This window comes from Mixophyes fleayi, chromosome 1 (genome assembly GCF_038048845.1).
Source record: "Mixophyes fleayi isolate aMixFle1 chromosome 1, aMixFle1.hap1, whole genome shotgun sequence".
Lineage (NCBI taxonomy): Eukaryota > Metazoa > Chordata > Amphibia > Anura > Limnodynastidae > Mixophyes > Mixophyes fleayi.
This window is the reverse complement of record NC_134402.1, coordinates 358,862,236-358,934,324: the sequence shown is the minus strand read 5'-3', so window position 1 is coordinate 358,934,324 and position 72,089 is coordinate 358,862,236. Positions and strand designations below refer to the sequence as shown.

At 40.9% G+C, this 72,089-nt stretch overlaps 1 protein-coding gene across 7 annotated transcripts; it reads right to left on the bottom strand.

The window, feature by feature from the left end:
- Positions 1-19,761: 19,761 nt before the first annotated feature.
- ATXN2 (ataxin 2) lies at positions 19,762-67,509 on the bottom strand. Of its 7 annotated transcripts, none has more exons than XM_075178464.1 (25): positions 66,935-67,508; positions 53,886-53,919; positions 52,334-52,393; positions 50,616-50,687; positions 47,732-47,879; positions 47,461-47,606; positions 47,135-47,226; positions 46,362-46,559; positions 46,076-46,260; positions 45,436-45,645; positions 42,528-42,707; positions 41,981-42,178; positions 40,685-40,789; positions 39,848-39,918; positions 39,396-39,709; positions 38,401-38,464; positions 37,482-37,634; positions 37,061-37,121; positions 36,109-36,293; positions 28,449-28,581; positions 25,501-25,554; positions 21,570-21,715; positions 20,802-21,026; positions 20,492-20,657; positions 19,762-20,384 (listed from the first exon to the last, which is right to left on the bottom strand). In XM_075178464.1, exons 1-25 carry the CDS (start codon positions 67,027-67,029, stop codon positions 20,356-20,358), a joined length of 3,324 nt encoding a protein of 1,107 aa, XP_075034565.1. In that variant the 5' UTR covers positions 67,030-67,508; the 3' UTR covers positions 19,762-20,355. The 7 variants fall into 7 exon arrangements, with proteins under 7 accessions (XP_075034565.1, XP_075034564.1, XP_075034570.1 ...); XM_075178463.1 differs by having other exon boundaries at positions 37,055-37,121; positions 66,935-67,507; XM_075178469.1 differs by lacking the exon at positions 66,935-67,508 and adding an exon at positions 65,927-66,190 and having other exon boundaries at positions 37,055-37,121.
- Positions 67,510-72,089: the final 4,580 nt, after the last annotated feature.

The window sequence follows — 72,089 nt, the reverse complement described above, 5'->3', positions numbered from 1 at the left end:
TTTAAATGTTGGGGCTGGTTGCAGAGAGGGAGGCATAATTAATAAATATGGGTGCAGGAGTGTTCACTCATTGTTAGGCATTCCATATTTCAAATACCTATCCCTTTTTCCAAACAGAGCCCCAACATTCCAGGATCCAGACAAGCAGCAACTGAGCTTAAAACATGAGCAGCAGCAAGTAAAGAAACCAGAGCAGGTAGGAGAAAACAGGGCAGTCTGCCAATTGTCCTGATGTTGGGTGACTGTCCTGTTTAGTCAAGACTTTGTCCCAATCTAGGAGGCAGGGCCAAAACTGGGCATTCTTTATATACACTAAATTGTACACTATGGCATAAGCCATGTCTTCATGGACTGACTACGATATATCAAGTGGCTGGTCACACCCCAGTGGCGGCTGGCTACAGCCCCACTGGTGGCTTCCCACACCCCCTGACTATTTCATGGGTCTTTCATGCCCCATCTGACACTGCCAATGTATGTATAATCATTCATTCTTCAAATAGACAAATGTTGATGAATATTCAGTCACCACTGTAGTGAATGGCAGCAAATCATCATCATTTATACAGCGCTATCAAATTCCATAGTGCTTTACAATTGGGAACAAACATTAATAAAACAGTAGTGGGTAATACATACAGAGAGGTAAGAGGGCCCTGCTCGCAAGCTTACAATCTGTGGGACAATGGGAATTTGAAACACAAGGGCACGTGCTACATCATATTGCACATTGGACCAGCTAGAATGCAAAGGTAAAAAGTATTGAGTGAGCCGTGTGATCAGTCACACAGCAATGTTGGTCAGAAGGTTGATGTCTTGTATTAGCTTTGTAGAGGGTGGTAATAGGATAACCTAGTGAGATTACGATGCTGGTTAAGGAATACCAAGCTTGCCTGAAGAGATGGGTTTTCAGAGAACGTTTGAAGGTTTGAAGACTAGAGGAAGCTGTGGGAGGGAGGGAATTCCACAAAGTGAGTGCAGCCCAAAAAAAGTCCTGTAACCGGGAATGGGAGAATGTGATGAGAGTGGATTCGTTGAAAAATAGGAAACCAATGTAGAGACTGACAGAGTGGTTCAGCAGAGGAAGAACAGTTTGCAAGGAAAATCAATCTAGCCCCTGTGTGCAAAATAGATTGTAGGGGTTCAAGTCTGATTTTGAGAAGACCAGTAAAGGAGGGAATTGCAATAATCGATGCGGGAGATAAGTGCATGAATTCAGTTTTTTGCAATGTCTTGTGTGAGATATGTGCGTATTCTGGAAATGTTCTTTAGATGTATGTAACATGATTTAGATATAGAGTCGATGTGGGGAACAAAGGATAATTGTGGGTCAAAGATTACACCTAGGCAGCGAGCTTGCGGGGTGGGATTTATGGTCATGTTATTAACAGAAATAGAAATGTCAGGCAGTAAGCTTCTGCTTTTGGGTGGGAATATTATTAATTCTGATTTTGAAAGATTGAGTTTTAGTTGGAGAGAAGACATCCAAGATGAAATGGAAGAAAGACAGTCAGTAACGCGAGACAACACAGATGGTGAGAGATCTGGAGATGATAGATACATTTCTGTATCATCTGCATAGAGATGATACTGAAATCCAAGGAGCTTATTAGTTTCCCAAGAGAAGTGGTGTAGATAGAGAATAGCAGAGGACCTAGGACTGAGCCTTGTGGTAGTCCAACTGATAAAGGAAGCGGAGCAGTGGTGGATCCAGAGAAATTAACACTGATAGAGCAAATAGATGGGTAGGACTAGAACCAGGATAGGACAGTGCCTTCAAAACCTAGGGACTGTAGCGTTTGTATGATATATCCAAGATGAGAGCTGAGAATGCCCTATAGTAAATATGAGATGTTGTGCTGCCATTTTCAAGAATGTTGACCTGACCAAGCATATTGTGAGTAAATCTTTCATTGTCAAACACTGCACCCCTGTGCATTATTTAAGATTGTGTATAAAGTCAACTAAATCCTGTTATAAAAAATTGTGACCATATAAAAACAATAACAAGCTTAGGGGTCTATGAATCAATTTGATGCGGTGCAACTAAATATGCATCGTTGCACATCTCAGGGATGCATCATGCCGGGGCTACTCTGGGGGTCCTGGCGAAGTGACCCTTCTCCTGTGATCTCATTTTCCTGCTTATCAGCAGCTTAGCTCTGCCGGTGACAGAAGGAAGTGCTGCGCGCATGCGCACAACACCAACCATGTATCGCATTCTGCAAAGCCAGAGAGGCTTCAGCAGAATCCCATAGGAAATGACAGGTAATGCCATCCTGAGATGGCGTTACCTGTCTGCGCAATGCGAAGCTTAGCAAAGCTGGATGCATTGCAGAACATCGCAGTCCCCATTACAGCCGTTTCCGCATCTTTTAAGTAGAAATTAGCTTGATACATACCCTTTACTGTGAATTACTATGATGAAAGGCATACTGAGTGAATCGGGCCAGGTCATAGAATCAAAATAGTAATTCACCTGTCAGCCGTCGTCCCAGCTTCTCCTCCCTTGCCGGGGACGGACGCCGCTCTCTCCTCCCTGTACATCCCATTGCTAGGCAAAGGGACGCTTCCTCCGTCCGGACCCAGGGAGCGTGCACGGCCATTGCTTCGGCAACAGGACGTGCTCCTTGGCTTCCTGTCAGCGGTCAGCTGGTCAACGATTTCCCTGTTCACCAATGAAATCTCAGTAGCTTTTATATCAAGGAGACTGTGGTACCATTAGGGTGCCAGAGTATTCAGGTCTCCCTATGCTCCAGCACTTCTGTATCCACTACAGTCTCCTGCCTGATCTTCTGTGTACCGAACTGGCTTGTCCTGACATTGCATTTGATCTCCCTCTGATCTGTTCTCTGTTACCTGGTTTGACCCCTGGCTTCCTGACTTCGCTTTGTCTACTCCTCTGTACCTCGCTGGCCCGCACGGTTATGACTCCTGCCTGTACGACTACAATCGTCACCACTCACCCCGCTGGTAGCTTCCTTGGAGGGCCACGACCTGCACGCCTCTTGCAGTGAAACCCAAACTCCTTTGCAGCGAAGACCAGTGGTGTGTTAGACTTTGCACCTTCTTGTGTAGCAGAGCTAATACCTGCAGGTGACCTTCAGCCAGAAACTCCCTGTGACACCACCATTTTGGTGAAGACACAAAAGAGTGCGCCTCTGATAAAATACTGCTTTTATAAAACAATGCAAAAGAGCCAAAAATGTTATATATTGCAAATGATGGAAGTGGACCTTCCTAACTGGGACCTTGTGCACACCCCTAAATTAATACGTTTGTTCCCTTATGCAACCAGAGTGTTGTAGTTTTTTTAGGCGGTTTTTCACTTCAGTTTCCTAAAAGAAGTCTGGTATTCACTTTCATTTTATCGGTTGCAAGGTCATGGTAGAGGTGGGAAAATGTCTGACTTGCGTTATCTTGTCTTCAGGCTTTACATCACAAACACCTGCAATAAGGGTGTGTAGACTTATAATAATAATTATAATGTAATAATAAGTTGCCGTGCACAATAGATTTTTATATGGCTACGGATGATATCTCCATGTCTGGTTTAGATCATTACAAGACTTTACTGCAACATTGTTCAGGTGGTTATGTTTCAAATAATTCCCTATTTACCGCCCCCTACTGGAGAAATGAATGGTGTGCCCTGTCATCCTGAGAGAACAGGGTGGGCAACCGGCACTTGGCCAACACAATACACTCATTTAAACCTATTTACAGTATTGTGTGAGATATGCCTTCCCTGTACTGTTCCCCGAGGACTCCTACCCCTCCTTTCCCCTCCTGTTCTGCTCACTCAGCTGGTTATGTTCTGAGAAAACTGGAAGATTATGCTGTTGTTGTTCATTGTTAACACAGTTTATACGCATAACCTCAGTAATATTTGTATAATCAATAATAAAAGATTAAACAGAAAACCCCCAAAAAACAAAGGTTTTGAAAAAACATCTTAAAGGTCAACAATTGACCCTAGTCTGTCTGTGTGTCTGTAAGTTAGGGAATTTAGACTGTAAGCTCTAATAGTGCAGGGACTGGAGTGAGCGAGTTCTCTGTACAGTGTTGCGGAATTAGTAGCGCTATATAAATAGCTGATGATGACGATAAACAAAGCTCTGACATGAACTACATAATGGGGCATGTTGTTGTGCTAGAACATAAAGATTTACAAAAAAAATTCTTCATTTAAGTACAAACTTCATACAATAATTACAATAGGGACAAGCTATAAGCATTGTACATTAATCACAATAAATACAGATATTGCACATGAAGATATCAAAATACAGGTATGTGTTATAAATACAGAGATGACATCAATTGGGTCCAGATGCCAACATGTACCCAAAAAAGATACAATATTGATTCTTCAATGAGGGCGGGTGGGGCGGAGTTGTGCTTGTAAATCCAGTTAGGTTATTATAGTATTCACCAAATTAGGGTGTTCACTTATACTAGACCTGATAGGTCCCACATCTTAACAGAAGAGGTTGTACAATTGTTTTTATTAAATGCCAAGTGCTGCTTTTTTTTAAATCACTTCCAGTGATTAGCATTGAAAGAAAGGCCTAAACCTATGGTTCATCTGACAGTATCAGAAACATGAAGACACTTCTAATTATTATCAAATTTCTTAATTCAGTCCCATGTCTCTGATGCCTATTCCTTAATTATTTTGTCTTTTGCATATCCTCACCCTATCCTTGTTACATTTCTATACTTTTATATATTTGCTCAATGTTTACAATTCCTCATACATTCAGCTGGCAAAGATGCCTTAGTGTCCAGACATATTAGAATGGAATTTCCCATTTCCAGTTCACCATTATCTATTATATTAGCTGTATTAGTAATATTTTTTCTTAAACCATATAATAATTTGTTATATAACAGTGACACTTCTGACTGCATCTGACCTTTAAGTTATTTTTTTTTCCTTTTTAACCTGCTTTATTCATATTCTTTACTCAGGCCCTTAAATTATTTACTCATTAAAATGCAGCAATATATTCTATTTTTAAATTTGAATTTGGCATCAGTATTATGAAACGATAATGGATTATAGCAACTAACACAAATGATGTAAGCAGGTGAAAGGTGATTTTCCTTTAGCGGATTTCAAAACAGAAGGACAAGTGAGGAAATTGACTGGAGGAGTTTATATGCCTTGAACAGCAGTTCCTATATAGCTCGTGTTAAATCCCATAGCAAAAGAATGTTAATTACTGCAAATTCCCCCGGTTTTCAACAGGATCCTAAACTACAGAGGCCAAGGACATTTGGGGAAAGTAGGAGAGAAAGGAAGCGGTGGTAGTCACTAGTCCTATACTGATGTTTCCGACACTGACTAGTGTGACATGAAAATTCCTGAAGCCTAACAGGGCATCATGCCAGAAATACAGACTTATTATTATTAATTTTTATATATAGGGCGCCACTAGGTGTACGCGGCGCCGTACAGGGACAGACGAGATTACAATACAATGGGAGACAGCACAGAACAGTAAACAATAATCACAGTAACTCAGTAAGCTCAAGGCACAGCTAGAGGGGCGGGGGAGGTCAGCCAACAACAGCACCAAGGAGGGAGGGCACGGATGAGAGGGAGACCCCCAGGAGGAAGAGGAGGGAGCGAGAGGGGACGGGGGAAGAGGGTCCCCGAGGAGTAAGGCTAGGTAGCTGGCGAGCAGAGTTAAAAGTGGTGAAGACAGGAGGAGAGAAAGCCCTGCTCAAAGGAGCGTACAATCTAAGGGGTGGGGTAGACTGACAGAGAGACATAGGGGAGAGAGGGAGAGACGGAGGAGCGGAGGATAAGGATAGGGGAAGGGGAGTGAAGGGGAAGAGTCCGAAGTAAAGGTAGGAAGTTAAGTGGGAGACTGGAAAGCTTTAAGAAAAAGGTGGGTTTTTAAACACCGTTTGAAACTGGACAGAGTAGGGGAAATTTTGATGGCGGGAGGGAGCTTGTTACAGTGGAGGGGGGGCAGCGCGGGCAAAGTCTTAGATACGCGCGTGGGAGGAGGTGATCAGGTGGTAAGAGAGGCGACGGTCATTGGCTGATCAGAGAGGGCGGGATGGAGCATGAATAGAGAGGAGGGAGGAGATGTAGGGTGCAGTGGAGTTGGCAAGGGCCTTGTATGTGAGAGTAAGGAGCTTGAACAGGATTCTGTAGGGTAGGGGGAGCCAGTGAAGGGATTGGACTTACCATCACACACATTTCCAACAGGGCTTCAATAAACTGCGACTGCAGATAAGGGCAACAGCTGAAATTGCCGTCACTTCAAAACACGACACTGACATTTCCGGTTTTAAATCAGCAATACATGGCTCTGGCCCTGTATAAGCTAATCGAAGGGTTAGGGCCAAGCGCCAGGTCTGTGCATTGCATAGATGCATGCTACCTACTCTGGGACCAAGTGCTTTACTTGCAAATCTGTAGGTCTAAGCTTATCAACTGGTGGACTTCCAGGAGTTCACCTTCTAGGACAGGGGTAGGCAACCTGCGGCTCTCCAGGTGTTGTGAAACTACAAATCCCAGCATGCCTTGCCACCTATCTGCTGGTTATCTGCTGGCAAAGCTTGCTGGGACTTGTAGTTTCACAACACCTGGAGAGCCGCAGGTTGCCTACCCCTGTTCTAGGAACTGGATATATTCCTGGAAGCTTTAAAGTGCACACTCCAAGAAGGTGAATTAAAATGATCAATGCAGGGATCCTATTGCAGCAAAATAGCTGCAGAAGGTTGTATGAGATTGGTACAAAGCAATTGTTTGAAGTTTGTTTTTGTTACAGTGTACTGTGTACTGTTTAGATTGTTAACTACATAAGCACATTTTGTGTTAAAAAAAAGGCTATTGTTTACCATATTTAAACAGGAAGCAGTCCTATTTTAAGACTATTAAAAAAAAGTGCTATTCATCCATTTAATAGATGTGCCATTTATAAGTTGTGTAGCTCTAAACTATAAGAGGTCCTTATGGAAATAAAATTCAAAATCTACATTTAAAAAAAAACCTAATCAGTGGTAGAAAGTGTAGGCGAATGTCAATTTAACTTCCTGTCGACTCTAGGACCACTATTATTTATTTTGACCTTAAGATTTTTCTTCTAAAATACTGCACAGGCCAGTCTCTCAAGTCTAACTATGTCCCCTCATGATTAATGTGTCACTATTGTACACTTAATGGTTTATACCGGAAAGTAGAATGTAATGTAATAAAGTGCTCTGAAGATGTAAACGGTGTCCTATGTGAATGCACAGGTGCGCCAAGCCAATACTTTCGTACAAAAATAGTGCATTTGTGCAGAGAGATGCATAACAACATAATTTGTGCAGATTTACAAATTTGCAAATGACCTTTAGAGTCTCTATAGAAAGACCTGGTATGCACTGCAGACTAAGATAAATGTCAAAACACCTGCATATATATTTGTTAATATTATGACAATGGAATACCATGGTGGTGCTCCTTTTAGAAAATACTGCAGGCATTGGGATCATTGTGCTGCATAAAGTGCAGTCAGACCAAATCTGGAAATTTGGCATGATCCTGGTGCCTGCAGAGTCCTTGTCAAAATTGTCAACATTTCAAATGGGTCTTGGTACACAGGTATTTCAGAATAAAGTTGTTTCTCTGCATTTGGTCATCTGGTTGAAAAACAATGGTGTTCTAACTGGTGAGTGGCTCAATGTGTGGAAAATGCAATGTCAATACTTTGTTACAGCCAGTGTCCTGATAAGTAACAAGACACTATCAAAAATGCGTAATTTAACATGATATATTGCAACTATTATTAAGGAAATGGACCAGCCTTAAGATGCCACCAACCCAACCAAGGTTTTGTATAAAAAGGGTAAGAAATGGTATAAAGAAACCAGGGAGGAAAGTTAAAATGCAGGAGCGGGGAGTAAGGTCCTTAAATCTGCTTAGTAAAACTCAATGTCCACTATAACGTAAGGTAACAGCGCCTTAAAGTGAGTAGCCCAGAGACCCCATGTTTTGAAAAAGCGTTTAATAAAATGATCAATAATACACATGGTAGTTTCCTTTCAAATCGTGTGCCGGGGCCCATGGCTTGGGTTCCGGGTGATGCAGTCCCCCACCCTACAATTCGCATTCTAGAGTGCCTGATTAGCTCACCCTCATCCCATCTGGTTTACTATTAGGCCACAGCCTGAATTTCTGCTCAAAGCAGAGATCGCAACCTCTCCCACCAATCGTTCCTGTGCTACCAGCAGCTGCGGACTCACAAATTCCCCTGTGTTCAAAAGACAGGAAAAGCCTCCTCTCCTCTTGGCAGCCTCTAACTTTTACACAAGGAGAGCCAGGGATGTGTCGGGCCTCCCACACCTGGAGCGGGACCTGAGCGATCCATGTACTGTCTGTCATCAGGGGAGGAATGGCAACATTTACCACGGGTGTGGGGTTGGCAAGAAAACTCAGCAGTCTATTTTAAAAGGAAAAAAATGCAGGCACCGCAGTGATCCTGCCCAAGGTAGCCTACAATCGGAGATGTCCCCTTACCCAGCCATCCCGTCTGCCATCCCCTGCCATACAGACACAGACCAACAGGCATCAGAATACAGCCAGACACTCTCTATAACGATTTGTTGCCTACTTCTGGTCGCAGATCTCAGGGCTGGATGCCTCCCTCTGCTCCACTATCCTACCCTGACCCAGTCTCCAAAATTTCATTACAGTGGGGCCCCTGAACTGCCTAGATGGGTTTGCATTATACTTTCTTTGGAGTGCTGGCTAGCACACACAGCTACACAGACCATGCAAAAATTAAGCTTAATTAGCACATAATGGACAAAAAGTGTGCTCTCAGTTTTTGGTATATTGGCATATCTTAATGGTTACACCTTGGAGCCCGGCTTTGTACACGGCTATGGCTGCATCTTCTTTCATTGTACATTGTCACCACCTGGTGGTAATGTGCAGGCACTGCATGAGCTGTACCCAGGCCCTTTCAGAGGTTCATAGAGGTCCAGAGAATCCCAAATGAAGAAGCTCCCGACTCCTCTTTCTTAAAAATAAAAAAATATATATTTAAAATGTATTTTAATCATTAACAAATAAATACTGTATACATATACTGATGTAGTAGATTAGTGGAGATTTCAAAACAGAAGTGCAGTTGGCACTCGGCATAGGACACTGCAGCCAGTTCTGTTCCCTGGCAGCCTGCGCACTGCGCTAGGGCACAGGCCACATCGCTCTAGTTGCGGCCCAGTTACCTAATTTATGCTATTTACCTTTAACAGTGTTTACTTGTTCACGTAAAAAAGGTGATATTTTAAAATGTATAAATAAAATCAAAACCTGTTGGATCTATACAAGCATGAGCATTGTAATAATAAAATATTGATTAAATTAACTTGTTTAAAACTCCAAGTCTGCAAATCCTCAAGTAAACGTTGAATATCAAACAGTCCAGTTTCCTAATTATAAACAAGCTATTCCCTTGCGAAGCTGCGAGTCACTCACCCCACCAAATGTCAAGGGCAAGTGAGGTTCTCATTTGTCTGTGTGGATAGCATGATGCATCTATCCACACAGACAAATGAGAACCTCACTTGTCCTAGAGAGAGCAATAAGCGCATGCACCGCTGCGCGTTGTGCCAATTCAGCCAATTAACATGTTTAGGCGCTAGGTTGGTTTGAACTTTTATTACTTGGAAATTGGCAAATGGATAAATATAAAAGAAAAAAAGTAGGGACACAAATAAGTCGGAAAAATTTTAGGCCCCCTACCAGTCAGAGACTCTCTTGACCCTGGTCTAGTCCACTCATTGTACCCCTCCCCGCCTCCTTTCCTGTTCAGGTTCCTCAAGATGTAGCTCATGTGACTCCAGATGTTATTGTTGCTATCTTTTTCCTTAACCTTTCTATAAATTACGTAGTCCTCGGCGGAAGATCTGGAGAACCCTTCTCTACATAAAGTAGGACACTGAGAATTGTCTCACACAATGTTAAAGGTTTGTATAGCCCTCAAAAAAGCACCAAACTTATCATCACACAGGGGAGATGCAGTTTTCTTGCAGAGAAAAACATTTTACAGTGTGTTCACCCAGAATTGAAATTCAGATTTTACCCCCAACAGTTTCCATGTCTGTGATTCCAGACAGAAAAAGAGGGGATTGCGTTTCACATATAACATATAATTTTCAAACTGTTGGATTCTCATGCTGACAATGAGGGTAGATTTCTGATACTTGTGGGTAAATTAAACAACACTATGCACTTTGTGAACTTACATGCCCCTAATCAGAATCTGCTACAGTTCTTCAATAAAATAAAATCACTTCTGTCACAAGTGCAGAAGGGAGAGGTGATTATGGCCAGGAATTTGAATGTGGTTGTTGACAGTATTCTAAATAGATCATAGTCACCCACCCCCTCCGCCAGCAGCACTGATCTCCAAAAGTCGAAAGCATTGGTGACTCCTTTTAAACATCACCTCCTGTTCGACTCCTGCAGAATTAAGGAACAGACTACTAAAGAGTATACTTTGTACTCTACTGTCCACAATTCGTACTCCAAGATAGATATGATCCTCGTTAACCATTTCTTGACCCTTAAGCTCTAGATTGCCCAAATCCACTCAATGGTGTGGTCGGATCATGCTCCAATCGCTATATGCCCATCAGGCCCCATCCCACCATATGGAGAATAAACTAGTCTCTCCTTCACAACTCTAATATTTTCCAGCAGCTACAGACTCCCCTAAATGACTACTTTCAACATATTAATCTCCCTGATACCTCCCCTGTGAGAAGCCCATAAGACAGTCATACAGAAACATCTTAGCATGGCATCCTGACTAAAGAAGCACAGTGGTTTGCAACAAATGTCCTTAACTATCCAACTCAAAGACCTGGAACATAAACTCTTTCCAGATCAGGCATCTAGACAAACTCAGCAAGGTCAGATATGACCTGAATTTTTTTCTTTCCGAATATACCTCAAAAACATTAAAACGATTAAAATAAATACTCTGAAAAAGAAGATAACACTAATAGAATTCTGACTTGTAGATGGAGGGCAGGTAGGTCTCAAAATAACATATTGGCACTTAAAACTCCTTCAGACGCACTCACATACAGCCCAGATCTTATTAGCAAAGAATTGCAACTTAGAACTTAAAGGATGACTGGGGTCTGCGCTCTCCATTATGTGGAGGAAAACTACTGCTGCCGTAGGGATAAAGATATATAGAAGGGGAGTCCCAATCCTTCCAGTGGAGGGATATAGAAAAGAGAATCCTTTGGCGCAAATGGACAATTATGTATAAAAAATATAGCATAAAACCAAATGCAACTTGGAACTTGCCCGTCAGAGGATGCCATTAACAGCTTTCTTCACCATGAAAAGGTTCCTAAGCTCTCACTCAGAAGCCCAACAATTAAACTTGGACATTTCTACTGAGGAAATTACTAAAGTGATTAAGGGACATATTTAAGAATAATCGCATAATATGATCGATAGTTTTCAATCCTTATCGCATAGATAAGGATTGAACTATCTTTCATATTTATTAAATAACCTCCACAGGAACAGCAGTTCCGAAAAACCGCTGTTCCTGTGAAGTGCAAAACTAACTTACCACTGCCTCTTCACTTCCGAAGAAGTTTGTGATCCACGGGGGTCCTCTTCTCACTTCAGTGCGCACGCGCCGACTGAAAACCTCGGGCATGCGCACAAGCATCCCTGCACTTTACAGTTGCAGAGAGAGCGGTATGTAACAGGGAGAGATCATGTGATCCATCCACATATGCGCTGTGAAGCTCTGTTCTTCAGAGCAGAGCTGAACAGTGTCGAAAACTATCAAGAATTGTAATGTACGTCAGCCTGAGCTGGCATCCATTACCATAGGTGTAAAAGTATTTTCAACAGTTGTTAAATTGCGGTACATAGACATCTATGGGGACTGCTATGTATTTCGAAAAAAAATGTGAAGCAGCAGATATCTATGATTATCTGCTGCGATGCAATGTTGATAACGGTGGTAGTCAGCATATCGATGCGGACTACCCCAACAACACTTATCAGACATCTTGACGCCGAAGGGCTCCTTGCCGATGAGGATCGATGACGACTGTAGTGTGAAGCGACTGGAACCAATCCCGATGAAGCAAGAATCTGGCGCAACTTGATGTCACTTACATCCGCAACGCTGTTATTGCTGTTGTTAATGGGGTAATGTAAGTATGCGCGCATGTACAATATACTTTACAAACTGTTGTACATTTTACATGGACACATACTTACATTACTCCATTAACAGCAGCGATAACCGCATCGCGGATGTAAGTGACACTATCGAATCGCGTCGGATTCTTGCTTCATTGGGATTCGTTCCAATCGCTTCACACTACAGTCATCATCAATCCTCGTCGGTAAGGAGCCCTTCGGTGTCAACAAGTCGGGGTAAGTGTTGTCGGATTAATCAGCGTCATTTTACCATACCTCACCCGTTGATCGATTAGAAAAATACTTAAATATATGTGTCCATTCCCCCAAAAACAGCCGTTTTCCGGGAACTTACAAGTAAATTAACTATAATAAATAGGCCCCTAAGGAACAAAAGGCTTCCAATGTCCTCAACCTAGATGGCTTCTCCACACGATCGGAAATGTTTACACATCCTGGTCCCCCACATTCACTTCTTGTCCAATACTTCATGGGTCCCTCTCCTTAAAACTATGTTGCAGTCATACATAAGGAAAGGACTCCATGAATGTGCCAGCTATACACCTATATTACTGCTTACCACTGATATCAAACTTTTTGCAAAGATCTTGCTGATCGTTTGAGTCCTCCCGAACCGGAATCATTATGATCAAGTGGGATTTGTTCCAGGGCGCCAGGCCAGGGACAAGACAATGAGAGACTTACAAATTATAGATCAAAGGCAATGTCCTGCGATAATTGTATCTCTCGATGGTGAAGCAGCTTACAGTAAAGTCTCCTGGAATTTCATAACTTGAAAGCCGATGAGATCAGAGTTCCATTTCATACAGGAATTGACGCTTTATATTCCGCTCCTCTTGCTAAAGCACTAATAAATGGATCCTTCTGACACGATACCTATATTTAATGGGACCCTACAAAGTAGTACATTGTCACCACTGGTTTTCGCCCTGGTAATACAACCCCTAGCAACTATGGTCAGACATTCAGACTCTATATGGAGTGGTGGTGGGACCACGGGATTTTAAAATCTTATTATTTGCAGAAGATATTCTCTAACCCTTTACCCAGCCCTAGAACCCTTAACCGCTCTTATACCAGCTAAAGGAAGAATATAGCATCCTCTCAGGCTACAAAATCAACCTGTCAATGTCTGAAGCCACTCTGAAAGCTTTTATTTGGGGTGTAACAATCAGTCAGCTTTTACACTCCAATGACAAAAACGTAAAATAAATTACCTTGGGGTGTACATCACTTCCTTGTATGACTACTTGTAGGAGGAGAGTGTTCCCCAGATTATTTCTAGAATTAACAAGATCTCAACACCTGGAGAAGATACACTATCTCTTAGCTAGGGAGGATCATTGCCAATTAATATTAACCGGATTCCTAAATTGCTTTACCTGTTTAACGCTTAAGGTTAGAATCCCAAACATGGTTTTTAAAGATTTACAACATGCCTTTCTAAGATTCATCTGGTGTGATTCCCCCCCCCCCCCCCCAGGGTCTCCCTGACTACCCTTAAGCCTAAAATCAGAGATGGCAGAGAATTTCCAGACATGAAATTATTTTACCCAAATTCTCATCAGTCTCAAATGTCAACTAAGTTCTTCCCTACAATACCATAGCTTGGGTTGACTTAGATGTGACCTTTGGTGTAGTGAGTTTCTGAAGACTACAAGTGAGGTCTTTCCAAAACAAACAGACCAGCCTTACTTAACGCCATCCCCCCTCTCAAATTTTGCCTGTCAGCATGAGACTATTGTCGATCCCAACTCAAATTATCCTCCCCCATTTCCCCCACACTGGAACAACTCCTCCCAGCGTTTCCTCGCCTCACTTCAAATTGTGGGTACAAGCTGGGACCAGACTAGTTCTTGACCTGAATATAAACAACTGAGCTTCTCTAAACAATGTGCAGCAAATGGTTTCTTCTCTCAGTCGTCTATTCTTTGAATTCATCCAGGTGAAACACCTCCTATCTCTTTTCCCTACAGACAACCAGAGAGCCCCTGTTCCTTTTAAAAGGTGCTGCCTGTGGTCCCCGCTATGAAAGAGTATGATTTCTCTAATCCAACTTGCTAATTGATATCACTTGACTTGCAGGGCCGCCATGAGAGGGAATGGGAAAGGGACCTGCGACCCCCTCCACATGAGTCTTGTTGGGAGGAAGCGAGAATGTATTGCTACAAGTTCTATCTCAACACAAATTAAGGAAATCACACAAAGCTTTACTATCAGTGGTATTATACCCCAGTTAAATATTGTAAAACGTCCCCTACTTCAACTCCAAGCTTCTGGCGGAACTGTGGCCATAGGTGGAACACTTCTCATTCGGTGTACCTGTTCCCACATTGTCCCTTTCTGGATCAAGGTCCTATCGTTTCTTAGCTCTCTATCCGAATAACCGATTTCCAAAGACCCATGGACCTTACATCTCTCCCGCCCCCTACACCATACCATAGCTAATCCAAAAACTCTTTTCTCTATGTTACTGTTAGGAACAAAAGAACAATTCACCCAAAAAAAACAACCAAAAAACATGTCATGTCATGCCCCCCAGCCCCCACACACACTTTTGGGATTTACAGGCCAAAAGTGGGAGTGGTAAGGCCAATCTATGAATTTAAGACATTGATGGTCTTACAAGACTAATATGCAATTAAGCACCCTATAATCCATGAACACCTCCATGCTGAATGTGACTGAATGGACAGAGTCCAGATGTAATCTCTGAGATCAGAGTCTCAAATAGCTTCCTGTAGAAGCAGTGTCTTACTTGGTCTCCAGAAAGGCCTATGCCAAGAGCTTGGAAGTCGGTCGTCTAGCTACCTAAGACTGCCTTCCCCCTATGTTGTTCTCCCTAGGAGCAAAGGACTGTGCCCTTTAGGTCTGTCCTCTAGCTTCATATGCAATGGAAAAAGACAGAAACCTGGGACCCAGCACCTAGCTATGTTGACTAGCAGAAATTAGATCTAGTTCCAATGAGCCCAGTATCCAGAGCTGCATTCCCCAATATTCAGATGCCTTCTGAAAAGCTGCTCCATGCCCTTTACCACTGCCTTATTAAACCATGTGGAAGCCACAATCAGTCCAAGAGAGACCACAGCTGCAACATATCAACCATCCAGGAGGGTGTGCAGCATTTGAAAAAGGAAGTATTGTAGTCTAGGACAATTGCACTATGGGAGCAACCATCTTGGGTGGGAATCCACATTATTAGGTGTCCACACTAGGGAAAGAATAGAGTATGCAATTTGCATGATAGCTGAAACATGTGTTCAGTTTTTGCCCATATGCTTAACTAGTAAGTCCCCTAAATGATGGGAATAAGGGAAGGACAAACTGTTTAGTCTACCAACTACAATAAGTATTGTCCACTGCAAATTCCTCAGTCTTGAATGTTTAGTGCTTGCTGCACCACACTAAATTATTCTCTACCAAGCACGAGGCATCCCCATTGCTCAAGTCCACTATCTTCTTCCCCTCCTAGTGCAAAGACAATGCAGGGTCTGAACCCTCACAGGATGAGACTACTGCAGGACTACGGCATTTCAGAGGTGTAGCTGGGAAGGCAGAATCTTCTCTAAAGAGGAAGAAACCTTAAGAAGGTTTTGGACAGACACCTCTACTTCTGGTCCCAACTGGTGGAGTCATCACAGGGTCAAAAGACAATTGGCAGAGATATCTCAGATGAACAGACTTGTTTGCTGAGGTTTTAGAAGAGAATGCAGAAGGTAGGTTTCTCTTCACCAATCCCACAGAAACATGGGTGAGCTGCATGAGTAATATACTGCACCAAATTTTGCCCAGGATGGTTTTGCGAGCTTCATGGCTCCCCCTTGCAGGCGTGCAGGGCACTTGGCTCTCAGTCATACATGCTGCGCAATAAAGGCATTAGCATCTGAGAAGCCAGAGGTAATTTTGAGTTACAATTTGAACACTTCTAAAATATAACAGACACCTCTCCCCCTGATTCATTTCTGGAATTGCTCCCTTTATCAGACATAACAGAGAATTATTAGACAAAAATTACAATCGTAAACAAACAAGGAAAGATATTGCTGCAAAGACAGACCACCCAACCCCAGTGTGGAGACAGAACACAAACTGCTCTAATACTTATCTCAGGAAATGGGAACAGGAGCTGCAGGTGCCACTACCTGACAGTTTTATATCGGAGTCTGCCAAAGAGGAGGAGTTGGTAGTGTGGGGTTTGTACATCCCCCTGGGGCCCAACATTAAGCATGGTCACCATCCAGAGAATGAACTCCTATTGTCCAGTGAGAGGCTGTTGTATACAGGAGCCCCCAGCTCACTAGCCTCCCTAAAACTGAAGGCACTGCATTTCCACACAAGCAGTTTGCTGGGGGCTGATTATGACTGTGGGCTTCCAGTCAGGAGGAGTTTGCTTACATGATGCTAGTCCTCCAGTGCGTGGTCCAGTGCTCAATGGTATAGTAGCAGCACAGGGTCTCGCGGTCATCAGTACCTGTGGCAGGGGCCAGGACATTCGATAATAGAGAGCGGACGGCAGCAGGTGGAGGCACCAAAAGGTTACTTCTTCAGCACTCTCCTGGCATCCAACTCTTGCCATGAGGCAGTCTGGATGCTGCTGACCAAATCAGCAGTGAGGTGATTAAATTAAATAAAATCCTTTGCTACCAGAAGCAGCCCTGATGAAAAGCACCCTATTCTTGTGGGAACTCAGGAGAAATGAAGCTCCTTGCAGGGAGGAGATGTAAGCGGGAGTAGTTTTAGACTTTGTGAAGAAAATTTAAAGTGCAAAATTCCCATCTGTCTCCCACATATGATGCAAGAGAAAAACACACATTTCAGAAGGCGTTATGTACACAAGACTTAAATCTTCTGTTAAAATGTTTATAAATGGGACGTCCATAAACCTGTATTAGGGATGGTGAAAAACATGCCTCATTAGATTACAATTACATCTCTAGGCCAAGAAACCGTTTCATTTGGTTCAAACCCCCTAAAACACTGCACACAGTATTCATATTAAATGCAGCAATTTTACCAAAGCAGGAGAGCAGTAAGATGACACTTAGAAAACTTCCACTGTTAAGCAGGAACAGGCAACAGCAGTGACAACCTGAATTAGATCTATTCTGCTGAAAACACAAAATATATCCATCAACAGGTGTGATACATATCTTCAAGTTACATGATCGACATTTATATGGACACCACCATAAGATAGACAGGGTTGGAAAATAGACAACATCGACAGTATTAGGTCAACAATAATATCCCTAAATATAATACAATCTGCATTTTTGAAGGTCAACCAAATTAATATTTAACAGTTGACTGCATACCCCATGAACATTGACTTCTACATAAAACGTGGGACATTTTTCATTGTCTACCTCCTATCCCTGCTCCCTCAGTATATACAGAACAGCTTGCAGGGTCTTTTTTTCCAAACTGGTTTCTGTTGTTGCCACATCGAAGACGATCTCGTAATGGTATCTAGCGAAGTTCAGCCTGCAGCTTTGTATATACCATTTGCCGAAGTCTGAACTCTATGAGCCCATGAGGTAGACAGTGTCCTTGTTAAATGTGCCTTTAATATTTTTGGCAGCTCCTGTTCGTTCCTATTATAGGCCTGTACTATCACTTGTCGGATTCATCTTACTGTTTTGTTGATAGTTTTAGTCCTTGGTGTAGACCTTTCAAAACTACAAGCAGCTGTTTTCCTAGATTACCCTGTTCTTGAGATACAGATTTATTTCAGAGTCCAGTGTATGCTATTTATTTTCCCAGTCATCAGCATGTTTTGGAAGAAAGGCTGGGGACACAATTTCCTGGTCTATATGGAAAGTTGACACTACTTTAGGTGGAAAGTCCAGGGTTTTTTCTATCACTTTGTCACTGTACATGATAAAGCAAGTGGTTCTCAAACTGTGCACTGTGGCTCCCTGGGGTGCCATGACCAGGGCCGGTGGTAAGCAAGGCAGGGGGACTACTTGGTAATTATTTTGGCTTAGGGGTGCCTGGAAAAAGTTATGGAGACTAAGGGTGCCTTGAACTGAGAAAATCTGGGATCCACTGTGTTAAGGAAAGGTCCTTTGCACCATAATGCTTGCATTTCACCCACTCTGGCAGATTGCAATCAAAAATAAGACCTTGAGTGTCATGTGGAGCAACTCTTCTGCAGATGTTCTCATACTAGAGAGACTAGGACTAAATTAAGGTCCCATTGTGACAGGAATTCAATGCAGGGACAAATCCTTTTAGCAGCTTAGAGAAATTTCCCTAATAATCTGCTGTTAATCTTTTCTCCAGAAACAATGTGTGTGTTAAAATCTGCACCAATAATGTATTGCATGCCAAACCCTCCTTCAGGTTAATCCTGTGCATCCACAGGGTTAGGCAGAACATTCTCAAACTCCACATATTTTGTTGTAGAGGGGAAGACTAGTAAAACTCACATGAGTATTGAAAAAGGGGAATGTAAATAACTTCTAATGAATTCTAATCCATAATATGAAGAAACACCCCTAACAAGCTTACCTAGAATGGGTGTCTTTAAGAGTCTTTGGGGAGGGTTCCGAATCATTTTACAGGTTAACACTCGGTGGTGTAACGTTCCCAGTCATGGCAACAGATTACAAGACACATTCCTAATAGAGACTCTAGAAGGGACATCAGTAACTCCAGGTTTATTCTGCCCTATGACGTAGTGTTGGAGCATTTTCATGCTGTTGAAATCCAGAACTTGCTTCCAGAACCCTAGATTATGGGATTGCTCCCCGTGGAGCCATCCATGTCCCAATGTGCTGGCCAAACTTGGTGCTACACTAGGATCCTGATTTCCACCGGGAAATCAGAGTACACAAGGGCCTATTCCTCCTTTACCCACCAATAATGGAAATTTCCACACTAAGGGCCTGAGTCATTAAGGCAAAAAGGAGTAAATGTTCTCTGGGACAAACCATGTTACAATGCAAGGGGTGCAAATTAGTTTATTATTTTGCACATAAGTTAAATACTGGCTGTTTTTTCATGTAGCACACAAATACTTTTATTGTAGCACACAAATAGCTTTATTATTACACTGAAATTTAAAGTTGATCTAGGACATGTCCTACCCAAACTATAAATCTGTCACAACATTTTAAATTTACCTCCCCCTCCAATGCAACATGGTTTTGCCTAGGTGCAAATGTTACTCCTTTTTTATGCTTTGCTCTCCTTAATGAATCAGGCCCTAAATGTAATGCATGGTCATGTCCAACATGTCTAATAGTGACCTAAATATAAACACATGCCTTGCTCTAAAAATGTACAATATGCTAAATGACCAATTTGCAATATACCCTCTAATCATTTTACAAGTGGATGAATAAAAAAAAATAAAAAATGATAAGAGTCACCAGGCAACAGTTACCATAAGGACTGACCAAAACCATCTGAGCAAGGTAGACAATTGTACTGAAAAAAAAAAAAAAAAATGAATAAAAATAATCCATGGTGGCACTTTACACACATTATAAATGTGAACATCTCATTTAATACAACAAATGAATACAAAAAGTCAGCTGTCCGTTTTTAAAACTTTTTTAATTTTTATTTTTTTTTTAGTTTTTATTTTATATTATCTACAAAGTAAAAGTTTTTTTTCCTTAACTTAAAAGTTACACCGCTGTTGCAAGACAACGGCCACATCAAACCTGATTCATAAATAATAATTCACCAGTTTGATGATCAGAATCTTTACTGAATCGGTTTCAAGTTTAGACATAAAAAGGGATTTTAGAGTCTTGATTTTTTTTTTTTGTAAGGTGAAGATAGCAGCAAGAATCACTCGTGTTATTTCCTTCGCTAGCTGATGAGTTCATAACTTAGAAGGGCCTTTAAAAATAAATAACTTCCAGTTACCAGCAAGCAAAGGTTGGGCTTGGAGGATTGATGCAGTGTACTGAACAGCCTGCAATTTCCTACATGCCTCTACTCAGTCCGAATCTTTCCCACTGCAAGATGATCAGTTAGCATTCCTATTGGAGGTTAGCAGAAATCAAGATTTATTTTTTAAACAAAAATGAGAAATTCTAGATGTCAGGACTTCCACTGAAGGGAAGAAGTTGAGGATTTTTGGCCTACAAAAGGGTTCCAGCCTTTTCACAGAAACTCCAGATTCACAGCTGTTGTTGGTGATGTGCTTGCACTAGATGACACAAAACAGGAACAATGTGTTAGTGATACACATCTACTGAAGGAAACATACAAAATTCAACTACATAATGTCATGTCTAGTTTCACACCAACATTTACCTGGAGGATGGGTCATATAGGGAAAGTGTGCAGTTGTAGAAACAGGAATGGGCTGTAGAGCACTCTGTGCAAGAGCAGCTTGAGGACCCCCTGGTGGCTGTGCCGTCATCAGCATCATGGGATGAGCCGTTGGATGAGAAGGAACCATTCCAGACTGTACATGAGCCTTCATAGGTAAGGAGAGTAGGGGAATAGATAAGTCAATGTAAATCAAGGCCACAAAATCAGAGAAAATGTCAGTAATTGCCTAGATTAACTCAACAGTACCAGGCATAACACATTACATTACAAAAGATGATTGTTTAATTACCTGCTGCACATGAGCCATATGAGGTGGGTTGGTATAAGCGGGCTGAACATGTGAGGGATGGATTGTGAATACAGCCTGCTGAGTAGGAAAGCTGTTCTGTGGGGACTGTGCATTAGAGCCAGGGGTCATGGAGGGAGGTGTAGGAGCCAGTCCAGTATGGTAAAGAGCAGACTGCTGCTGCTGGTTAGCCAGGTGCAAAGCCTGGGCTGCCTGGTGCTGATGGTGCTGTGAAGAAATAGGAAAGGGGAGCAGGCATTAGGAGATCATCCAAGGTTCAGAAACGGCATAATTAGATTTTAAAAACAGGGAATGTTAGAACCACATATTGTACTACACGACCAACTCACGCCCAAAGTCTTCTCCTTCTGGAGAAAGGACTGTATGCTGTACAACCAGCCTAGAGGCAAGCACCAAAACCCACTTTACAGTTTGGAATTAATGCTTATAAGTGAGGCACCAGTGTGCCAGCTGCTAAACTGGGCCATGTCCTACCACTTCTATAGCACCTCCTGTCCTGTCCATCATGACCCTTACAGCTCTAGACCACCAAGATGCAGATGTGGTGAGCAGATAAGAGATGCGCTGCAAACACAGTCTTGCAAAGTACAACTATGTGATTAAAATCGAGGGACAGGTTAGGCATGGCCGTTTGCGTCACGAGCAGTAATAGGAGGCATCAAAACATTATAAACTCAGCATTAACAAGACTAATTAAATTGGTTACTAGTAAATTCACAAAATTACTACACAAAACTAAGCATTTCTCACCTGAACTGGGCTTGGCGCTGGATGATTACCTCCATGTTGAGATTGTTGCTGTCCAGTAGGTGTCGCTGAAGGCTGAGGATGTTGGGCATGTGGATGTAGCGCAGCATTGGGGTGAGCATACTGCTGTGCTAATGAGCTAGTAGAAACTAAAAACCAGAAGGAAAAAAAAAATAAAGTTAGAGAAAAAGGTGAAGAAAGCAAATACACAAGTTATGGTGATGAACGTGTGCAGCCAGCTCTACAACAGTATGCACATCTTCTAACTGTTCAAGAGCCAGTAGCACCAATGATATTGGGCCATAGAAATTCAACTATATAATGTGCAAGTCTACATTGCAGACAAGCATACAAGGGATCCTTTGAAGTATTTTCAATGGTGGTGGTCATATTTCCAAGGATCACATTTTAGCAGACAAGACTAAAAGATAAAAACTATTTTCTAAAATTGACTGAACTTGGAATATTAGTAGGTGAAAAACATTGTGGCACAGGACTACCAACTTTACAGATGGAAGAGCCGCTTGAATAAATAAAGAAGTACTAACAGATGAACCGAAATCTATTAATGCAGAGTGGCTCATGTATTCAGTCTGGTCATCTACAGCATCCAAACATAGTAGTTTTGAATAGGCCGAGCTACAGTAGAGGAATCAAACAGATGCCTTGTTATCTCATGTTGTGCTATTTGTTTTATTTGAGCCTTTATTTGTGCCCCTGAAGAGCTTTGCTGTACCTTTTATACTCTAATTCTAAAAATCAGCAAAAGCCCCAAAGTGTCAATTATTGCCAAACATTAAAAAAAATAAACAATGTCGTATACAATCATTGTTTAATATTTAATTACTGGGTCCACTTGAATTATAAAAGCTTAATACAAATAAACACACAGGAGGACCATTTTTATTATTTCCTCAATTGCGAATACAATTTGCAATGTCTTACTAAAACGGACAGTAAAGGTTAGCAACCCTAGGAACTAATGTATACTTCCTGATTTCAGTCTATCTACTCAACAGCTGGTGACCCAAGCTGACATGCGAATTGGTATACAGTATATATTTATAGCTGGAAAAACATGCAACGCCACTTTTTTTCTTTACACTTTGCGGAGCGCTGGCTCTTTGCAGCAACCAATTGGTTTAACCAGTTTTAATTAAGGCAGCAGAAAAATCAAATCATTTGCAAATCACTTCACTGGGGAATATGAAAAAATACAAGGGCATCTCCATTTATCTTGTGCTGTCAGTGCGTTCCAAACTTTATACACATACATTACTATGCAAGTTTTAAGGGAGGTGTGGAAAAATTCTGCAAAGTAAGAATGCTTTCAAAGTGTTAATAGTTTATTTTTATCAATTAACAAAATGAAAAGTGAATGAACAAAAAGAAATCTAAATCAAGTCAATATTTGGTGTGACCACCTTTGCCTTGAAAACAGCATCAATTCTTTTAGGTACACTTGCACACAGTTTTTGAAGGAACGCGGCACGGAGGTTGTTCCAAACATCGTGGAGCACTAACCACAGACCTTCTGTGGATGTAGGCTTGCTCAAATCCTTCTGTCTCTTCATGTAATCCCAGGCAGACTCAATGGGGAGATCAGGGATGTATGGGGGCCATATTAATTTCAAGACTCCTTGTTCGCCTTTACAATGAAGATATAGCTTTATCTTCTGTTCATTTTGTTAATTGATAAAAATAAACTATTAACATTTCTATTTTTGAAAGCATTCTTACTTTGAGGGATTTTCCCACACATGCTTAAAACCATTGCACAGTATTGTATACAAATAGGGAAATGTAATATGTATACCCTGTGTGCAAGTAGGTCAACTAAAATGCAAAGTCACTGGAATGTGAATCAAGCACATACAACTCTATTTTTTAGTCATTGAAAGATTTCCACTTCTTGTTCATGATACAGCTAACATACTAGGGGTCACTGGCACCAGTGTAAAGAGCAAGCATATACCAACCAAAGTAGTAGGTAAAGTCAGAGGGCTGTAAGTTTATTTTCATGTTCTCATCAGTCAGTTGTAGCATATCCACCCTTTAAAGTCTAATGTTTCAGCTATCTGCAAGTTAACCATATTTCAAATGCTAAAAACATCACTGGCTAAATTAGTCTGAAATATTAAAGTACTAGTCAAGTAGATAAACGTTAAATTCACAGAATATATGACCCCCCCCCCCCCCCACACACACACACTCCAAGCCTGCAGCATTGCTTTGCTCCTCATTCTCCATGTTGCCACCAGAGACTTTGAATAAGGAACAATGGAAGCTAGCTGTGGAGTGTAGCTGCCTGTGCACTAAGGACCCTATGTAACTTTGCTCATGCATGTTCAGTGTTTTTACAGTGTAGTTCTTACAATTGGATGGATGAGTCCTATCTATAATTAAAGGGGGCTATTTCATGAAGAGCTTAGGGTACGGGGGGGGGGGAGTTATGGAGTTCTGAATAGTTGTTCTGTGCCACCCCATAGAAAGTCCCCAAGCCAGCCCAAATAAATAGTCAGACTGAGGCTAGAATAGCTGCTATATGTTGAAAGAAACCAAAAAAGTTAATTTATGAACTGAAGAAAAAAAAAAAAAAAAGTGCAGCTACTAACCTAGAGCATTTGGATGTACATGTCTATGTTCCAGTCTTTGGCAACAGGCCCTTCAAATCACACTGCATCTACACTTGCGGGTTGACACTCCAGAAAAATGCATGGTGGAATAGAACTAGTTCAAACCAGTTGCACTTTAGGACCAGACCCTTCATTAAATTTTTATATCTGATAAAATACTCCTTTTTAGCATCATTAAAGCCCTTGATCACTAGGTTACATCATAACTTTATTTGTTGCATGTCACATATTAAGATTTTTTTTGTTTTTTAATATGCTCATTAAAGTGCAGCCAGAAATGCTTTGTACCACGGGTGCACCCGGAAGGTGCAAAATCTGTCCAATTAAAGTATAGGGACAGTTGTCCTGTACATTCCAGCAACTCTGGCCATCTCAAGAATTCAAGTTCTTTTCAAAGGATTGCACCCAGCTGTAAACCCAGGATGACCTGTGGGTAGTACATATAGGGAGGTAATTTACATAAGCCAGTCACACAAAATGAAACCTTTTTTTCACTTCAGTAGCAGAAATGCTCCCTCTGCTGGATGGGGCTAGCTTTTGCATCCTGCAACCACAATCATGGGCCACAAATTCATTGCATTCATGTAAAAATGCGTTAATAGGCCATATGCAAATGACCCTTATTTGGTTGTGTAGATAAGCCAAACTTGTGTGGGAAAGTGTATAAAAAGTCACTATTGAGCATTCCCAGTGTGTGTGGGGGGGGGGGGGGGAGAGAGAACAATGAATACTTTTCATATGAAAAACTTTCAGCACTGACTGCACAAGTGCAGAGTTACTTATATGAAGCATTAGTAAGACTTGGATTTCCCCATAACCCATCTCCATTTATAGGACTATACCGATGTAAATATGGACTATGCTGTGTCAAGTAGGTGGGAGACTATAGTGGAAATTCCAGAACATTGATCAGCATCACACAGTGATCATTGTCCAACCTAGTTTTTCCAACATTACAGATCATATGTAATATTTTCTAATCAATGTTCATCCAGCACGCAAAATTAAATACAATTAATAAACATTTTACCATAGGTGGGCCAATTTACATGGCAGGTTACATCTAAAACCGAACGTTCATTTTGTCAGAGACCTTGCGTGAATATTGCAAATTATGGCGCTCCTTACACTGGAAGGGTTTACTGAATCCTGGGTTTTAAAGAAAAACCCTCATTATACTAAGCATATTGATCGGTAGGAAGGACAGCTTTGCAATGCATTTACCATAAGAGCTTCACAAGCACAAATCAATTGTATAAGGGAAACAAAAAAACAAAAAAAAAACAACAACAACTCACTGGCAAAGTAGAAAGAAGGGACAGTCTCCTTGTTGTTTGGGATTTTAGGAAATGCTGAATTTGGGAAAATAGAAAGGTAAATTAGCCTTTTGTGAAAGCAAAATAAGGCTGACATGATGGATAATGAGCATGAGATTTATTTTGCTTATGCTTCCAAAACAATGAATCAAGAGAACATTTCTGAGTCTATACCATCATGCAAATATTCTATCGCCTAATAAGTTCCTTGGGCTTCCATGTTTATAGATTTATATTGAAACTCTAGATCAAAGTTAAAAAAAAAAAGCACCTGTCACCTAGTCAGTGGAAGCTGCACCATAAACAAAATGTAGCCTATTAATTCACTGGGAAATCGTGACATGAGGCATGAGACACGGTCTCAACGATGTCTATGGTTCAAAGTCCACTGTATGTAGGTGAAAGGTACACCAACTCTATAAAACAAAAATTGTTTAAGAGTCACAGCTAAATGGAATGGGGGAAGAAAAAAAACCCAAAATGCGCACAAAGATGTTTTAATGCTGAATTGGAGAAGGCTTCAGATGAAAAAAATAAAATAAAAAGAAGAATATTTTTTTTTTTTGAATAAACCTTTCATTTAATGTTTATCCATTTCATATTTTTATTATAATAATTTTATTAATACTTCGCTGCAGCTGAATATTCCGCAAACTGAGTTCTGTGTTTGGCAACACCTTTAAGAACCCCAAGATTGAAAATAAAAAGCTAGGGAGCTATCCAAACAGTTTGTCTTCTAGCCTCTTATGAGACCTATGACAGTCTCAAAATCCTTGTGGATAACTTGAAGCCAAAGTGAACCTAGAGATTCAATCTTAAAAGCTAGTTTATAGTCAAGACTAAACATGGTAGACAATGAAGTACAATGTCAAAAGCATCTGATCAAAATCACATTTTCAGCTATTGCAGAAAATCTAGTCAGCAGATATTTGCTATCAGCCTGAGTGTCAGGCTTATGTGTGGCCAGTATACAGTAGGCCAATGAAGTCTAGCCTGCAGAATAATACAGCTAAAGAATCAGACATATCCTCTATGCTAAGCTCTTGAATTGAAGCTATCCAATTTGAAAACAAAACTAAATAAGACTATTAAACTTTGAATTCTGGGTAGTCTTCAGCAAATCAATGTTTAAAAGCTAAACCTAAAAAGTAAAAAGAATTACAGGAGGGATGAGACCAAACCCACCTGCCCATAATCCAAACAAAGGGCAGTTTGTTTCTCAATGTCAGGTAAGAGGCTGGGGGAAAACAGAGGCCTGCTCTTAAGCCAGATGTGTGACCATGCAACTAAAAAAAAAAAAAAGTGTTCTAATTTGCAAAATGTACACAAGATAACAAAAATTACCCAGGAAATGCATTAGTCTAACATGAGATGGTGATGAGATGACAAAGCAGAGATTGTCCATATTCTACATACGCCACATTTATAAGACGTGAATGCCTGGAGTGCTTATGAATAGGGAATGAGAAACCTTTAACTGTAGAGGAAGCCACAGACAAGGATTCTCTGTTCAGTCATGCAGCAGCTGATCATGCAACAGGGAATTCCCATGAGTGTGTAAAAGATCTTTTATAACAGGGAATGTAGACAAAGATGAACATGAAAACAAAATCAAACTTGCCGACACCACTTGTCTAAAAAATGCATATACTGCCTCAAGTTTCGTTAATAAAATAGATTTACCATAAACTTTGTCACGACTACAAATGAACAGAGAATGAATGTGCAGAGTGTCAGAATGCTTTGCAGAAATAATCAGGCAAATAAAGTTGTGGATCAGACTTACAAGGCACCAAATCTGCCAACAGCACTCACTTATGATGCATCAAGTTAACTGGACACCAGAGCAGTTGTGATTATAACCCATTAACATACACAAGGTTGCACGCCAACCAGGTACAGTTTAAATCTATAGTTTACTTTCAATGCTGCTGGGCAGAATCATTAAAAAAAAATAAAAAAAATAAGCACCAACTGGTATGTGTAAGGACAGCAAGATTTACAACATGCCATGCAGTAAAGGCAACTGTTGCAGGCTGAAGTGTAGGATGGGAAAGCAAGCAGAGAAACACATGCTTTAAACAACCAACTAAATGTTGTAACCTTATGAACACCTCAATATAAGCAGCTTTCTGCTACACCATTTAATACTTAGAACTCATCTATTATTTTTAGGCGGTGTAAGCAACCTCAAGTAGAAGTCACCATTACCAATGCTTTTAATGGAATGTGAGAAGCCTTTACTATATATAGCAGGCGACACCTGCAGTAGGAGTTGCGGATACTACACTACATGAAACAGGTCGGCAAGGAATCTACCATGCATTGGAGTGAAGATAAAACGTCACTCATCCTAAATACCTGGTTCTGATAAATACCACTGAATTTTAACAGTAGCTTTTATATTTAAAGCAACTGTCAGGAAGATTAGGGGCCCTTTAACCTTTTCACTCGCAAGAGTTTTGTCAGGAACAACTCGTTTTTCATAGTACTCAAACAAAATTGATATTGTTTGGTTTGGGACAGTTAGGGATTTCCTCCGATTCCATACCATGAACTCAATGCCTTTAGAATGCCCCCGAATTAAAAACTTTGCTTTCGTGATTCATTCCTTACTTTCCTAAAATTAATTCAACCCACCAAATATCCCCTTATTTTAAGCTGACACTTCTAACGATTTACAAAGGATACCAATTAAGTAGTTTACTGAAGGTTTGGAGTCCATGTAGAAATCCAGATATGGGCACTCTCACTACTAAGCACTTACAAACCTGCATCGACTTGTGAATGTGGCCTGTATAAACCATGAATACTTCCTAACACAGAATGTGCCACTGCATAATTAAGCGATGGTAAATTTAACAAACAGATTAATATGCAGCTTCTTAAAAAATAATTGAACAGTCACTGTTTGGGTTGATGTTTCTTACCATACATAGCATGTGTTTGCTCGGGAGTTCCATACTGTGCAGCTGATGAAGACACCAAGCCAGCCTGTGCATGTGTTGGTGGAGCCATCATTCTGGAGTTTCCTTGTATTACAGGGCTATATACATGGGGATGCTGGAATAAAATAAAAAAATATAAAAAAAAATTATGCAATGATAAAGTCAAATAAAAGCCAGGAAGCAGAGCCGACAGCAGCATGATAGAAACGTGGTTTTTGTACTTTAAGTAAACCCTTTTCACTAGACGTTGGGGATACAGAGACTCAGCCTGGCGTTTCAAACAGAGAAGATTTTATGTACAAAAGTGATCCCTCTTCTATACCCCCACCCTGCAAGGAACTCCTGCTATTTTTATAACCAAGCTCCACAGGAAAAATGTGATTTTTGTACTCACGTAAAATCTGTTTTAGTCCATTGGGGGGGGACACTTTTGTTTAACCAAGCCCTAGCTCCTCCCCCTCTCTACCCCACTTCCTGCTAGCCTAAGTTTATGTTTAACCCAAGCCCACAGAAAGCAGAGGGAAAAAAAACCAAAAAAAAAAACCACAACATTCACTTAACTCTAGTTAAGAGAAACGGATTTTAGGCAAGTACAAAAATCCCATTTTCTCTATCCCCCTTTTGGAGACATCCCAAAGCTGCCTCATGGGAGGGAACGCTCAGAAGAAACGGCACAAAGAACTTTTCTTCCAAAACCTGCATCCCTGGATGCAAACACATTAAACTTGTAAAACCTAGTGAATGTGTGTACCGAAGACCACATGGCCGCCCTACACAGCTGTTGACTGGAGGCACAATGGCAAGCCGCCCAGGAAGCACTTACAGACCTTGCAGAGTGCGCCTGAAAATTATCTGGGACAAGCTCTCCAGCCCCACTAGAAGCCTGACGGATAACCGCCGTAATCCACCTAGCAATAGTCACTTTAGAAGCTGGTCAGCCTCTCTTGGGAGCCTCACAGATCAAAATCAATCAAAAGATCCTCAGTTTTGCGCACATTCTAAAACCTTCACACAAATGCGTAAGGCTCGAACATCGGAAAAGGATGATTTTATTCGTCATCTCGAAGACCTAGAATTAGTCAGGGCAGGAATGACAATGTCTTGATATAAATGGAATCTAGACACGACCTTAAGAAAAGAAGGCTTTGTTCGAAGAACTGCCCGGTCTTCATGAAAAACAAGAGGAGACTTGCAAATCACCTCATCATTTATAGAACATTAATGAAGAAAATCAAGGTAATTATACACAGTTTGATTAGTGCAGTCATCCATAAAAACAGTCAATTTGTCACAACTGTTGATGTAACACTGAGGTTTTATTTACAGAATTCACATACAGCATTGTACTCATCAGTCTCTCTGAAAGATCTGAAACTCTTTGTGCTGTAGACATGGCCAAAAGGAAGATTGTCTTTCAGGTCAGAAATTTGAATTCCACTGTATTCAAAAGGCGGATGCTGTAAAGCATTCAACACCAAATTCAAATCTCATGGTGCTACCTGAGGAACAAATGGAGGTTGTACATGTGGCACGCCCTGAATGAAAGTGTGCACATTAGGTATGATAGCTAGTCTTCTTTGCAAGAAGACCAAAAGGGCTGACACCTGACCCTTAAGAGAACTAAGGCGCAAACCTACATCCAACCCATCCTGCAAGAACCTAAGTAACCTGACCAAGCAAAAAGAAGTAGGATACCCATTCTCTTCACACCAGCCAATATATGTCTTCCAGACTCTATGATGGTCTTTGCAGAACCCGGTTTACGAGCCCAAAGCATGGTTTGCACCACGTTCATAAAAACCCTTAGCTCGCAGGATCTTGGCTTCAACATCCACGCCGTTCAAGCCAGACGTTGCAAACCTAGATGACAAAAGGGACCTTAAGTTAATAGGTTTGGATGAAGCGGCAAACGCCACGACCGAGATCCTGCCATGGAGAGCACGTCTGTGTACCAGGCACTAGTAGCGCCGGATTGGCCGCGGAGAAGGACTGGAACACCCACTCTCTTTACCTTTAACACCTGTGGGAGCATGACTACCGGTGGGAAAAGGTACACTAAGCGGTACCTCCAAGGGACAGACATGGCATCTACTGCAACAGCCATAGGATCTCTTACTTGTGGTTCAACCGAAATGCCATCATGTCGACATCCAGCTGAACCCACCGTTCCAAAAACTGACAAAACACTTCCGGATGGAGAGACTATTCACCCAGATGCAGAGTGTACCTGCTTAGGAAATCTGCTTCCCAATTTTCTATTCTGGGAATAAACATAGCCATAAGTGCCGGAACATGAGCTTCGGCCCACTGAAAAATTTTGTGCGTCTCTCGCATGACCAAGGGACTCTTGGTGCCGCCCTGATGATTGAAGTATGCCACCGCCATGGCATTGTCTGACTGAATTTTCACTGACCTTCCCTGCAGCAAGCGTTGTGCGCTCATAAGAGCATGAAACTGCTCGCCGTTCCAAGACATTGATTGGAAGCTTGGATTCCTTTGGAGTCAAAAGACCCTGAAAACAAGCGTGAAGACAGACGGCCCCCCCAACCTCGAAGGCTGGCATCCATTGTTATCAAGGTCTAATTTAAAATTGAGATTTTGTTTCTGCAACAACCAAAGAAGCGACTGACACGTTTGCGGAGACAGGCGGAATACCTGGCCCACCAGATTCAGATGGGATTTGTCGTGCAAGGATAGAATTTTGTCCTGAGGCAAGACCACCAGTCATTGTCGGGTGTCGAACAGACCCAAAAAGATCATCCGCTGAGATTGGATCAATTTGGGACTTTTTGAAATTAAGAATCCATCCGTGAGATTCTAGAGTCTGGATCGCTACTTGGATATGCGACTGAAGTACCTCTGGATATTCTGCCTTAACAATCATCCCTTACCTGGACTATCTTCTTTTAATCCCTTTGGACCTTCGCAGAGCAGCCATGATCTTGGTGAAGATGCGCGGGGCTTTCAGGGAGAGCCTGAAATTGGAAGTGTTCTGACCGAACCACAAACCTCAAGAGGGACTGATGACCCTTCCAGATAGGAACATGAAGATAGGCATCCTTGATGTCTAGAGCCACCATGAACTCTCCATGTTCCATGCCGTGAACGACAGAGTGCAAAGACTCCATCTTAAACTTGGACACTCTGAACTGAGTGTTCAATGAGTTTAGATTAAGAATAGGTCTGAATGAGGTGTCTGGTTATGGCAAGAGAAAAAAGGTTGGAATAAAAACCCAAAACTTTTTAGAGATTCTGGCACCGGAATAATCACTACGGAAGAGGGTTTTGAATCGCTTCTCGCAAAGCCAATCGCTTTTGTGGACAAATGGGAAACCCCTGCCTGGTAGAAAGACCGGGCAGATCGATCTTGTATCCCTGGTCCACCACTCCCCGTACCCCAGCATCGGTGGTTGACAAACCACCGATCCCCTAAACAAGGGAAGACGGGCTCCCACCACTGGCGTCAGCAGAGGAGCAAAATGCCCGCCATGCGGACTGCTTGTCTGCATGCTTCGGTGCTGGACGTCGGGCAGATGACCCCCGAAACCTACCTGAGGACCGAAAGGACCCGTACCTGGACATTTATTGATTGGGAGCATTAACAGGAAGAAAAGTGCTCTTCCCTCCTGTTGCTTGACCGATAATGGAGTCAAGCAAAAACACCCCCAGAGAAAGGTATGGTCTCAAGAGCTTTTTTAGACTCAACATCATCCTCCCAGGACTTAAGCCAGAGAGTCCAACGAGGCGAAACCGCAGAAGCAGAGATCCGTGCCCCAATCAGTCCCGCGTTCATGGCCGCTTCGCCTAAAAAAACAAAAAAAAAAACAAAACTGTCACCCTCAAAATCTGCTCCTCGAATGGAAGCAGTTCAGACGGTCTGCCTGCCAACAAACCTTCAGACTGCTGTTCTGATCAGCATTCTACAGCCTTGTGCACCCACGCCAAGGCAGGCCTCAGAGACACCTGCTGCCATGAAAATGGACTTAAGGACAGTCTCAATCTTAGTCTGTACCATCTTTAAGAGTGGCTGTGTTAGGAAGAGGAATAGTAGTTACCTTGGCCAACCTTGCAACAGGAGTATCCACACGTGGAGGTGCCTCCCATTTAGCAAGAACAGGATAACACTACTGCAGCCGCCAGGATACTTGGAACTTCCTAAGTGGGGAAACCCAAGGCTCAGCCAACAAATCTTCCACTTGGGAAGAAGTGGGGAAAAGAGAAAGATCTTTTTTGTGCACAAAAAGAAGCCTCTGCAGCTTCAGGAACCTCTTCCTCAGGAAAATCTAGTACCCAACGCAGCCTGTATTAACTCCTCCACACTGACGATCAGAATGAACCTCTCCACTACAGAAGGAGCATTCATGTCAGAATCCACCGCAAATTCACTCTCCTCCTGGGAACAGTCAGAATCTGATTCATTTCCCTGTAGGGGTGCCGCCACTCGCTTGCGCTTACATGAGGAAGACTGTAGCAGATTACAACATCCTTTCTAAAGTGGAAGAAACCGAAACCAAACCTTGTACTGATGATGCAAGCCCCCGTACCCAAGCTGGTTCTACAGACTCCGCCGTGGTAGAAACAGGCAAACCTTGACTTAGAATACCAGAACCCATCTCATTCGCCACAGTGGAAGAGGAATTAGAAGATGAAGCGGCCACAGCACGAGACCGCACAAACTGAGCAAGTTCAGCCACAGTATTGGAAAGAGACAGAGTCCAGGCAGGTTCTGTCATATCTGAACCAGCAGCTGTTTCACACAGTGTGCTCTCTGAAGACTGACAGGCTGCGCACAGATCCTGCGTGCCTGACTGTCCAGACGGCAACTTAACATTTCAGGCAGCATAGTGAAATGCAACATAGAAGTAACACCAGCCTTAACACGCATGGATTTTCCCTTATAGGACATGTTAACAGATGGGACAAAACACATAGATAACCGTGCAATAAACAGTGAACAAAACACAGTATAGACGGCAAGCAGCACATAAATCTAAACCAGAAAGTGAGCCTGCAATATAGCCAAACAGCCCCACAGACTAAAAGACAAAACTCTGGAAAACAACAACCCCCAACCCTCTACCTCACAGGACTTAGGACAGAAAAGGGCAGAAGCTGGAGCTGTAAAATTGCTGCCTATTCTGGTGTCTGCACACAAAGGAGCAAGACCACCAAGGAGGAAGTGCAATAGATGAACACATCTCTCCCCCAGGGCCCAGCACTGGATTGACAAGCGTCCATCAGGACTACCCCCTCAACCAATCCAGTGCCTAGCAGGGCTCACTATCTTAGTGACCCGAGCCTGATCCAACCCCCTAAGATAAAAATAGATTTATTTATTTTTTTCTCCCATGACTGCCTAGTAAGGGGCAGCCTCATCTTAGGGAACATACTGCGATTTACTACACCCCCCCCCTCCCAGCACTGTGCTGGGAGAAGGTACACTTACCTACAGCAATCCCTCCTCACGCAGTGGCTGCAGCTGTCTGTCACAGCAAAGGAGGACAGGCACAGCCTGCGGCAACTGTAGAGAAGACAAAACTGCAATGGTCTATGTACACATCCACCAAAAGGTAGATCCTGAAATTGGAAATGATGGGACTAAATAGCGAATTGAAGACATTTGTGACCCTCACAGATGGAAACATGCAAGTAAGCAATTGTTCGTGTCCATGGAGACAATTAACTTTTTCCTTTCCATGCTGTTTATGACAGACCTCAGACTCCCACTTGAACCTGTTCACTCGAACTTGGGTGCTCACAAACTTGGAAGTTCAAAATTGAAAAAAATTCAGTTTTCTGCATAAAGATGCGAATAGATCACCATTGGCCTTCTACTATTCTGTTATTGGAATGCCCTTGTGTCAATAGCCTATGAATAGCTTTCCGAAGAGCTAAGCATCTTGCTTTGTCCACGGGAAAGTGGTGGGGAACAGAAAGAGGGAAGAAAAACAAACAAAACAAACAAACACGTCTGGGTGCAGACTTTCGGATAGATTCGACGCACCTTACACAGGCAACTGAAATGGAAATGAAGTTCAAACTGGCTTTGGGTGCTCCCAGACGGACAATCTGACTATCTGAGGACTTGGAAGGCGGTCGGTTAGCTGACCAAGCCCGTTTTCCCTCGAGGTTGTCCTGCATGAGAAGCAGATGATTGGTTGAACACATCTGTGGGGGCAGTCAGCAATTGAGATCTGGGTCTCACGACAGCAATCCATCTGCTGCCCCCCCAGCTCCCAATGGTCCTGAATTTTTAGAGCTTGCAGCACTAAATCTATACCTTGCTGCCTAATGGAAACCCCATCAAAACAAAAGGAAGCCTCAATATAAAAAATCCACATCCACCTCGCCTACCTTCTGAGAAATACACTCAGAGGCTGATCCCTCACAAGACTGAACCACAGTAGAACTGACACTTCAGAGGCCTAGCTAGATGGACTCTAGAATCCTCTAACAGGACCCAAGGACCCAGAGCAGACATCACTTTGTGCCAAATACAACTCGTCTAGCAGGGTGGCAACTTAGCTCAAAGACGCGTTGACAAGAACACTTCAGAGGAGGGGAATAGAAAAAAAGGTTATCCTCATTCACACCTCGGGAACATGTGGTGAGCTGTGTAGTCTCAGCAATAGACTGGGCCAAAGATTTAGTCCAGGCTGGTTCTCTCAGACAAGTGGCAGGTGGTGCGCTGAAGTTGGCCATCAGCCTTGCAATTTGCGTATAAGGCGTCCACTCCTGCTAGCTAGGTAATTTGGAATGATATTCTGAATTAAAAAGAAACAAAAAACACAAAACCACCACAATCTTCGCCTTAGAACTACTCCCTTTTTTAGACCTGACAAAAAGACAGCTATCAGAAAAGGGAATGTGAACCTGTAATGACAACTAATCAATCTGAGGATACAAACTCCCTAAGAAAAAACACCCCTCAGTCTAATACATCCCCCTACAAGGGAAATCCAAAGAGGTTACTTCAGTGCAGTTGCTGGGGGCTGAGGGCAAACTGCAGGCTCCCAGCTGGGAGAAGAGAGTCACTCACCTGAAGCTGGACCAGCGTTGTGTGCCCAATGATGCAGTGGCTTTGTGGGGCTATCCAAATCACTACTTGTGTGAGTTACCAGGTCCACCCAATGCGTCTTGCATTCTGCAGCCAATGTAGGCTGTGTGGATGCCCCTGACCACTGTCCTTTATTTCTCAGACAGAAAAAACAGGCTGCCAGAAGCAGCTCTGTTCCAAAGCACAACTTCTTTGGTCACTCAAACGAAGAAAAAAAAGCCCCACACAAACAATTTGCAAGAAACAAAGCGCTCCTGGCTGAAACTCTATATGGCCAAGGTCCAGTGCTCCACATAGGTAGAAAGCGAAACATGTAGAATATGTTTATTCACTCTCTCGTGTTTGAAAAAGAAAATTACACTATGTATCCACATTCTAAGAAAGAATAAAATGTGCATATGCATAACATGTTATACCGGCATCCAGCTGTTTAACACACACAGTAATAGTACAAAGACCAGACTTTGCCGATAAAGTATTTAAAGTAAAACACAAACAGAAAGAAAGCATGAAAAAAAAAAAAAGAAAATCAAATTATAAACGTCTAGTCAGAAGATCAAGCAACTTAAAATAAAAGCCTGTTACCTGTGACTGATAGTGTTGAACATGCTGCATGAGAGGCTGGCTAGGGAACTGCTGAGGGCTGTAAGCAACATACTGTGCAGAATAGGCAGGTGAAGTTGCTACTATAGGAGGGCCTGCTGCAGACACTGGGTGCATCATTGTGTTCTGGTGATGCTGATCCTGACGCTGCTGGGGCATATTTGGTACTGCAAGACAGAATAAAAACGGGTCAACAAACTTTGCACTACATTATTTGATGCATACTGTAGAAGTTTCCATTATTTGAAAAAATTTACGACTAGTCACTAAGATATTCCAAACCATTTATTTTCCCTTTGTATTTGTCTACGTATAATTTTCAGATGAATGTATAAAATGCTTACTGTAGGACTTTTCCTACAAGTCTAAATGTTGAGTTTACCATTCAGTAACACTGGCATTCTTTTTCTCTCTCAATCCCCTAATTACTTCCCACCAACTCTATTCATGTGCAATCATTATCCTGCAATGTGATAGCTTGGGCAAGAGATAAAACCACTGGAGCAAAGCCATTTCCTTGAGTCTCTTAAAATCACGGTAGGCCAAAACACGAGTACATCAAGTTTATAAATCTGCACTCAGAAATATACACCTGTCTAGAGTATGCATTCTACTGTACTAGGCACAATTACGAAAATCCGAGGGCAGAGTTGTCTCATTGTCTGAGACAAGCCGAGCTTCAGCATGTATTAGAGGGATTCCCCAAGAAGGCATAAAAACAGCAAATGCGCCAGGAATAAGTGCTTGATAAAATGAGTAGTTGCAAAGTCTGTTGACCTGAGCACAATGTAAAACCATTTCATGTCTTGAATTGTACAGTGAAGCAACACAAACTTGCTACATAATGCAGAATGGTTTAATTGTGAACAAGACATCACTTACAAAGCTCAATAGAGTAATATAATTACAGCACATGTGCCAGTCTCACCTTTACCTGCTCTGTATGTTTTGGCCTGGTTTACTGGCATTGTCGTCATTGGAATAGAATACAATGGCTGAAACAAGAAAGGAGAAGAAAAAAAAAAGTGAAATTCTACCAAGCCATATTAAAACATGTTCCACATAAGACATAAATATAACAAACAAAATATAAGAAAATATCTGAAAAAGCCGATTAATGCTGTGTCAAGACCAAACTTAAATTAAGGCTTGTCCTTAAAGTTCAACAAACATTGCAGAATTATCATTAAGCGGCATCGTAACGAAGGATAAGGAGGCAAATTTAAAATCCGGTTATTACTATTTAAATATAATTTTCCCTGCAAAACTTACTGGTTCTATTGTAACACCTGTAAATGGTACTGATGTATGTATAAAAGCAACACAAGCTACTCTGGATACTTTTCCTTTATTACCTGCACGCCAGGACTGACAGGAACTGGATACATCATATTTGGTGCAAAACAAACTGGCTGTGTGTATACAGGAGTTGGCTGCTGATGTCCCACCATTGAGGGACTTGGCTGAGCTTGTGGTCGAGGTGAGGTTGGTGTTGTAGAAGGCTTGGGCTGTGTTGAGAGAAAAATAAAATAGTTCTACTCCTGCAGAAATGGATGCTAGATATGGAAAAAGTCTTATAGTTTCTCAGTCATACCTCTCACGCAAAAGTTTTGCAACTATGTACAATAGGATTATAAGGGGGGTATTCAATTGTTCCTCCGGGCGTTTATACGATAATATTGCGCGTAATTACCGTTCATACGGTAATTTACTCGCTCAATTTCAGCTCGCTGCTCAGGGAGCTGCGAGCTGAAATTGAGCGAGTAATTACCGTATAAACGGTAATAGTTTTAACGTGCTCGTTCCGGCAGCGCCCAGAGGAACAATTGAATACCCCCCTAAGTGGCAGGGTAAACAAACTAGGTAACGTAACAGTTCAATCTGTGCTCTCCTTTCAAAATGGCTGCTGTACAATCCATAAGTGTTTTGTGTACAGTGTTTAGTAAAGTGAAAGTTTATCAAGATCCTGCTTTATAAATATTAACAAGCATCTACAACGTTCAGCTTGCATTGTTTCATCAACTCCAACTGAGGTGGACAGCACAACAATGTGCGCATGCATCTGGTACTCACATCAGGTGTGATGTGCTGTAAACTCCACATGACAACCACATTAACAGATATTCATTAGTGTCTTGCAACAGCATAACTCTAGAGTGTTAACTTGCAGTGTTTTTGAATACCACGGCCATAAAAAAAACTATTTTGTGGCACTGTTTATATGAGGGAGAAAAGAAAAAAAAACACCAAAAAAACACCAAGAAGGACAATTACTTGAGCATATGATCGTGGGTTGAACTCCTTAGCATTTGGATTTAGGGTAGATTTCCGTACTTGTCTGAAAGAGGGAAAAACAAATAAAAGTCAGTCATTTGTTATTCGCAAGGTGCCAAGAAATAGTGAACAAATATGCAAAACAGAAATAAAAATTCATGTTAACTAAACTACTGAAATACACATCCAACAATGAAAACACTGCCTAGGAATACAGGATATGTATATGTTCAGTTTGCACATGCAGTTCTATCAAAATGTTTTTCAAGCATTATTACACATTAAACTATAGTTAAAAGAATCTAGTGTTACAAGACCAGTTTTAAATTAAATTGAGAGGGTTTTCCGATAGTGCTGGTGGTGGTGGGGAATGCATGTAGGTTGGTGGTACCTGAATATAGCCAAGAATAGATTGTTGTATTTGTCAGCAGGTGCTGTACTGTCATTTCTTAAATTAGACCTATTGCATAGTTGCCACAGACACTTAAAGCAAGAACAAAACCAGCTGCATGATATAGCAATATTCACACTGGCGTTACTCAATACCAAGTGATTCTTTTGACACCATTAGAATAAATTATACAGCACGACAATTCAACCCAACCATCATAATCTTGTAACTTGCTAGTGACAAATGATGGAATGGGGTTGACAAGGACACATATGGAACAGTTACATTCTTACTGACTATCAAAGAAAATTAAGAAGCACTAATGTGGACTAAGAAATTAAACTAGACTAAGGGTTAGGAAAACCTACATTTTTAAAAGGAAATTCAAAAAGGTCAAATACAAGTTGCTCCTCTAAAATGCAAGGCAGCCACAACTTCAATATAATTGCATAGACCAGTTATAATAATTTTTTTGCAACAAATCCAAATTTTACATGCTACGCATTTGTACAGCAGCTTTAGTTGTTTAAGTGGATGATGGTGCAAATATTGTGTATTACAGTTGTGTTTTCTGCCTTGCAGGGAGTGGGTTGTAATCACTTACTCAGTAGCATTTTCCTTTTTGTCGTCTTTGTCATCTCGATCCTGTTTGCCAGGTCCTGAGGTCTGTACACCTTGTGATGTAACCTCTGGACCTCTCTTGGGTTCAGAACCACTACTGCTGATGACTGGAGAGATGCTGGGACTGCTTGGTTTGCTACTGCTGTTGCTCGTAGGCGCATTACTGCCACTTTCACTGGCTGACTCCTTTGAGTTTGAATCAGACTTTTCCTTCAAAAGCTCTCTGGGCTTCTCTACGTTATCACGGTTTTTGCAGAGAAGTTGATCCATGGCATCAGGACTAGAACTAGACTGTAACTATACAAAAGATGAAAAGTGTAGTCAAATCAGCTTAAGGACATGTTTCAAGTAACAATTTAAACATCACTGCTCAGGTTTACTGTGAACAGCTTTAAAAACAAACAAATAAAAAACCTAAACACATTATGTGCTTACCCTGAAATCATTTTTGAACTTCTTTAAATCATCCAGTTGCTTTCTTTGCTCGGAAGCCATTGGAGACACTACTGAAAAGAATCAGTCACAAGAGATTTTAGACAACTGAAAGTATTCATAGTTTTATAGAATAACCTAGACATGGGTAACCTACTCTAATCTAAAAGTAAAAATATTCTTACAACATACATGTAACAGGCTGACCAGTAAGAGTAAGCATGGGACAATTTCGTTTTTTATGGCAACTCATGTAACGAACCAAAACTAAAAAAAATTTTTAAAAAAAATTATGGTTTTTGTAGATAAGTTAAATCCATCTATGTACATCAGGCAGTTTCCAGAGTAGCTGATAATTTGTATGCACTCAGCGGCCTTAGCTAGACCAGATTTGCATTTGACGTCTGATCAGGTTCTCTCCAGTACCCTCCCTGTTGAGAATGTGGATAGGACGAGAGCTGAAGCACTGGTCCTTCACCTACACCTGCTGTCTATTCGAGAATCACAAGCATGGGAACGTGTGGACACTGCTGTTTCAGTGAAAGAAAGCACCACCTCCTAGTGAACGAAAAGGTATATTAAGAGGGGTAAGCGTGGTTCTGAAACTGCAGCGTTTATCTTAAGCATTCAGATCCTGGACTTTCTTCTTATTTTGGGGGGACACTTATGTGGTATAGAGGAAAGAAATTTAGTTTTGGGTGGAGTTCTACTGTAACATACTAAAATTGTATGAGGATTTCTAAGCATGGACAACATAAACGTGTTGGGATTTTTTTTTCCAGCGGATTCTTCATTACAAATGCTTATGGATAGACATTAAAGTAGTACTTCTGTACATACCTTTGTTGTCAGGTTTGCTAAAGCTAGAAGAATCACTTTGTTTGATAGACTCTCTGATTCCAGCTGGAGAATTTTGCCTCTGATCTTGTAATCTTGAGTCCTTAGCTGAAATAAAAATACCCATTATATAACAATAGATATTAAGCAAAAGATCTCAGTGTATTAACAAGCGTAAACCGATCAGTGAAAAATGCAAAGCCTTACAATGTGTAAGATTTCTATAGTTATTTGCAGTAAGTCATAACATGCACAGAATATCATGCAAAAGTACACTTCACAATATCAGTGTTTAGAGGCACCTGATCCAATAAATACGTGTGCAATATGGTTATTACAGTTGAGCAGCAAGTGAAACATGCATTCAAAATTGCATATGATGCTATGAACAAAATGTACACTTTAATTCTAATCCATGTTCCCATGAAGCCCAAGATTATTTTCAGGTGTAGGATAAAGAGACCAGTGGCAAAAAATATATGACTTATTGGCAATAATCTTTAATTTGATGTACTTTATCCAGAAGGGAATAGATATTTCAGTACTAAAGCTTAGACTTTCAGAAGAGTTGTTGCAAATACACCATTGTAGCTTTGGGCTCTGATTAAGCAGAGGTGGGAATTCAATTCTAAGCAATGTGCCAGAAAGTGCCTCTGGAACAGTAGCAAAGGCAGTTCACGGCGATGTAATATCGCAAATTTTCCCTTGCATACAATTACAGTAATGGCTGGTGGTTCATTGTGGGGAATTGAATCCCTCCTATCAAACCTGATGGTAAGCATATAATGGTATGTCAAGTAGTACCTCCTCACCTCTTTGTCCATTTTACCCAGTTTGTTTATTAGTTTACTATGTTTGTACCCAATTGTAAAGCGCTACGGAATATGTTGGTGCTATATAAATAAATGATGATGACGATACCTACATTTACAAGTAAGTAAAGTCCCAGACATTAGAATACAGCAAAGCATGTGTATTACGGAGCGGATTAATATACATGAAATAACTGGAGTGCTTATGCTTGGCTAAATCTGACCATTATGCTCACTTCTGGAGCAGGCTGCCATATTAGCTAGATGCTTTCTTTAAACAAGCAGATAGAGCATGAGGAAAAGTTAGACAGACTTGCACTGTCAATGTAATGATACACAAGGGTTGAGCTAATGAGATCTCAACAAGCCAAAAACCTGCAGAATTCGCTTTTTGACCTCTGCCATATACCATTTTGACACATTGAAACAAGTTCTTGCGCAGGACCTGGCTAACACTTAAGAGACAGTCATCAGGCAAAGTACATACCTTCACAAGAGGGGGTAACTGCTCTATTGGAAGCTGGGGTTGCAGGTGTTGGAGATCCAGTGGGCACAGGCATGGTAACAGATTCTGATGCAATGGAACCAGCCTGAGGAGAGCTTACAGCTGGCCCTGGGGCACCACTTCCCATTCCACTCTGTCTTGGAGACCGGGGCCTGTGGGTCTTAGGGGAAAGTCTTTGCACTAGAAAAGGAACACAAAGCCACAAATATAATAAGAAATACGATATTGTGGGTGTACAGTGTCCACTGAACTTTGTAAAGCAACAATGCTCTTCTATCCTTCAAGATGAAGTGGGGGAATCTACTGCATGTTTGCTCCAATACTATAAGTATAGTCCTATTACAAACCTTTGAATGTATAAATCTGTAGAAAGTTCTTAGCACTTCCCACATACAAGATCACATGCTAGTGGCATGTAAAACACTGAAAAAGAATGGCCTTAAAAGAAACTAGTTTGTTTTCAATAGAGGTGGAAAGGGATGTGGGGGAGGTTGAAATAAAATTCTAATACAAAACAGAGCCTACTTACCTCCACTCACAACAGATGACCATGTGCCACCTGAGGAGTTGTTTCGAGCTGGTGGAGCAGACACTTCTCCAGGTTCATTGCGAGAAACAAATTCTAGACCTCCACATATTGTGCTCCTACCATTAGAAACCCTATGAGTGCGAGGATGCCGCTGTGCTTTGGGAGACATCCTTGGAGGTCCTAAAATTGAAAAAAATGGCAACTAAAGTTTACCATCATAACCTACAAATGTATGCAAATATGTTTTGTTTGACGACAGGTGGTGTGAATAAAAAAACGAAAAATATAAAATATATATATATATATACATATGCAAGAAAAGCAAATGGCAGAACAAAAAGGCACTACCCTATACTGGTTAACACAAACAAGTTTTAGAAAACTATACACATTCTGCAAAATACCCATGCAATCCACAACAAAAGCCATGTCAGTATATTTAAACACAGTTACACCTGTCTAAACATTCTTCAAAGAATATTCTATCAACTCAAATTTAAGGACTACCAACTTTAATATACAAGGTGAACATCTAACATGTATATTAATATATTTAAGGGGTTGCAACACCTTAACAGAACTTTATGTGTTTGACATTGTATTCACAGTTCCTGCACAGACAATTTTTGTTTAAATGCACATTTTCTGCAAGAAGTGTCAAAGTGGCCGACTGCAGTCTCTCTCAATTCTTACCGACAGGAAGTCTGCTTATGTAGGGAAATGTCCCCTCCATCTCAAATATCTTTCTAATATACTTCTGAAACATTTATGGATGTATGTAGCATCCTTTTTATATAAGCCAACTAGTATGTTGAGTTTAGGATCATTTAGCCAATGTGAATAAAATCCCAGAAAGGATGTCCAAATCCTGGACTCAAATACTGTAAAAGGAACTGCGGATCAAATATTTTAGTTACTGCAACAGGTGACCGATGTAAGAAAAGTATAGGGAATTGGAATGGAACTTCAGAGAAAAACTCCTTCCTATGATATAGATTATGCCTACTACTCTAGCTTTGAAAGGATCAGCGAAGGTTAACAGGACAAAACTTCCAAGGGCTGCCCTCTAATCTTCAAAAGCGCTGCACATTACCCATCTCAGTAAGGAGTTAAAACCATACATTTAATAAATTTAAAACACATTAACATTTAAAAAATATGTCTATCTGTAATAACATAAGCAGACATTTAAAAAAAGGGTTTCAAGTTATAAACAAACAAATCTGACAAAGCAGGAAGGATGGACGCAGCAAGTGAAGGCTCGGAGGGCAACATGCGGCCCATCACACACACTTGCGCAAAAAATAAGATAAACACTCTGCCCCCATCCCAATAGCTACAGAGCCTGTAACCAGGATGTACACGATCACCAGCTGCCAAAGATGACATATGACAAAATAGAAAGATATAGACACATAAGAAGCATTAAATCACTTATGTAGTCCAGAGGAATTACCATTAAAGCAACGGTCATCCACACAAGAATTGATCTAGTTGACTGTGGGAGAGGGAGACCAGACAATATACTTCTGTAATTAAATCTTTGTAATCACCTCATTCCTGCAATCAGTCTCCTTAAATCACATTTGCTAGTGATATTGTAAGCAAATGAAAGACAGACAACAAAAAAGGACAAATGGATAGCATGATATAAGGTAGTTTGAGATTTTAAAATTCTACCAAAAAAATAATAATAGTGCAGTCATTTATGTAGAGCAAAGAAGCAGCCATAATTAGACAAAATTAAAGTGACCCTTACATTCAAAAAACTGCACGGAATATATAAATAGACTCCCAAAACGCAGTGCATTAAAAAAGAAGATTTCACCTTCAAAGGTCATTCATTTTAATTTAACACCCTACGTTCCCCAACTATACTTTTGGCTGTGGTAGAGGGGCAGGGAGCCTTCCACTTGATCTCCCACCTTTTGTTGCATTTAGAAGGGTCCCAATTTTCACATATACCTGGGACCTCTGCTGAACACTTTTGCACCTCCTAGCTCAGTCTATAGTGGGAGAGAACACCGCAGCGCTATATGTAAGTGCTGGGACCCTGCTAAATACATTGGGAAGAGAGAAGTGTTCGATTTAAAATGGAAAATCCCTTTAAAATGCTCCTTAAAGCATGTAGGCAGGCCATCAGTACATAGAATTTTTGAGTAACAACTTAAGGTACAAGGCAGGGAGCAGGAATATTAAAAACAGATTGTTATAACCACTCTAATATCACAAATAAATGGCAAAACATAGCTCGTGAACCTTCATGTCAAAACAAAAAACAGGGGATGGGGGGGGGGGGGCGAGTTTAAAAGTTAAAAACCCATAAAACGTAAACAGGTTGGATGCATGTTACTTGGTTTAAGACGGACTAAACAGAACAAGGACATACATTTTTAAACTCAAACTTTGTGAAGGCAACATGATCAAAGTGGGGTGCCAGCAGCGTTAAGGAGAAAAATCGTGTGATCATGGTTATATTTCAATGTCCTATTACTCAGAGCAGGTAAACACTGATTTAACAGTATTACCTTAAGTAGGAAGTGGACAGGTTATGAGGTTAGTATTAAAGATAGGGAAACGTTTCTATAGCATTGCTGACATTTAGATTACTTCTGTAGAAATTACTAAAATCATAGAATAAAATATCCCAAATACTGCATGACAGTACCCAAGTAATAGAAGCAAAACAGAAACAAGCTGACCATGCTGTGCAGTTCACTATGCGCTAGCGCAGAGGATTACTGCAGTCCAACTAACAGTCTTAAGCCAATTATATAGATTAGGAAGTCTGACCAGGGTTGCAAAACATTGAAGCTGTAGATGTGATTAAGGTCTTAGAAGTTCCATAAGCATATTTGCAGGATGTGAAGGGGTTTTACAAAACAAACAAAAAACAGAGGTGTTGTACCTTCTGAAGACATGCGTTTAGGCATAGTAGAGACAGGAGCTGGAGAACCATGAGCAGAGGGGTGAGACGGGGGCCTGGACGGCCGCGAAGGGGGCCTGGAGGGCGGCCTTGTAGGGGTGGCTGCCCGTGGTGGAAGAGAGTTGGGACCTGACTGGTAGCGAGAAGGTGGGCGGGAGGAAGGAGATGGACAAGGCGATGGCCAGGGAACACCTGACAGAACAAATGAGATGAAGTATAAAAAATAAAAATATGGGATGAAAAGGTGAAAAAACAAAAAAAGAAACAACCCACAAAACCAAACAAAAAACAGCTCAGATAAAAAACAAAAAACTCAAACAATAGAAACTTTATAAAAGCCAGAGGGGAAATGTTTTATTGCTGTAAAGAAGCAGTTTTTGAAAAATGTTCTGAATATCGGAACAGAGTTCGCATTTATCATTCATAGCTCCTGTTCACTCCACCTGCTTTAATCACACTTGTGTCACTGATTTACACACTAATAGAACACAAATGAAAATGGAGGTAGTGTATGATAAATAACACTCAAGATATAGATATATTCTCAATGTAGAAAGGTATACTTACCACCTAAAACAGTGCTTGAAAACATTAATGAGTTAATAGAATTTTTGCAACTTGCCTCCATTAACTACTCTTTGGTCAGTTCCAGAATTGGGACTGAACTCTGAAGAATGGGATCCAGTTCTTGACTGTATAGGTCCAGATCCAGATTGGCCCATTCTTGGTGAATTCTGCCTTACACTGTGGCTACTCCATGACATGCCATCTTTACTTCTTTGTCCGGGTGGAACATACTTATTTTCCCTATGAAGGAGGAAAAAAAAATAGAACATTAATTTATTCTCAAAAAATTACTGTAAATCATCCTTCCAGAAGTCTTCACAGACTACTAACTGCTACCTCACCTAGTAGTTACAGAGTGCCCTTCTCTATCACACATGTTCCGTTGTACTGCTGTATATTTTTCCTCCTCAGACCGGTCATCATTTTCCAAGGCAACACGGGCTTTATATTGGGAGCTGGACTCAATCTCATCAGCTATTTGAGTCGCTCTTGCTTCCCTTTTTAAATACTCTTCAGAATTGTCTCTTTCCAAAGGTACGCTGTTGCAAAAAAATTAAATATATATTTTTTTTCCTTCATTTATGCTTCAAAGCAAACATGAGCAAGGGAAAAAAACAGTGAAGTTGAGGGGAAAAAAAAAAAAAGAAAAAAAAGAGAAAGAAAAAAGAAAGATCTGAGAGTGACATTTTCTTCTCAAAATCAGAACTGCATAAATAAACCAAATATAGTGTGACTGCACAGAATAATAGGAGCCTATGGCTTCTTATCGGTCTTGAACAGTGATCAGACACTTAACCCTGCAAGCAGTTTATTGCTAAAGGCCAGCAATTTAATAGTAAGGATTCAAGTGGTTTTTGTCTCTTGGCATGTCTGGTAAGCAGACATTTGCCCATAAGGCCTGCATATAGGAAACTTTAAAAGGTCTTTATAAGAAAAGATGTGCAAAGAGTGAACATAGACAGGAAATTTTAAAGAAATAGCTATAGTTTCCTTTTTTCTTCTTTTCAATTTTCCCCCATAATTTCAAATTTTATTTGTCCAATATATGAACACTGGCATATTGGGGTGGGGGGGGATTGGGTATGAAATATCAAATCAGTGTTTTAGTACTTACGTATAAGAGGAAAGGCTACTGTCATAGGTTGATACAACACCATAATTTTCTTCATTGTAGCGAAACATTTCATTGGGATCCCAACCATTAGACTACAGACAGAAGAATATGGTCAATTACAGGTAACAAAAACAACCCCCAAAACACTTTTGAATACAGTATCAAGAGCAGTGCCCTAAACGGCAAGATGTCTACATAACACACGTTTATAAAAGACAATTGGCAAGAGGCGATCTAGAGATGGGAAGAATGAGGGAATTCCCTTAGAAGGCTACATCACTTCTACATTTTGGATCAATGAGTAAAGTAGCAGAACATTTACTTACTACATCTGTATCTAAAGATTCTAGCTCCTCGCTGTTAGTAGATAAGTTACTACTAACGAGGCATTCGCCCCCGTCCCATGGTTCCAGGTCTTTCTCCTTGTGCTCACCGTTTACTTTAGATGATATACCAGAGTCAGTAAATCCATCTGAAAGACAAAATCACTCTTAACTGGTGGTTGACAATATTGGCAGCCAAATTGTTCGAGCATTCTAAATCAAACTGGGAAGAACAACAACAACAGACTAAGATCATTGCAGTAAGAGCAAATACCTCTTTTTGCATAATTCACATCCATGTCTTTGAACTGTGCCACAACAAAATCGGAAGACTTGAATAATATACTATCCACAATGTCTTCACGCTTTGTCCCAGTAGATTCTTTATTTTTCTTATGAGCTGCATCGAGCACTAAGTCACACTGCAAAAGAAAAGTGGATTTAGATTTTAAAAATATTTAAAAAAACAAAACAAAACAAAAAACACCCATGTAAAGAAAATATGTTTTCATATTAAATGATTTTTTATTGAACCAGGAGTTAAGCACATAATTTGATTCTGCACAAATTCTGACAATTCCTCCTCTTCCAGATCCCTTCCCCTCTGGGAACGCCAGTTATTAACTATACTGCGCTGTGGGCATGGCTATAGAGAATATAATGAACTTTTTTTTTTTACAAATCAACTCAATAAATTAACAAACAGGAGTGTAAAAGGTGTGGACAGTGCCTGCCAATGAAGTCAGAGAAAAGGATTTCAACAAAAATACAAAATTCACCTCACCCACTTTCTTCCAATTGGGGTACACTAACTCTGGGCATGTGCCACATCTGCCCCTAGGGGGTGGTGTGCTTTGATGTTGAAGTGCACAAAACTTTCCATCCAAAGCTAGTCTTAGGACAGAAACACAATGAACCTGTAAAATTTTATGAATGTGTGGACCGAAGATCAAGTGTCCGTCCCACACAGCTGAAGTTCAGTGCAGCCCTGGAGGCACTCACTGATCTGGTACAATATACCCTCACACTTTCAGGAATAGTTCTTCGCTCTCCGATATATGCCTGTCAAAGTAACTAATCTAGCAATAATTTGCTTAGTCACAGGCTACACCCAGGTGCTCAAGTCGGCAGAGACATTTATCTGAGGGTTTAGAGGCCAGTCACTTAGTAGACAATACTTGTTTCACTCTTTGTTGCCCTCTATGTGGAGCAGAGGATGACCCTCTACAGGTAGCGCCCTTAGTTTTTTCTGAGAGGCGAAAAGAGCAAAAATGTAGGACCTTTAGGCTTGGGAGCCTTAACAGGAAGAAAAGACCTTTTCCCCGTGTCCCAGATTATCATTCAGGGAAACATAGGACTTTGCTTGGAAAAGGGAGGACTCGAGAGACCCCTGACTGAGTCAAGTTCCCAGACCCTAAGCCAAAGAGTACAAAGTGTCACAGTCACTGATGTCGAAAATCAGAACCCAGTAAGCCTGGGATCAAGAGCAGATTCGCCCACTCGAATGCCTCCCTGATGTGGTCAACAAATGACAATTCAGACAGTGGCTTACTAGAACGCAACCATCCTATGCTCTGTTCTAACCACTTTTCCACCCAAGCCAATACCAAACTGGGTCCAAGAAAGGCATCTACATAAATAGACAAAAATGGCCAGACAGGAAACGCAAAGCCATTTTAAGGAAACGCTGTATTTGGGGTCGGCATGGCTGTGGTCTAACAAATATACTATAGGGTACTCCCTCTTTTCCGTATACTTGCTTGGTAGAGGATAGTTTGCAGGCTGCAAGAAATCTGGAGATTCTGGTCAGGTCTGATCCAAACTTCACTAAATAAATTCCCTAACTGGGGAGAGAAGGATTTCTTTTTTCATGTAAATAGTGTAATTTCAAGTACATGAGGCTCCATACACTCTTGAAAGGTAGAGCCTGTCGCATTGCCTGCATTAAGTCGTTTACACCATGCCTTCTAGATGAATCTTCATTTAAACTGGAGGGATACTCAAAGTACAAATCCTCAAAACTGTGTCTCTCCTGAGGGAAAATCTCTTAATACATTAGTCCCAGGGCTGAACCAGAGCGGCACTCTTGCACCTATGAGGCCTGGGTGCTTCCTCCGATGCCTTTACGTCAGAGATTTTAGCCAGGTGCTTTCAGGCCTCAAAATATAGTGCTATTTCCTGAACAATGGGATCCAGTTCAGTGGAAGAAATGGTCATCTGTTTGAGGTCTGCAGAAAGCTGCGTAAAGCTCAGCAATAGTATGTTTTAGCCCTAGATGTTCCTGCCATCTCAACTGCATCCCCTCTGTACGCTGAACAGAAATTTTTCTTTCAAGAAAGTATGAAAGGGTTCTTCAATTTGAGTGGCTGCCTGTGAGCAGATATACCATACCTGCTGAGAGCACACCCTCAGCCCGCTCCATGCTTCTTGTGAAGCTGACCGTCGTAGCGGAAGAGTTTAGGTTATAATAAAGTAAGAGTTCTTACTTTTAGCCATTATGGTCAGCAATGGTTGTGCCCATAGTCCTTTGGGTACATGGCTAAAACTGGAGTTCCCTGAGGGAAGTGGATATAGAAGGGAATGAGTCTTAAGACTTTGTACAGAGTCAAAGGACGTGCCCAACTCCTGCATCAGGCTCTAATCTGAAGGTTGCAATGTCTCCCAATGGAACAAGCAAATTCGGTGTACAGAAAAAAAGGTTACACAACCCATAGCAAAGAAATGTTTGCCTTCATATTCTAATCAGTACCAGAAAAATTTCAGAAGCTACTGATCACTATGGGTTACAGCACCCTGTTCCTGTGCAACAGTTTTTATAGTCAGCCTATATCAGAGCAGGTAATGCGCCCTGGAAAAGCACAATTACCACAGGAATGTATTTAAAATAAATATTTCAGCACTGAGGAAGATACATATAAATTTGCCCAGAACAGAGCTGCCCAAAACCCCCAGAACAGAGCTGCCCAGAACCCCCAGAACAGAGCTGCCCAGAACCCCCAGAACAGAGCTGCCCAGAACCCCCAGAACAGAGATGCCCAGAACCCCCAGAACAGAGATGCCCAGAACCCCCAGAACAGAGATGCCCAGAACCCCCAGAACAGAGATGCCCAGAACCCCCCCTCCCACAAATACAACACATTATTATGCCTTGTACCTACCTTAGGGCTATACGTTTTAAAAACGCCTTCATACACACTACCATTTTTCACATTTACTTCACACTTTGAACCCTAGAGGGAATATAAAAAGATATATTTATAAATAAGTAAATGTCTAAGAAGGGGCATAGTATCAATGTATGTAGACAACTGAAAGGAGAACCAGTGAGGTGCCATTTTATACCCAATATGTTGAGGAACATTTTAGTTTTAATAATTGTGTGAGACAGTGTGTTATAGTAACAATGGCCAGAAAAATTAAAATGATCTTTTGCATAAGAGAAACAGTAACAAACAGCTAATCAGGTTTCAAAATACGACAGTTGCAATAGTAAAGATTTTCTCCCCAATAATTCACTTTTTCAGACATCCACCTTGATCTGCACCAGCTTCCCCTTAGTAGCCAATTTTACATTACATTATTGTCTCCAGTCAGCAAGCTACCCAGTCATCACTCCCTGTGTGCCATTTTATAGTCTAGTACCGTACTCAGCTACTAAAGCGTTCTATCACAGTATAATGTAACAGTCTAATCGTGCAGCAAATGCTCTAAAGCCATAAAATGAGTTAGTAAGGGGAGCTGCAGGAGCCAGCTTGTGTCTAGATTGCGGTCAGTGCAGAACGCCCAGAAAAGGAAAAAAGGAAAAAATATGAAACTGCCAAGGTTGAGTGATGGGGAGCATTATTCAGGTGGAAGAAACTTTTAGAGTAAAGCTGAGATATACCCAGAATATAGCCATTATGCTCGTCTGTATGCTTCAAGAATACTTTGGGGAACAGTTAAAAAAAAAAAAAAAATCCATCCAAAACAAAAAAACAAACAAACATTAGTTCAAGGCATTAAGAAGAAAGACTATATTTGTTTTGGGAAGCACCAGGGAAACAAATTAGCTTTAATGATCTCAAATTGTTTTAATCTTTCCTCTTACCACCAAGACTGTCAAGCAGGTGTTAATGCCCCTCATCTATGAACTTCCCATTCACATTAACAGGAAGCCTATGAGGGAGGAGTATTCACACCCACTGTTCCCATTGAAGCAGACAGAGTTGTGAGGAGGGAACAGAGTAACATGGGGCCAGGGAAGCCTGGGGCTTTCCGGTAGATGATGCGACAAGCATGATTTTGCTTTTCATCATACTGCCTTAAATTTACTTTTAAATCTGTGCTCAACAAAGGCTCAGAACTCATGACAAAAGGACACTACTTTTACAGAACACAAATTAAAGTTTCCATAATTGGGGATGGGAAAATATTGTCAAATGATGCATCTTCTATGATTAGTAGGTGGTATTAATCGGGCCTGGACAAATGCCAGGAGTCCAGTTACCAATGTGCCTAAAACATTTGAATTAATTTATTATTTACTGATAGTGCCTAATGTCAAAGGATGTACATTTTCCCTGCCTTCTAAAGAGATCCTTGAAGGCTCCTAGATGTGACTGACCAACTAAAGTTATACATATAACCCACATCTTCTGCATATAGTTGACAAAATAAATCAGTATGTAGTTTACTGGAAATTTAAAGTACAAAATCAGACAGATACTAGTCTGGAATGCAGTTACCAACAGCACTGCAGCACTGCTAACCAACTTTAAATCGCTGCCACTAACGGAATTAATGTGACATATCCTGCTACAGCTGAAGGAAAGTTACATTCCTAACACACTCAGCCGCAGAACAAAGGACAAAATACACAGTAAAAATAAGAACTTACAACAACTGAAGTAAGAATGTGGACCATTCTCATGTTTGCATAGATTCCATCAAAAGAAATCTAAGAATAAAGTTAGAAATAAAAAGGTGTTATTTTGATTAACAACTTCTTATGATATACTCTGGAGAAAGACCAAAACATTCTATATTCTGGTTATATTTTGCTTTGGTACTTGTGGTCTTGAGCATATGTAGAATGACCTTGTGTAACATTTTCAGTTACACCCAGCATAGCTTCCACATATGGACAGCACCCACAAGTTCAGAGGAAAAAGAATCTAAATACGCATTTTATTAAAACGTACAGAATTTGAGGAAGTCGGTCAGCAGCATATTTTTTCTTCTTCTTGGGTGTTATTTTTTTTTGGGGTGTGGCCAGTTAAAGGGGCTTCCCTTCTTTGTCTGTCATGTCTAAGTGACCAGGCCAAGCCATTTATTTTAATTGCGCTTTGTTACAACAATGTTATCCAGAGATCACCTTTGAGATGTATCTCAGGGCACAGAAAAAAAACTCTGCCTCCTCAGTTAGACGGAGGTTAGAACAGTAAAGACATTTAGCAAAAAGTTACAGAAGGAGAATCACAAGCTCGTGACGATAAAAGAATATTGCAATAATATACAAATTCTGTACTTTGTAAACATGGAGTGATTCACCTACAAGTCAACGTTAAATAAAGAAAATATATATACTAAAATGAGCAAGTCTACCATGTTGCTTCAAAAGCCTTGCATAGCAGCTGGGTCTCACTTGGAGATCTAGCTTCCTCTGTTCACTCTAATACAGCTCAGACTTCCTCAGCTATAAAAATACTATTAGTAAGTACAATGAAAAAGCAACGCTGAGGTTGAGGGGAAATATATTTTGGGGACATTTGCAGCATCAACAAAACAACAGTTTAGACATGCAAAATGTTATGCACACAAACAGGTCACTTCCAAAATATGAACAGTTCTGAAGACTGTCCATTTAAAGGGGGTTTCCATTTTTGTTTTATCCATCGTTTTAGGTTTTACATCAAAATATAAGTTTCATTGTAGCACAAGCAATAATAAAATCATATTATTCAATGCCTGAAAAGCACATTAAAAATAGAATAAATGGTATCTTATTAGTGCAAATACATTCTAAAATAACACATTTAGGGGCATATTCAATTAGCTTTTGGATTCGCGGCAACGCGCCGGAACAGCCGCGAAACGTAATACACGGTTCCGCAATAACGTGGATTTTCGTTCGCAGCCCATAGGGTTGCGAACGAAAATCCGCGTTAATGCGGTACCGTAATACCCGCAAGAACACGCACTTTTCGCGGTAACGCGAGTTACAGCGAATCCAAAAGCTAATTGAATATGCCCCTTAAAGTGCTAGAAGTGGGCAGAGCCTATTTCTCATGCTACCAGTACAACAGATGGTGCTGGTAAAAGTACAATGTATAGAAGGCGTGTGGCAAAACACGTCTAAAGCACAAAGATTCTTTTCAATGCCTTTTTACCCGTTGGCACAGCGTATGTGTAAACGTATCCTAACAATTGGATAGGTGTTTGGAACTTACAGACTGAGGAGGTCCTTTTCCACTGCTACGCCCTCTGAAAACAAACAGAAAACAAAAATCCATGTTAGTTACACCACAAAGTCTGAAAATCGTTCTCGGGTGTTAAGTTATGTGATTACAGTCTGTCTAACTGTGAGGAGATTGAAAACATCAATTTTGAATTTGTATACATTTGTAAAAAGGTCAAGAAGTATTTGCATATCGAGTCACATCGCACATGACGTTTAATTGCCTTTTGGCAGCAAAAATAGTGAGGCGACCTATACAAGGCTGAAATGCAGCCCGTCACTGGTGTGTTATGTTAGAGAAACGCCTTCCTCCGAATAGGTCAAACTGTTAAACAAGTGTGACAAAGCATGATAAACATAGATTAGCCTAGTATAAAAACTCCATATTCATGATTATAAATCTTAGATCCAGATTCATTAAGGAAAGCACATTGGTAAATCCTTGCTGCATTGTGGGGGAAGGCAAATTTAAAATGTGGGAACATCCCTAGATCAACTTTAAATTTTAGCATAAAAAATAAAGCCATTAAAATATTTGTGTGCTACATTACAAAGCAGACAGTATTTTCCCTAGGTCAGACCCAGCATGCCGAACAACTCTCAGAGTAAGAGTTGGCTGGAAGCAGTGGTTTCGTTATAAAAGCCATTGAAAATCAGGCATTTAACGCATTCTAAATAAGGAAAAAAAAAAATGGAGTGAATGGCCCAACATACAATTCCCTACAAGTTTCAGAGCCCTCGAGAGCCAGAGACAGATTTCAAATAAAGAAAGCACATGAAAAATTGAAGAATGAGCATGAAGCAAAAAAAAACTGGAAACAAATTGATAAATAGTAGATTCAGCTGCACAAGTTCTAGAATATAGTACAAGTCAGCATCAATGAAAGAATGTTCAGTTACACATTGATTGATTTCACTAATGCCAGAATTCAAACACTGAACTATGGAGAAAATACCTTGTTCAATGTTTAATCGGACATTCAAGTGCAGCTCTGTGTACCCCATTACAGATAGCACCAACACCACTTACATCTTTAGGACAGTGACCTGATGGGATCTCATACAAGTGAAAAAGACATCACTAGCCCTGGCACTGTATAAATTAACCAACCCACAAGTGCATTTCCGCAAGTCTGTCTAGCTGTCAGTCACTGTCTGATCAATTAGAGAAACACATCCCTACTGACATTTGAAATGGTGGCATCACCCAGAGCTTACAAATATGCAGACAGCCAAGAAGCCTTGCAATCCCACTCCTTTATCTCAATGTCAGTATCATGGATGTCTGTGTTGCATGAGGCAGATAATCCGACACAGGAAAAACACAAACTAAAACATTAGCAACACGCTCCGGAGCATGTTATAGAAATCTGCAGCACATCTGTTGCTAGAGTCACTAGCTATTCTGTTGCCAAGTACACTGACAGCAGCTGTGCCCCTTAAAAAGTTGCATGCTTACTGTGCCCCTCTTGCCACCTGTGGCCTGCCATAGATTGCAAGTCTCCGTTGATTAAATAAAAAAAGGGAGAGTCATTCTAGAAGATAACTTTGCCTTTCCTCATGAGAACAAATCCTCCAATGTGGCAAATATTGCTGCAAAACAAGAGTAAGCATTGCATACACTTTTATATAGCAGCACTTCAGAGGTTTCAAAACTACTTCTTTCAAACGTTATATTCTTTAAAAATGTCAAACTGCTGAATATTACAAAAATTGTGGCCAGCAGAGCAATATATAAGTAAATGAAATTTGAGCAAACAAAACAAAAAAAAAAACAAACATATGTCACTAAAAATTAATATAAAATGACTGGTAAACAAGGTTTATAACCAGTCAATGGGGAATTTAAGATAGACAATCTATGCACTATATAGGTCACTTTTTGGAAATCCACCGAGGCTCAAAAATGATCATTTCAAGGCCAACTATGACTATGGCCCCGACAAAAAATATCTCTTTAGCAGCAGTGGCTAAATTAATTCCCAATTTAAATCTCAGCCTATGGGTTTCAAACGGAATAACCTCATTCTCTGAATTACTAGACGATCAGAGTTTACTATCTTTTGCACAAATAAAGGAAAGATTTCACCTCCCTTCCTAGGAATTTTATAAATACCTGCAGATCAGACATTGGTTTAACTCCCTTCCCAGACTAGGTCTACCCATTACAACACCAACGCCCTTGCTGTTCACTAAATTAACAAAAGGAGATAATAGAGCCAGCATTACCTTCTGGTACCGCTATGGCCTCCCCTCTACATCAGAAAATAAAACCAAAATACAATTGCAGTGAGAATCTGACCTTCAACTAGAGTTGGAAAGTGAAGAATGGGAAGCCATTTTCACAAACGCATTCCAAATGTCCAAATGTATAAATCACACAGAAATGATGATAAAATGAATTAATAGATTGTATCTTACTCCAACTAGTCTTCATAAAATGTGGCCTTCCCAGTCAAAACTTTGCTGGCGGCAATGCAATATTCCGGGGGATTTGATACATATATTCTGGAACTGTCCTCATATACAGTCGTTCTGGGTACAAATCTTCCAGTTAGCCAATAAGGTTACTAGACAAAATCTTTCTCCTACCCCGGAGGTGGCATTACTGCAACATTACCCCCCAGTTTCCATCATATGCTAAATATGTCTTTAGTCATATTCTGATTGCCGCAAGAGCCTCCTTAGCTCAAGGTTGGAAGTCACCACAGATACCCTTGATATCTAAAGTAGTGGCCAAGGTGCAATTCAGCTTTGAAATGGAGACAGAGGGGATGCCCTACTCCACTGCCACCTCGTCCCCAATAATGAAGTGGTTCAGCTGGCATGTGTATGTTACGGACGGAGAGGGAGCGCGTCCAAAACGAATAGACTGATTTACTACCTGCATCTCCCACACTTAGCGAAGTTCCCCAATGTTCCTATTAGTAGTCCCCTGGTGACCATTCGACTAGTGTAACTTTCACGAATTGGAAGGTAACCTATTGGGTTCCCCCCCTCATGTGTTCAATGTGGTTTAACAACAGAATTGTTTAAGGTGTTCCTCCCCACTATGTACCCCTTCAATCCTTCTCCTTTTTATTTTTGTGTCCTTTCCTTACCCCCCCCCCCCCCCCCATCCCTCTCTACTTTCTGTACTCCATAATTTCTGAAAAATTTATAAAAATACTATTGAAGTTAAAAATGATAATTTCCAGTAATCACACAAAAGCAAATAATTTCTGTTTTTAAATGGGTGAGTATATCGGATCATCATGCAGAATGTGAAAATGGGTCCGACAAAGCTTGGTAGGCAAGTATGTACTGCTGCATTCCATCCCCAATGCTTCGCTTCATACTTGGTGACCACCACTGCTCACCCTCTTGGATCACAATGAAAGAAAAAACAGCTATTGCATACCACTGATTATATGGTGTGTCATTTACAAAGTGAACTGGTAAACAGCCAACTGAAATTCAGATCTACATAAATATTGATTGGCTACCCAAGAGTTTCTTATGTAAATACATAAAAAAATAATGAGCATCAATGATTATCATCACTGGCAGGGACCACCACGATGTGTTTTAATTGCCACAGCCGAAGAAAGAGTGGACTGACGTATGATTATGTCCTACAGCAGTTCATCAGTTCTGTGTCGCCTCAGCTGGGGAGGAGAGGTATGTATGTATGTATGTATGTATGTATGTATGTATGTATGTATGTATGTATGTATGTATGTATGTATGTATATGCACTGCAGGGCAGAAATCACTTGATCACCGAAAGTACATGCTCGGCACTTTTGGTGTAATGTAGCTGTAGGAAAACAGACGTCCTCCAAATTTTGTGAAACGACAAGACCCAGCATGTCATATTGATGCTGGTAAAACATGCTGGAAATAGTAGCATTCTACCAGTGTCCCCAAACCACCAGTGACTTCAAATAGTATAGAGTGCCATAATGAAGCCAGTACCAGTGCCTCACAACATACTCTACATAGAAGCCTGTGCTCTCACAGTATACCAGTCATGGTCCTCAATAAGACATGCACTGGTTCATGTGTGCCAATAATGTGATCCTATCCTTCATGTACCAGTCAGTTACTTAAGGCACCAAGAGACATCAAGCAGAGCTGTCTGTTGGATGACAGAAGGTTTCTGTATCTCAGCACTCGTACTTGCTTTGGTCAACAGGATGCATATTATGACCTAAAATCCATAAAGGAGACTAATGCAATATTTTTAAAATGGACCACTAAACCTCTTGCTCTACAACAGACCATTTAACCAACTCTTGCCTCTGAAGGTTTCCCCTTAGAAGCCTTGCTGAGTAAACACTGGTCCCCCTTGTTGGGCCAGGAGCCATCTCAACTTGAGCTGAAGTATACACCAGACGCATGTTAAAGAGGAAGAGTAAAATCTCCAAACTATCTTGCCAAGTTCTATCCTATCCGAGATCAAACAGGGAAAACAAATTTGAACAGAGACCTTTCACTACATCAATTTTAAGTACATAAGTGTGCAATCTGTCTTTATTCTACAGCAACAACTTTAAACAAAGTTATCATTTATTGATATAACACCAGCATACTTGTATTACAGTGTTCCTATTTAAGCACATATATAACAAGACAGTATTACATAAAGAGGTAAAAGGACCCTACTTGCAAACCTAAATGTTTGATTATTAAACAGATTTTAGTAGGTAGTAGTCCTGGAGCTGCGCTATCATAGGCATGTCATGGCAAATAGCAGCAGCCTTGCAGCTCTACGAGTGCCTGTAAGCATGGACCAACCTGGTTAACAGCAGCCTGGAGGCCTAGTAATGTTGCCATTATCCCTATGTGATCCCCAAATATAAAATGTTAAATGGAAGCATTGGGTGCTTCCACATAGGTTAGAAATATAGCACAGCAAATATTCTATACAATACAATCAGTGTAACTAGCGTCTCTAATACTCCTGAAATGGAACTAGTTTTACATCCAAGCAAGGCAGACTTTTAATTGGAGCTGGCAGAGCACCTTCCACACTACCCATTTAAAATGTTCACACATGTAGGAAGTTAAGAATTTAAATGGAATCATATACAGACCTTTACAAGCAAATGATTTATATAGATGGAACAATTTCAAAACAAACATATTTTACCACTGTATGATCTCCAATGGTACATCTACATAGTCTCAGATGCGGTACATCACTGCAACAACGTAGATAGACAGCAGTCTAACAGCAGCAGCGGGTTTCTGCAAGTAACTATGCCTTTTAATGGCAATCCAGGGATCTAGCATGCACAGTAACAGGCAAATTCAGTTCCTTATTGCTTAAACAAATGGCTGCATGCGACCACAGTGTTCAAAATGCTCAGGCACTTCTACATTTGTTGCTAGGCCATTCAGTGACATTAACGTTCCCTTAAGTTTTGGGAATCATTTGATAGTGTGGGGGGGGTGAGGTCCAAATGGGACATTCCTGAATCGGACATTTACAACAAGTGGAACCATAATCGTGTAGCAGGATATTCAGGAAAAATTAAGAAAAATAAACAGCCTGTGTGTACAACATACAAATTACTATTGAACAGAACAAAGGTATTCCCCAACATATCGAAAACAATCCCCATTTACTTCCACCCCGGTACACTAACCAGTGTGACAGAGTCAGCCTTGGCAATATATGTCTGAAGAGTACAGAATGAAATTAGAGATAAGATAATGTATTTCATGTACAAGGCAATAGAAAACATTTTCTGATGGAAAACACCCTTAAAATTTTGAGCACACTGAAAATAGAATGCTTAATGATGATTAGGCTGACAAAATTTAACAACCACTTTTGTGAAAGATCTTTTGGAACAACTAGCATAATTCTGAATTGTTTGTGTGTCAAATTTACCGTTACTAGTTTGTTACTGAAGGGACTGCATCGCAAGTAAAAATTAAAACATGAAAGACAGGTAAGCAGCAGGTGGAGCACAGGAACCTTCATCTGTGGGCCCCAAGTTCATTCCCAATTTATGCTCTGTCAATTTTTTTTACTTTAATTCCTGTGAACTTCATCTGTGGTCCCAGTTCTTATTGAATTAAGAATATATACTTTGCCTGGAGCAGTGGACGTTTACATCACATGACTTCAAAGCTACACAGCTTCAGCAGTACATCTGAGAACAGAGAACTGACATGCTATATGTACCACCTGGACCTCCTCTTTCCTCCGCGGGGATGAACGCAACTCCTGCTTATTTGATTATAAATAGTAAAAAATGACTTTTCCACAACTATCCTATAAATTCATGAGAATAATAAATGGAATGCTGAGTACACAATGCCTTATGGGGTTCTACAGGGGATGTGCGGTGTTTTCATTGATTAAATGCATCATACTAATTACTCAGATTAAGGGTTGTGTGGGGCTCTTTTGAGCAGTCCATACAAATGCGGTCCTTGAAGCATCAGGTTGCCCATCAACTTAAGAGGAGAGATTAACTAATGCATGTTTAGTACCAGTAGCATGCGATGTAGTGGTCAACTGCACATATCAAGAGCCAGCAGGCTGAATTGCTTGTTTAATCCTGAAGATGGAAAGAGCATTTTTTTCTATGCGCTAAAAAGAGCAGGGAGCCATTTAGAAATGGTTACATTTTATGAAGTGCTTACATTTCCATTTTAAACTGCAACAGCTCCTTCACATCTAGCATTTGCTGTGTGGTTTAAAGGAAGTCTGAGAGCACACATTATTGATCCCAATAGCAGAACATCACCTCCACTTGCAAACCACTCAGCATTCTCTATGTGATGGATATTTCTGCATTATAATGTAAGCAGTGGGGTGCACAATGATCCCAATGTCTGTTCTATTTTTGTGCTCTGTACATGCAGTCAGAGCTTGGAGTGGTCAATCCACACTGTAGCACCCACTGACTTTATGCTAGTAAACACAAAAAAGTCAAACATCTTACTAGTAATAAAGACATTGTAGACATATACCACATGCATTTACCAGCAGTAAAGAAAATAACTAAATACAAGACACGTTCCAAACAATTGGTGACCCTAGAAACAATGATTCTGAGTGTCAAGTCAATTTTGCACAATACTAGAGCAGGCATGAGCAAACCCTTGAAGTTGAATGTTCCTATTTAGTCAACTTCTGTCATTCACACATAATTGTTGCCTTAAACAGGTGAGCAGTTCTACCCATACACTTGCAGGGGGAGTTGCAGAGTTGCAAGATCAACAACCAAAAACATCTTATTTGTGACATTCTGCTGAGTAAAGGGGAGGGTAAAGTGTAGTCATGCATGGAGGATTTATTGGTTAGGAAATAGATTTAAATGGTGTTCATTGGAGGATTGGCCTCAGTGATCAGTACAAGGAGACCACAGGTATATGTAAAGTAGTTAGGCGTTTCATACGTAAGTTTACTATATTAACCATTGCTAAGATGACTCAGACACCCTGACACATCAGTGGTGAAAAACATAGCATACATAAAACAGCGACATATAAGCCAAGCAAAATAAATACAGATGTGAAAACTAAGGGAAGAGGGGCTTGTATAATAAATTACAAAGATAAATATAATTTAAAGAGACCATTAACTCAAACATTTTCATTCCTCAGACGTATTTTTGGCAGGAATAATATAGCATTTATTTTTTGTCAATTAAATTTAACATTTAACATTTGCTTTAGGCAGATGGTGATTATATATATATATATATATATATCACACACACAACCTCAAAAAAAATCAGTACTATTATCTTAGTCACTTTAATTACCAACAGCACTCATCAGGACAGCCCCTAGTTGTCTTTGCCCAAGGATTGAGCCCTTGACTGTCCAAAATTTGTTTCTGTCCAGGGGGTAAATGCATCAAGCTGAGATTTTTCCGGCAGGTTTGAAAAACCAATCAGATTCTAATTATCATTCATTTAGTACATTCTACAAAATGACAGCTAGAATCTGATTGGTTTCTATAGGCAACATATCCACTTTTCAAACCCGTTGCAAAACTCTCAGCTTGATACATTTACCACCAGATGTTATAAGCATTGCTATCTGTTCCAAAGAATACAAACTTAGCGCAGATGATATTCTGCTCACTTTGACTTCCCCCACACATCGCTCCCGAATCTGCTTGCCACCCTTACTGCTTATGGAATCCAAATCAGGCTATAAGATTAATCTCTGCAAGACTGAAGCTCTTACACTTCACGTATCCCACCAGACCCTAGTTCTCCTCAAAAACAATTTTAAATTTTCGTTGTGGCAATCCAAAATAAAATACTTAGGAATCTCCATTACCTCGCAGTACGATTCCTTATACGCAGAAGACTTCCCTGCTATTATTTAAACAATTAAGGCAGATCTGTTCAAGGGGAAAAGACTAATCATCTCCTAGTTGGGTAAGATAGTTGCCCTCAAGATGAATATCCCCATCTGCTGTACCTCTTTCAGACGCTCCCGATGCAAGTACCCAGGTCTACCTTCATTCAATTACATTGGCAGTTCTCTCAATTTGTTTGGCAGCATAAGCCCCCATGCACCAGCTTCTCTACTCTGCCTAGAGCGACTGTTAAAGGCGGCAGGGTCTTTCCAGACATCCGCCTGTATTATACCGCCCATCTGAGCCAGGCTGTGACCTGGTTTACAAAATATACGGGTCCTCTGTCGATTGCCCTGGAGTCCTGCTGCTGCCACGTTCTGTTTTTGGGATTAGTTTTGGGGATCCCAGTGGGCGATAGGCAATCATTGAGATCACATCCGGTAGCACTCTTCACCTGTCAGATATGGGACTACTGTAAGCTTGACTTTATGACTACGTCCAATACCTATCCATAACGCCTCTCTGGGACATTGTCCCGGCCTATATCCTGGGGCAATGCCTCTCTCGATTTAAGGCATCATGTTGGTGGGTGACATTTTGCACACTGATCAATGTTATTGCTACAAGAGAAGTTTGACTTCCCAAGTGTTAGCCCATTTGCTTATCTTCAAGTAAAACACTGTGGACTCCCTCCCTATTACAAGACCCTTAGCTCCCCTGAAATCCCTATGTGTAAATTCACCTCTGCAACGGGGCATCATTTCCACCTATATAAACTGCTTATATCCTACAAGCAATCCAACATCCCCATTCATGAACTACGATGGAAGGCCGATTTGGGCAGTCCGTCAGATGAGGACACTTGGGCAACAATTAGAGAAAGGGTCTCTAAGACCTCCATTTCCTTCCTCGTTAAGGAAAGTGCATATAAAGTCTACTACTGTTGCTACCTGGTTACTACTTGGCGGAAAAGGATCTATGGGTCCACTTCTGACTTATGCTGGAGGGGCTGTGTGGAACAAGGGAACTTTCTCCACATCTGGTGGACTTTTCCAAAAATCACTTCTTTCTGGGATGATATAGCCGCTCTCATCAGCGAGGTCACTACGGTTCAAGTTACAAAATGCCCATGGTCCTTTCTCCTGGGTTCTCCCATAGAGATCTTGGATAAATACCCAAAGAAGCCGTCTGTCCAGATATTTAACACAGCAAGACGGCTAGTCGCAAAACACTGGAAGAATCCAGATCAGCCTTCCAGACAGCTAGTCCTCAATAAAATCTGGTGTTTGGCAATTATAGAAAAAAATGTCAGCATACTTACAGAAAACCCACAAATTCTCTCAAATTTGGGACAATTGGCTCATATACAATAGCTCCCCTGAACCTAACCCACCGTCTGACCAAGCTCTGAACACATCAGCTCTCTTCCCATGACAGAGCTGAGCAGGCCAAAATCTATCCTATCATTTTTATAATTAGGAAGGATTATAAATGTTTCATCGGTCTAAGTGGCTGCTGGTCACCATGGGTCCATACATTTATGTACTACTGTGTGTCTTATTCAGGTTGCTTTCTGGTCTCAGCTGCTAGCATACATTCAGTTCGTACAAGATGCATCTGCTCCATCTGAGAAAGGTGTCATTTTCCTTATTTAATTTTTTGAGAATTTGCCCACTTATGTGTGTGCATTACATACCAAAAACTAAAGATTTTTAGGTTTTTTTTTTTTGTTTTTTTTTAAATAAATCAGTGCCATTCCCATTCAATTCCAATGTCATTGTCGCCTGTTATTCTGGTCATCTTCTGACTGTGTTAACAGAGAATATCTCCTTACCACATTTACAAACATACCCTGTAAAGAACCTATCCATATTAAAGAATCACTATTCAGCATCTTGGCCATTTTAATGCCATATACACACTGCAATATTAGCTCAAATTGTTTAGTGAAAAACGCTTTACAGCAAGAGATATTAACAAACAATGTCAATAAGCAAGTTCAGCTTATTTTCCTTCAGTCTGCAATGAAAAAAATAAAATAAAACAGAATTTTCTACGCTGTACATCCAACAGTTGCAGTAAAACTTATCTATATAAGATTGCAATGCACTGCCTGTTAATGAGAGCACTAATGTCACTTACTGGACACACAGAATTACTATGAAGTGTTTGTACTATGTACAGTATTTTTCCACTTACAGTGATAGTCACAGAAAAAGTCATGTCAGAGAGGAAAAAAGTTAATCTAGTCTTCCCTTTGCAATGCTTTTTTTTTTGGGGGGGGGGGGGGGGGGTGAAAGGGTAGGGGAGGGTGGGGTCTGCTGCAAGACCATGCGTTTATTAATTATTTAACAGCTTGAGTGCCCCACACCTGTCTTGGTAGACAGTACCAGATAAAATACCATTTCTGTAAAAAAATGACTTCTGTTCATTGTAGTCTCTGTTCCATCAGTATGTTACAAATTGAAACCCATTGAAAATCAAATCCAAGCAAACGCAAAGTTAGATTATATGCATAGTGAAGTGTTTATGGGCCCAACTTACTTTACTACATAAAAAAGTTTAACATAAAATAAAAACCGCACAAAAGAGTGTCATGTAGGAAAGCGTGAATAAGACCAAGCACAGCAACAAATGGTGACCAATCACCAATTTAGCCACAACTTTAGAAGGCAATATTGGCAAGAGCCAAAGAGACCAAAATAAAATACATTAAAAAAAAAAAAAAATACACCACACAAAAAAACATGTACCTCATATCCAAGTCTGTGTGTCAGTTAAAATAGTGATTGCAACATAGAAAATGAAATTATCAAAAGCTTAACATTTACATTTTGTACTGTAAGGCCCTTACACACTGGACATCAGGTATCGGAATGTAAAATATTTGCACCACTCACTAGCGATTGGGAGAGGAACCATGTTTTTTTGGACGTAGACAAGTTGGGTTTTTTGCAAGTAACGAGCAAATACTGGGGTCAATTTAGAAAGCAGATTTTCAAATTAAAAATTTGTAACCTTCATTAATGCTTACTTTTGGATGACGATATTACTAGAAACAGATACACCAATGAAATAAAGACACCACAAACCCTCCTTGTTTGCTGATGTAGTGTACATAAAATTGTGAATTCTCTTTACTTGCAACAGCTGATTCCAGTATGGAGAAGCATATTCCCAGATTTACCACTATTATTTACATTAATCAAAACAAACATGTTCAACTCTTGAATATCCCCGGTATTCACAAATATTGCAATAGTAAATATAACAAGTCAACCAAGGGGAAGGAGGAGGAAAACTCAAAGCAGGGCTAAGCATTAAAACAAAAAGGATATTGAAAAGTTGATTAGCTCCATAAATCATCATATGAACAGGCTGCTCATAGAATTGTGCAAGAAGTTTAGCTACTGCAATTCTGACAAGACTACATTTTAATTAAAAAAAAAGTGAAATTGAAATAGTTATGAATATTTAAATGAAATAACAATGTTAAAATAATGACAATAAAGACACTAGGACAATGAAAATTAAATTCTGGACTTTAGATTAACGTGTATATATGCGATAGATTTGGTATACTACTTGCCACTCTCACAAACGCCTCAAAGCACCCTTGATCCCCCCAGACTACATTCAGCCTTATTCCTGTGTAGTAAACCGTCCATGCCAAATAATTATCAAAAAATAAAGACCGCAAGACAAGGACCACTAACCAATGCAGCAGCACGATAAAAATGTCAATTGATCACCGATACACACGGGTGTACTTCTATGCAGGGTACAGCAGGGAGCCGGTGAGCGCTGCGGCATTACAGGGTCTGGTAACATTCCTGGGAAATGGTTTCTGTGCACTCAAACACCAAAGAGGTCACTGAGCCCGGGGTGTGCTGTAGCAAGGAGACATGCCCTTGCTGTGTCCAGCACTCAGCAGCCACATGACAACATGCCTTGCCTGCATCACAAGCAGCCCATCAATGGCTGATTTTATCCCCTGACTGTGCCCCTGCAGGGGAAAACACGGAGTGTGAGGGGAGGTTATGGGGGAGATGGGAGGATTTCAGGAAGCAACACACAAACATAAAATGCGCAGCCGGCATAAACGCCCTGTCTGCCATTGGAGAGCACTGCGGATTAACCCCTGCTCCGCCACTAGCATCTGTCCTACACAACACATGGAGGCATTACACCACATGCAATGACAGTCGGCAGCAATCCGATCCCCACAGCTGTTATTAGCCCTCTACCACCAATGACCCCACAGGGCCCCGGTTCCCCCACCACACAGCTTCACCAACCTTGTAACAAATACAAGTACGTGATATAAGACCTGGTATTGACACCATCACCCCTGCCCTAGGGAAATGTCACCATTAATAGGGACAGTCGGCCCGGTGATCCCCTGCGTCACTCCGGCCATTAAATGACACTGCCTGCAATGTGGATGGAGCTAGAAGGTCCCATATTCCCCCATATGCGGCAGACACCATGTACTGTGCCCTGCCGCCAGGCCAGCCGTGCACACGGGAAGGTCCCGTCGGCTGGCCCAGGCCGGATGCGACATGTAATGGAGGGCGCTGCACACCAGGCCTCCCGCTGGGCCGGAGACAGCTGCAGCCCTGTAGGTGAGGCCGGGACAGCCCCGCGGCCTAGTCCCTCTGGCTCCCCTCCTCCCACACCCGCAACGCCCTTTAATAACATGGCTTCCAGGAGACATCACCCACCTGCCCATGTTCTGTCTGCCGCCTCCTCCTCCTCCGGGCGCCGGCACACTGGCCCCGCCGGGCTTCCTGTTATTACCGGTCTGCTTCATGGACATGACGATCCCATAAACAACCGGGATTCACAGCAGCTGACGAACCGAATAAAAAGAAAACCAACGGTTTCTCCTTTGGATTAAAAAAAAAAAAATCAGCCAGAAACGTGTTCAATAAAAAAAAAAAAAAAAAAAGCACAGCGATGAGAGCGCGGGCCTAGCAGCGGCGTGACGCCGGAGAGTGTGGCTGGAGGCCGCGCCGGGTGGGAGAGATCAGAGCGGGTGAAGTCTCCACGGTTGCCACAGGCAAGCAAGACCAAAACAGTCTGAGGAGAACAGGCCCGCGGAAGAATATAGCCAACTGCCGTTACTATATCCGCCAACACCGTATCTACGATCTTCGCGCCTCGATCCGCAACATAATCCAACCGTAAAAACAAGTCACGTCTCCAGTTACCAAATGTGAGGGTCAAATAGTCTGTGGGGGGTAGCTATAGGTAAAGGGGAGGGGACACGCTAGGAACTATTTACGGGAAGTCGGAAGGATACCTGAGCTAGGGGTGTGTAATGCACAGAACACGTGAGCCGGTTTGTGCTGCTGAAGTGGAAGCAGTACAGTGTGATACCGGGAGGGAGTGTTCTCCCTGCGCTGCGCATGTAGTCTGCACAGACGCTGTATTATCACTGTCTTTGTTGGAGGAGGTTACTAGCTCAGCCCTTGGTCACTGTAGAGGCGTCTACTCTATATTTCTATTATTTAAATGTATTTTGCCTTCATCTGGCAGAATTTCTTGTGAGGAAATCGAGATAGTATTAACAAATACGCTTTGTGTTTCAACTGTACCCTTTTTTTGCCCGAACCCAACTTATGCATAGCAATCTGTTTCATTGCGTTTTTAAATACTACACTTCCTTATAATCTTTCCCTATACTTAACCTTTTGTCTACAAGTGACCTTAGAGCAGAGCAGAGGCAGGCGGGGCAGGGGGCCATTTGCCCCCTGGCTGGTCTCATAGTGGGCTACCTTGGGCTGGATCATTGGGCCACCTGCACTTTTTCCCTATAAAATAGGCTTTTGAGTCAAGTCTTGTCCCCTGGGCAAAAATTTACCAGCCCTCCCCTGTGAAAATAACATTGAGGACATGTCACACACGCAAAATAATTTGAAAGTATATAAACTATATGCAATAGGTTTTCAGAGATACAATTTTGAGCATATTGTACATAAAATCACTGCGCATGCTCAGAAGCAGCAGGTTTGTCACACGATCTGGCTATCGCAAAGCTACTTGTTTTTCTGCTGTATCTCTTGCTCCAGGGTTAGTCTTAGTACTGATCAGTAATGTTGCCAGTCTTCTATGCATGCTATAACATGTGTTTACAATCATGAGCAATTGTAAACATTTATTTTATGCTTAGTAGGCATTAATAACATTCTGATAAATGTATTTCATAGAAAAATATATTTTAAAAAAAACCTTTTTTAATAAGAAAAATAAATTAACGCCTATGTAAATAACAGGTGACTTTAATTAAAAACAATTTTCTGTATATTCTTTTGCGAATTTATGATTCACATAGGTATTAGACGTATCCTGCAGCATCTTGTTTAGTATAGCACAGCAGACAGGCCCCCTGATTTCAAAAGCACAGGTATTGTAAGATCTGTGCCTTGATGAATTCGGGAGTACAGAAAAGCCTAAGTACATGCATATAATACTAATCACGGGTGGCGCTCAGAATGTGTGCCTTGCTGAATCAGGCTCATGGAGCAATAGCTTTCAACCTGCCCTCAGGCACCTCGGCTCCCCCCCAACCAACTTGTTTTCCAGGTCTATATGTGCTGGTAATTATTTCACTTTTTTATTTAGAGGTTTGAAAACATGGACTGTGGGGCTTATCAGAAGACCAGTTTGAGAAGTAACTTTTGGTATTGGTAACTACTTCATAAATTGACCTCCACTACCACCTGCATGAACTAGCTGATATTTTGGTTTGTGGTGTTTAAGGGTTAATAGAACAGACTCTCTTATTATGTAACCAAAGTACAGATGAGCGAATTTCCACGACAGGTGCGTCCGTTTTGTTGGGAATAACTTTTTTAGTTTACCAATGTTTTATTTTTCCCCTCGGGAGAGATAGGGCTTGCTTCTTGTAGCAGATTGGAATAAATATCCTTTTAAGTCCATTACATAGGGGACAAATAGAGACAGTTACTGCAAGTCAATAAATGTAACCACATAGGTAATCACTAGCTCTCCTAAATATAGCTTATACAAAATATGTGTTGTGGAAAACCGCTTTTTAGTTTGGAAGGGAGTCTATGGATAGGTATGAAGAAATGTCCATCAAAATAGATTCTATACACCCCAGTATAGAATTTACTACCAAGTAAGACTAAATCTGATTTTATGAATATTAAATTAGACAAAGGTGGAGAGTACTTTTCTACAAATCTGTATAATAAGGTAGTGGAGTGCAATAATCAGCTTCTTACATTAGATAAGAGTAATTTAACTGCAAAGCAAATCAACTTATTGACAAGTTGTTTGATAGAGTGTATGATATGGATGGCCTGATTAACATTTGGAACATGGTAGTGTCCCTCTCTAGAAACCGTCTACTGAAATGCAGAGAGATACACACATCACAACATTTTTTAGTTAAGATTAACAGACCTCAATATGTTCCTTTATAGCTTGGTGCAGAGAGGAGGGATATGGATTGATATACTTGATATTATATATATATATATATATATATATATATATATATATGTATAGGGAAAAAAGTTTTGGAACAAAAGGCCATGCAATAAAACTAAGGGAGGGCAGGATTAGGGGAACTTGAGGAAGAATTACTGTACCAAAAAGGTGGTAGAGAGGCTTCAGGTATTCATAGCCTTCTACCAGAGTTGGAGAAGCTTATATGTTAGGCAAATTTAAACATGCTTGGTATAGATATAAGGCTATCCTAAACAAACTCAGGATCTAATATTTTAAGGAATAAAAAGCTACAGACAAGATGGGCCACGTAGTTCTTATCTGCCGCATTTGCGTTTATAAGCATTTTTACTTGCATTTTAATATCCATTAAAAAAAAATGTTAACACCTGTGTGTAGATAGCCTTAAGCAGTTAGGGAAATAATCACAATCAAGTTTCCCCAATTGTTTATCTTTCCTGCATTCTCATACAGAAAGGGATGTACCATGGGCGATTCCTTGGTGTGGGCAAATTTCAGTTGTGAAAGAATGAGGCAGACATTTTTGACAGATCCGAAAAAGGGAACGTTTCATTGTAATTCAGTGCATCAATGTTGTAAAGGTTTTAAAAATCAAACAATATTTTACATCTTTTTAGATCTCTGGTTTATGTGCTGAAATGCTCTTGTGGACAGGCATATGCTTGACAAAAAAAACCCAAACAGATGAATGAAAGCCAGAATGAATTTGCATAAAATAAACATCACAATCTACAAGACAGATAAAAAGAGACATATTCCTCAGTGGGTAGATTATTTACATAAATACAATGGTTTATGACTGATATGGATGGTACTTAAATAGAACAGAATATTATAGTAACTCACAGAATTTACTAAGATATGAAGCAAAGTGGATACATAAGTTGGCAACAGTCAGAGTTGTAAGTGGTGTGTTACAGGCCGGTAAGCCGTACCATTAAGAAAATGTTTAATAGTACTTCATACCATCAAATGGGTGGATTCAGAGGGGGCGATCTCTTCACCCTCAGCACACTGGCAGAGCTTGTATCAGTTAAATAAAAATTGGACAGTGTGTAGCTCCAGCTCCCTCTCTCCTCACTGACTGTCAGGCAGGACGTCATTGTTATGTCCGGGCGCTGTCAGTGCAGAACCTCGCAGAGAGGAGCCCGCTTCCAGACGAAAAGAAGACAATAGGATGGTAAGCGAAGAACGGAATGAAGAAGGGGCATAGTGTGGTGATGAAGGAAGAAAGCACTGTTATGAAGGAGGGGGAGGAACAGTGTGGTATATATTATAATAAAGTACATTGTTTTATTTCAATTACATAATCAAGAGGCCTTGGTATTTCTTTGTTTCTCTTTTGTGAAATATTTTTTTATTTAATTTTCTTTCCAGTTATATAGTATAATTTTTAAACTTAGTTGGGGGCACCCATTCCATTCTTGCACCGGGTGCTGCTGGCTCTGGCCACCACGATAGCTATTCCCCTTGTGCAGTGTAGCTGTATGCAACACATTTCAGTGGATATATGCTGAAACGCGGCTGTACGTTAAAATAAAATTTTGCCCATTGCAGCAGCCGTACTGGAATTGGAACAGGAACTGGAAGTAGAACGAGTAACTGTTGACCTCTTTTCATTCCATTCAGTCTGTCCTGCTACCAAGCTGACCATCCAGCCTGTGCCCCCATCCCACCTGTTCTACCTCCTTTTTCTCCCATCAGCTCTCACAACCCACTATTAGGTGGGCCAGACCTACCAGCTCTCATCTTCCACTTATCCCTACATAACGCCTTTCCTTTCTCCTCTTCTGCTAGTGTTGAAGTGGTAGGCAGAACCAGTGCTGGTGATTGCCAATTAGAAGTGATGTGGGTGAATGGAGAAACAACTATGCCCAATGCCACATATTTGTGCCTAAGGATGACGGGTACAATAGTACATTTTTGTTATATTATGGGTCTTATTTATCATTCTCAAAACCCCATTAGTACATGAGCTAATGGGTGAGACACTACTTGTCAGGGATACATACACTAAGGGGCGGTTTTATTAAAGGGTTGAAAGCCCTTTAATAAATCAATAGGGATTTTTCTTGCTTCAAAGTGTATTTGCCAGGGATAAATATAAATAATGTAATAAAAAGACAAAGGCCTCCATTTAATTCCCTGCAAGGTTACGGGAATACCAGAAAACCTGCATAAGTGCGTATGAGTACCGTTATTACGGTACTTGAGCTCACTGTTTTCAGCGTTTGTACTTCACCTACGAGGATAGATTCTCCATAGCAATGCTCTCTGTAAGATGCTTATTGACGCATTTAGTCATCCATCTGCACCTCGCGAAGCATTAAGTCTGTGCCAATGACCATTTAAAAGATATGGTGCAAAATGTCAGTTCGG

Excerpts from the sequence above, each read along its gene's own strand:
- ATXN2 (XM_075178463.1), bottom strand. The coding sequence starts at position 67,029 with ATGTCCATGAAGCAGACCGGTAATAACAGGAAGCCCGGCGGGGCCAGT. Across the intron at positions 28,582-36,108 it reads TTCAACACTATCAGTCACAG|CATCCCCATGTATATAGCCC; the intron begins GTAACAGGCTTT and ends ATTTTATTCCAG. Across the intron at positions 21,027-21,569 it reads CAGCGCCAAGCCCAGTTCAG|CACCATCAGCACCAGGCAGC; the intron begins GTGAGAAATGCT and ends ATTTCTTCACAG.